Here is a 69,787-nt window from a genome sequence, read left to right as displayed (position 1 = left end):
AGGGATCAGGCCTAAACTGGCATTCGGACATCCCTCTCAAAATCCAGGACCACTGGCTCCTAACTGCTCACCTGCCTGCCTGCCTAATCACCCCTAACCACTCTGCATGGTGGCCTGTTTGCCCCCAAGTGCTCCCCTCTGCTGACCTTCTCCCCCAACTGCCCCCCTTGCCAGCCTTGTTTGAGCCAATGTGGTATGAAGTCGCCCTGTTACAGAAGCTACACCTGTGCCCTAGAAACATGGTCCCCGGAAGTGGGGTGTGGCTGTGACGTAAGTGATGCTGGCCTAGTGACCAGTGGGTGGCCAGGAAACAAAGAATGCCGCAGCGGAGAAAGTTAAGCCACTTATCCTACTGTGCGAGATCTGTCTCCTGGAGCCTGTAGGGCCAGGAGAAGCGGAAAGAAGGAAGTCCGCCGCTGGGTGTGCAGGCAGCGGCCCGTGCCCTGGGCCAGAACCCCAGTATGGCCCAGGTGGAGAGGAGCCAGCCATCGGCAGACAGAGGCGGAAGATGACAGGGAGTGATGCCCGCTTCAACCCCACGGACTTCTTGGGGTTCCTGGAAAGGGGAGGAGGTGCCTTCCCAGGTCCCACACTGTTTTCCCTCCCAGTCTCGCACCCACCCGACCACCCACCCACGCCATCACCTCCCACCCGGTTCTCCAGGGTCAGAATACTCAACCCAGGCGGGACTGATCAGTCTGCCCCACCAACACTCCTACCGCACCAGCCAGCGCCTGCACGGGGAGGCGGGGCGCAGGAACAACGCCACTCCCTGGCCCAGACTCCGAGGCCTCAAGCCCTGCAGGGAGGCCCGCGTACCAAGAGGGTCACTGGTCCCGGACAGCGTGCGGATCTGATCTGGCGGCAAACCAGTCCCGACTTCTGCGCACGCGCGGCAAGAGGGAGGGCCCCGCCCACCCATAGCCCCGCCCACCACCTCTGGCCCCGCCCCAGCAGGTGCGCGCGGGCAGCTGCCAGCCCGGCCTCCACACGGAAGGGGCCGCCGGGAGGCAGACGCGAAGCCCACTGCGGGCCAGCCCGAGGACCCCGCCTTCCGGTTCCTCACGCCCAGACCCCCGGGGGCTCACCGCGTCCCCCGGAACCTGCAGCTCCTCCGGCCTCCGCCGACGCCACCGGCCCAGCGCCAGGGTGTCCATGCGACCCACAGGCCCGAGTCCGCGGGACTATCGATCATCGCCCCCAGAGGCCGGGCGCCCCGCCCACGCCGCCGCGTCCGCGCCCCCTGCCTCCACGTGTCCCGCGGGAGCCAATGAGAAGTGGGGGCGGGGTTCCGCCGGGCCACTGGAGTCCCGCCGGGGCGGGCGCTTCAGGCAGGAGTAGCGGAGACCAGAGTCTTCTGGACGGAAGGGACGCCTGCCCCGGGTCTTCATTTTGCAACGAGGGCCTGCCTCTCGCTTCTAACATCACTAAAGCAGTCGTGAAGCTCTTAACTTTTTAAGGGACCCACCACGCTTCGACTGCAGGCCTCGGATCGGAGGGAGGAGCGCCCGCCTTCTCGCCCTCGTAATTGGCCATCTTCCTGGCTGGTTGTCTGATAGAAGGCGCCGTGACCCAATCAGTATGGGCGAGACCGCGGGGGTCGCTGGGAATTGTAGTTCCAGTGAGGCAGCCTCACTTCCTGACCAGAGTTGGCCAGGGTGAGTGTGTGATGATTCCAAGCTCTCCAGCCACGTTTCGCCAGGTGCATGGTCGCTTCCGGTTCGAAGGCCTTAGGGGCAGTACTTCTCTGCTGGCTGAGGGCAGCGCTGCTGGCCCTTGGATTGTATACAGAGGGGGAACAGTGGCCTCTCAGTCCGACCCTTGGGCATGGGATTCCAGCTGTGTGCATGGTGAGCAGGGTGCCCAGGTCACTGACGTTGTAAACCACATGTGTCAAACACAAGGCCCGCGGGCCAAATCCAGCCCGCCAGGCCTTGCAATGTGGCCCGCACCGCGCTGTCATCACTGCACTCCGCTGTCAGTTTATGACATTGTCAGTTTATGACTGTTCAGTAAACCATTTGGCCCGCGATTTAGGCTGGATTTTAGATTTTGGCCCCTTCTCTGATTGAGTTCAACACCCCTATTGTAAACAGTGCTTAGCTACATGGCATCCTTCTAAATACACCTACTGTATGCCATGTTAGAGGAAAGATATTCGTGACACTTGTTAAAAACGGCAAGGCAGACTTTCCCCGGGGGACCATCATGACAAGTATTAGGGTTCGAAGTAGGGAGAGAGGGTAGTACCGCTCAACTCTGACTTCAAAGACAAGTGGGAATTTGTACCTTATTTACCTAGCATGTTTATTGAATTCTTAATTGAGGTATGGTAGCAACCATACTTAGGTAAAAACTGCTGTTTGAATTTAACCCTGCTATTCTGGCTTCTGCACTCACTTAAACCATAGGGTAGTTGCCTCAGCTTCCAGATGGAGACCTGGAGGCTAAGGCAGTTTTCCTGTGCCTGTGGACCAGGACCACAGGGGATTGATTCCCACTGACTCAGTAGCTCCAGGAGTAGAAACTGCAGATAACCTTTAGAGATTACTAACTCTGCTTGATTCTGCTCCTGTAAAAATTGCTTTTGCAAGATAGGGCCACATTCCAGTGTCCAGCTGGATGTGGCTGGGAACCGCCCTGCGGGTTGTTCCCAGCATTTAGAATTTAGAATTTAGAACAAAGGAAAATGTTTGTGGTTTAGACCTTTAAAAGGACTGCCTACACCTGGAACGGCGCAGTCATGAGTGTGGACTCTACCTGCATGTGGTGCTCCCTCGGCCGTCCTGGCCAGTTCAATAAATCCTTGCCTGCTTTTTTTAATCAATTAGCAGCCTTTTGACTCCAGGGTTCGACTCCACAACATTAATATCTTAAAATTTTTTTAAACGTTAAACATAATAAAAGGATAGTTAAAGTGCTTGTTATTTAAACGTTAAATACATTAACCGGTGGAAGAAAAAGGGAAACTTCGATGGAGTCTTGCATAAAACACAGTCAACAAAAAGGGGACAAAGGTAATACTTTCAACAATAAAGATACTTAAAAAAAAATCACAGTCAAAAGAGAAAATACCTAAATTGGACTATTGAAGAGTGTGAAACTTTTATGCATCAAAGGTGGTAATACAAATGGCTAGTAAATACATGAGAATATGCTCAAATCACTAATCATTAGGGAAATGCAAATCAAAACCACAATGAGATACCACTTCATACCCATTAAGGTTGTAATAAAAAAGCCAATCATTGTTGGCTAGGGTGGGAAGAAATTGGACTCCTGGTGCATTGTATGACAGCACCTCAAAAAATTAAAAATAAAGTTATCATATGATTCCACAATTCCACTTTTGAGTATAATTGAAAGCAGTGATTAGAATACACATGTTCAAAACAGTACCATTCATGATAGCCAAAAGGTAGAAGTGGCCTGATAAACGACATGTGGTAGGTACCTACCCGGGAATTTACTCGGCCTGCAAAGGAAGGAAATGCAGCTTTCATTCCAAAGCATCTCTGCATTATGCTGAATGAAACGCGCTGGCCACAACAGGGCAAACGCAATGTGATGCCACTCTTTGAGGTACTGGAATAGACGCTAGAACGGGCTCTCTCCGGGAATAGCATTTTCAGAGGGCTGAAGGGAAGGGGCAGAGGACTTATTGTTAAATGGAGACAAAGTCTCAGTTTAGAAAATAAAAAGGGTTGTGGACATGGCAGGGATGATGGTTGGCAAAAAGGTGAATGTGCTTAATGCTACTGAGCTGTACATCAAAGAATGATTATATACATACACTCTATGTCATGTATGCTTTACGACAGTAAGACATTCCTGTTACAAGGTGCTTATCTGTGCACCACCTCCTGCCGCCGCCTTGCATACCACATGCAGGGGGAGTGGCTAAGGAGGAAGGTGACCTGAGCTCCAGTTTCCCCCTGGGGACTTCAGCTCCAGGGCAAGGTGCTCTCACCTGGCAGTCCCCACCCCGGGGTGACAAATTGGGGTGCTGACAAGGGGTCTATCTCAAGGGGGCGCTCTGGGTTCCCAGTGAGCCTGCCATTCAGGACACAGCTCCTGCTCATTGTCCCTCCTGGGACCATCTCCTCTCTCTCCCAGCTGGGCCCTGGACCAGTGGGAGTTCGGAAAGGGTCAGGAGAAGTTTCATTGGCACTTAACCAAGGATGTGTGCTGGGCGAGTGTCGCCCTGTCCGTCTCAGTCCCCTCCTCTGTAAATAGAAACACAACAGCCTGCTCCAGTCACCTGCCTTCTGGGGAAGACAAAACTTCAAGGAGTAGCTGTGGATTACCTTTAACAAGTGGCTCAGCTCCTGGCCAAGGGAGCCTGCGTGTGTGTGTGTGTGTGTGTGTGTGTGTGTGTGGTGTGTGGTGGGGATGGGATTGAGGTTTTTTAAAACAGTTTTTTAAAAAATATATTTTTATTGGTTTCATAGAGGAAGGGAGAGGGAGAGACAGAAACATCAACAATGAGAGAGAATCATTGATTGGCTGTCTCCTGCACACTCCCCACTAGGGATCGAACCCACAACCCTGGCATGTGCCCTGACTGGGAATTGAACCATGACCTCCTGGCTTATAGGTTGACACTCAACCACCATGCCATACTGGCTGGGCAAGTGAGTAACAGTTTTCATTCAATTGTTGCAAAGCCATTCTATTCTTCCACTGACGTAACCTTCCCCCTTTCAACCTTTAATGGCCTCTTTCAAAAATTGCTGTCCTCTTATCTTCTTTGGGTCTAAAAGAGGTGGTACTCAGGGCAAGGCGGGTGAAGGGTGAGGTCAGCATTTAGCTGTGTGGCGTCTGCTCCAAAGGGCCCAGGAAGGCCTTCAAAGGGGTGCCCCGCCCCCCAGCTGCTGCCCCTAAAGACGGCTAATATGGCACCTGTCAACCGCTTGTCTTTATTCAAATCAAGGTGTTACTGCAGAGTGGCTGATCAGGGTTGTCTCGGGCCCAAACTTGGCCCTTACCTGCCTCAGTGATCAGCTCTGCAGCGGACAGGTAACCTGTCTAGTCCACACTCGGTGGACAGTCCACTCTAGGCAGACAGGTTTCAGTCCCGGAGGACTGGATCTGCAGGAAACGTGTCTCTAGGAGGTCAGCACACATCTGTTCGCTGAGGGTCATGGTTTTGTTCCAGTGTCATCGTAGCTCAGGTTTCTTGATTGTTTGTTTGTTTTTTATTTTTATTTATTTATTTAAAAATATATATTTTATTGATTTTATACAGAGAGGAAGGGAGAGAGATAGCGAGTTAGAAACATCAATGAGAGAGAGTCATCGATCAGCTGCCTCTTGCACACCCCCTACTGGGGATATGCCCGCAACCAAGGTACATGCCCTTGACTGGAATCAAACCCGGGACCCTTCAGTCCCCAAGCCGACGCTCTATCCATTGAGCCAAACCGGTCCCGGCTGTTTGTTTGTTTTTAATGTATGACAAGACTCAGTATAAGATTTTCCTAGATACAATCCTTATAATCTAGACATACTTCCTTAAGGCAAAAAACAATAACCCGCTGCTTTCCAACTTCCCAAATAACCCCTCTCTGTGGAGGCCTTTGTGATCTGACCGGTGCCCTGAATTATTTCCTGACGGCATGTGTGCTCTTCAGGGATGACCAACACCAGAGAACTATTTCCCATTGGGAGAGGGACCGGTGCGGGAGAGAGGTTTACAGGAGACCGGGCGGTGGACGGGCCCCCTCCTTCCCATCGTGTGAGCATTCGCTGGGTCCATAGCGGGGATTTTTAACCTGCCACGTTGCATTCTCCTCACAGGTGCTGTGGGTGAACAAAACTATCAACACACCACAGACGTGCCTCCTTAACGCCACGGCTCCGGGTTTGACCGGGCAATGCACATTGTGCCTCATTTGAACGCACCCCCGCTTCTGATCTGTTGGTGACACGCCAGTGTGCCACACACAGGGTGCTCTCTGCGCTGCGCTGAGCTCCAACAAGAGATTAAATTTTAGCATGTTTTATATTTCATGCTAATTTTTTTTTTTTTTTTTTTACTTTCGAGCGTATGAAGTCACATTGGTGATGTTTGATAACCCACTTCTGCACGGATTTTCCTATAAATTAGAGGGCGTTGTGCCTCTCAGCGCTCACACCGTCGCACGGAGACGCCCCCGGCACGTGGAAATATGACGGATGTCGCAGCAGCGCGTGGCTTGGCAATAATAAGGATTATAAATGACTCGCCGGGTAGAGGAAGCCGGGGAGACTCGCTGGGAAGAAAGAAACGGCGTGCTCTCTTTATGGGCAGCGCGAAGAAGGCACCGGAAAGATATATCACTTCCTCCTGGTTTGTGCTTCTAAGGGGGTTTTGTTAACCCCTTTTTACCAATCGAGATAAACTGATTGCCAGCGGGTGCAGTACTCTCTGGCTCTTGGAAATGATAAAACAGAAGCAAAGATCGCAAACGCGTGCATCCCATCGCCTGGCAAGTGAGAGACAAACTCCTTCTGCTAAAGGGTGTTAAAGATCCCTGTGGATGTCTCCTTAAGGCCGGGGGTGGGCCTCGGGACGTCTGGAGCCGGCGTTAGCCTGCCGTGTTGGTGGCCAGGCCTTCCAGAACACCGCTCCTTACTATTCATGCCCCGTCATAAAAGGACACATCTCTGTAGGTAAACACACTGATGGCCAATAACGGCTCTGGGCAGGGAGTGATGCAATAACTGCTTTACGGAGGGAGGGAGGCAGCCGGGGGCCTGGGATCCCTTAACAAGTGCCACCTGGAGCCACTCCCAGCGGCGACACAGTGACGGCGAACGTGTGGGGACGAGAAAATAATTCTTCCAGGCGGGTGAGAGCATCCCTGCTGGTCCTCCCCAGTCCGGGAGGAAGGCGGGTTCGGGACAATTGGGATCAAGCCCAGCAGTTCAGACGGTGGGACCATGTGGAGACCCTGGGGCGGGGTTGAGGGTGGGGGGTAGCGGGCCTCGGCTGGGGACCCCCAGGCACCCGGAGCTCTGAGCCTGGACCTCCTCACCCTCCTGCAGCTGCGTCTCGCCGCTCGAGGGCCCGGGGCCTGGCACAGCCCTCCTGTCTGCCTGCAGATGGGCCGGCTGTGGCTCAGCACCCCTCTGTCCCTCAGATGGCAGCACAGGGACCCCCCGTTTTAGGGTCTCACCCATCTGTCCTTCATCCTAGGAAGGAGACTCCCCCATCTCCTGGGTCTACTTTCTCAGTTCATGTAGGAACTGGAAAAAGCATGATGTCACGTGGGAACGTCTAAGGAAAGCTGGCAGTGAAGTGTCTAAGTGAGGGGTTTCTTCTGATTGAAGTAAAGCGCGGATTCCCCAGGAATGAGCGAGGGGCAGGCACTCCCTTAGACTCAGACTGCCCATGGAGCCACCAGTGTTTGCTTCCCCTGGCGAGAGGACACAGCCACTGAGGTGCAAACGTCAGCGACTCGAACATGAGAACGTGAACTAATGCCCATTTATTTTATGATCTCTAGCCCCAGGCGGTAGGCCTCCGCACCGTTTGAAAATCACTAGGTTGCCTTTTCCATTTATTTTCTTTCTTTCTTTCTTTCTTTCTTTCTTTCTTTCTTTCTTTCTTTCTTAAAATATATTTTATTGATTTTTTTTTTTTAACAGAGAGAAAGGGAGAGAGATAGAGAGCTAGAAACGTCGATGAGAGAGAAACATCGACCAGCTGCCTCCTGCACACACCCCACTGGGGATGTGCCCGCAACCAAGGTACATGCCCTTGACCGGAATCGAACCTGGGACCTTTCAGTCCGCACACCGACGCTCTACCACTGAGCCACACCGGCTTTGGCTCCTTTCTTTTTTGGTTTGGGTCTACAGGAAGGCATGTGGGGTCGGCAATCATTCCACAGGAAGCATGTCCCAGCCCCCCCAACCAGAGGGAGGCAGCCTGAGGGAGGCAGCCCGATGGGAGGCCCTCTGAGCCGGAGTCCTTCCAGGAGTGGAGGCCATTGGGGACCGGCACCGCCTTCAGGACCGCTCTGTGTCACTGCCTCCCGAGGGCCCCGGAGCCGCGCTGGGAGCAGCTGCTGACCGCTGGGTACAGGAGGCGGAAGAGGCTCAAGAATCCGGTTTCAGAAGATTACAATTCGTGGCCCGGGCCACTGTGGCTCAGCTGGTAGGGCGTCACCATCCCCTACACCAGCGGTCGGCAAACTGCGGCTCTTGAGCCACATGGGGCTCTTTGGCCCCTTGAGTTTTTAGCAAAGGCCAGCTTAGGACCTTAATGAAGTTAATAACAATGTACCTACCTACATAGTTTAAGTTTAAAAAATTTGGCTCTCAAAAGAAATTTCAATCGTCGTACTGTTGATATTCGGCTCTGTGGACTAATGAGTTTGCCGACCACTGACCTACACCAATAGGTTGCCAGTTCAATTCCCAATCAGGGCATATGCCCAGGTTGCGGGCTCCATATCTGGTAGGGGGCGTGCACAAGGCAGCCGATTGGCGGTTCAATGTTTCTCTCCCCCTCTCCCTTCCCCTCTCTCTAACAAGTCAATAAGAAACTTTTACAAACACACTCGGTGTTCCTTTGCCTGCACTCAGAGGGCAGAGAGGAGGGGGGAGTCCTCGGGTGTGGCCCTCCGGAGGCTCTGTGGCAGGAGGAGATACGGGGGTCAGTTCTTTAACTAGTGGAGCCGGCTCACTGTCGAGGTTGGGACGATGTCTGCCATGGGACAGAGGGCCCGTGACTGTCCTCGGCCAGAGCTCGGGCCCCAGGACTCAGCGGCATGTCACCGAGCTGTGCCTTTCAGGGCCACACGTGTGTTCTCCGTGTCCCGGCCCTCTGCACCCTGAGTCCCTTCTACAGGTGGGGAGGGCCAGCTCTGCTTGGTGACGTCTCTGTGCAGAAGCAGCCTGTGTGAGAGCGCCCAGGTCAGTGGGATAGAGTGCCCGTCAGCTCGAATGGGGCAGCGTCCATGGAGACCCCGTGTCTGGAAGGTTCCTTGTTGAGGTGTGAGCTCTTGGAGCCACCTGCTTACAACTTCTGCTTAGCCCTCTTAAGAATGACCTCTGGCCGAAACCAGTTTGGTTCAGTGGATAGAAGGTCCTGGGTACGATTCTGGTCAAGGGCATGTACATTGGTTGCGGGCACATCCCCAGTGGGTGGTGTGCAGGAGGCAGCTGGTCGATATATCTCTCTCATTGATGTTTCTAGCTCTCTATCTCTCTCCCTTCCTCTCTGTGAAAAGTCAATAAAATATATTTAAAAAAAAAAACACAAAAAAAACAATGACCTCTGGCCCGGTCGGTGTGGCTCAGTGGTTGAGCACCAACTATGAACCAGGAGGTCAGAGTTCAATTCCCGGTCAGGGCACAGGCCCGGGTTTTGGGCTCAGTCCCCAGTGCGGGGCAGGCAGGAGGCAGCCGATCCATGATTCTCTCCTCACTGATGTTTCCATCTCTCCCTCTCCCTTCCTCTCTAAGTCAATAAAAACATGTTTTTTTAATTAAAAAAAAAAGAATTACTTCCGACTTTACAAGCGTTCTTGTTTGTGGCACGGAGGCAAGGTCACCCAGGCCCTTCGTTCCATTTGTCAGATTTGAAACAATTACAAGTCAGAGCAGGAAGTGAACTCCCAGTGGACGTGAGGAACAAACACACACAGACACACATGGGCACACACGCCAGTGCGTTTCCAGGTAAAGCCTTTGGCGGGACGCCTTGCAGCTGCGCACAAACACGCAGTTACCCCGGACACTCCTGGCCCCAGCGTGTGCCCGACGCTGCCTCTGGGTGACCACACGGGACAGGCCCTTGGGGTAAACCAGGATGCACGCCGAGGCGAGTGTGCAGGTGACAAATGCTCTGCTCCCCCCCCACACACACACACACAACACACACCCCTCAGTGCCAGCACAGACTCAGGAAACTACAGGCAGGACCTTGAATACCCACGCGTGGGCATGAGAGGCCGGGAGGAGGTGCGTGTGTCCGCAGGCCGGAAAGGCACCTGCTCTCTCTGGGTCAGCAGAGTCTGTAGAGGGGGCCTGGGCTGTGTGATTCTGAGACTCTCCAGGCTGAGGAGAGGGCACTCAACAAAGAGGCTCTGCAGCCTAGAGGGCGAGGGTGACACCTGCAGCCCGAGACGGGCTCTGCATGGTGGCGGCTGCGGGGAGAGGCGGTGAGGGTGCATGTCGGGGGTGGAAAAAGGGCAGGCTGCTCTCTGGATGCATTCGTTCCTGATGCATTGTCAACAGCTAAAAACATGTTTAAAGTGTATTTTGGCCAAAGAGTTTTTGGAGCTTGCAGCAATTAGATTAAGGCCCACGAACCACGTTTCTTAGACGTTGATTTCTTCTGGGGAGCACCTGACAGATGGGCCAGGCCCCTCCCCCTCCATCTATATCACCCCCAAACATCCAACCCAACGCGGCAGGTCAGGGGGTCCCTCCTTGCCCAGGTCTTATCTTCTCAGAGGAAACCGGAATACGGCGAAGCCATCCGACAGCACACCTCTGAGGAGAAAGGAAATGTCTTTTTATTGGCGGAGCCGAGATGAAGTATGTCTCGAAATCTGTTTTACAAATACCCCGGCACATAAATTGTCCATTCCTGCCTCGGGGTCCTTTGTCACGTTTGAGGAGCTGTCAGAGGACCCTAATAAACATGAGCCTTATTTAGTCTACGGGATATGCAATTCTTCTTTTCTTGGAAAATCATAATTTTTTTCTCCTCAAGCAAGTACAGCAAAAATACAACCAATAAAAATCTAGCTATGACAGCATAAACCACCTTTATAGCCCGCATATACATGGAGCCGTTCCAATAAAAGCAGTTCCAGGTAAGAAAGACAACACGGAAAATCGGCTGGCTCGTGTCACGATCAAGTCCGTGGCTCCGAGGGTGACAGTGGCAGCATCCTGGCTGCCAGGTTGGCCCGTGGGCTAAGGAGGAGGAGAGCTGGCTGCGAGGTTGGACCCGTGTCCAGTGTATCTCACCATCCTTTCATTTTTTAATTATGTGTTCATTGATTTCAGAGAGGAAGGACAAGGGGGAGAGAGAGAGAGAAGGAAACATCAGTGATGAGAGAGAATCATTGATTGGCTACCTCCTGCACACCCCGCAATGGGGATGGAGCCCACAACCTGGGCATGCACTCTGATTGGGATTTGAATTGTGACCTCCTGGTTCCTAGGTTGATGCTCAACCACTGAGCCACGCCCGGCCGGCTCTCATCATATTCTCTGAGCCAAGGCCCATTCTTGGAGCCACCCAAGCTGATGGACAGTGGAGGGTGCGTGAGGGCAGGAACAGACTGCCTACCTCTTGGTGCCCCCATCCTGCATCCCAGGAGGTGGTCCCCAGGAAAGGAGGTGCCCGGTTAGTGGCAGGGCTGGGCGTGGGGATGGGCTTTGGAGAGCCGAGTCCAGGGAGAGTGCTCTGGAATTTGGCCAACCTGTTGGGGCTCATGGGGAGGCAATGTTGTTTGGACCCTTCCCAGCCAGGCACCCGGCGGTGGTCACGGTGCCCTGGCCACCTTCGTGGACAGACTGGGGGGGGGGCCCTCCTGGTGTCCACAGCGGGGGGTGGAGGTGGGCTCCTTCCTCCTGGGGAGCTCTGTTAGCAGGCTCCCAGCAGCCTGTGGTGCTCATTTGGGCTTTTTACAGCAGTGGCTCCAGAGATGTTATCGCAGCTTGAGAAGAGAAATTTAAAATATGTATTCTTCAGGTGCAAATCTACTGTACTTACAGCTTTACTGTTTCTCTGCAGGGGGCTCCATTCATCTTCCAGCAGCGAAATTCCTAAGGAAATTAATTCCCTCCAGTTGGGGTTATTTTCAACTGGTCTTCTGGGGCAGAGTAATTGGAATTTAAGAGTCTCTCTTAAAAGGAAGGAAACATTAGCCTCTTTACCTGAATCACAACACTTTGCAGCGATGAATGCTCTCTGTCGAGCCAGTGTGGCTCAGTGGTTGAACAAGTTTGGATTCACGGTCAGGTTAGTGGCTCCATCCCCAGTAGGGGGCATGCAGGAGGCAGCTGATCCGTTATTCTCGCCCATCATTGATATCTCTATCTCTCTCTCCCTTTCCCTTCCTCTCTGAAATCAATAAAAATACATACATTTTTTTTAAAGTGTCCTCTGAATTCTTTCCTCCTGTTCTGCCGTGTCTCTCAGCCCCTCCGGGTGGGGTTTACAAAACTCCCACCAGCAGGAATTCAATGCCAAGAACTCATCTCCACTGACCGCTGTTCCTCTCTACTCTGGGTTACGTATGCCCCCCTGGAACTCAGCACTGGGCCCTGCCACAGAGGGCGGAGTGGCACTCGGTTGGCTGCCGGAATGAACGGTTCTTCTTCGGAAGGGCATGGCTACACACTTCCTTGCCCACGGAGGAGCAGAATTACCCTGTTTCCCCGAAAATAAGACAGCGTCTTATATTAATTTTTGCTTCCAAAGATGCGCTAGGTCTTATTTTCAGGGGATGTCTTATTTTTCCATGGAGAAGAATACGATACACATTTATTGCTAAACGAAAAGAAAGGAAATTTATTACCTGTATACGGTACGGTAGTACCGTCGTTGTCAACACAAACCAGACAAACTGTGAATCCTACAGTATCAAGAATTTACTCATTTATTCAATGACAATCATGTCATCATCTTCTGGAACATCATCATAACAATCCAATTCCTGAATTTCCTGGTGAATTTCTTGTGACTCCATTTCTTTCAGAATCAGTGGACCAAATCTCTCATGTTTAGCCTGGGGGGTGGCTTATTTTCGGGGGGATGCCTTATATTTCACTCAGAAGGAAACCTGTAAATAGGTCTTATTTTCAGAGGATGTCTTATTTTCGGGGAAACACGGTAGCTGTCATTACCAGGAAGAATAATCAATCACACACCCCCCTCCTTAAATGAGGTCAATCCACAGCCCGGCAGTCCTGTCTGGAGCTTCACTCGTCCAGCCCGGGACTTCAGCCCTGAGCACCCAGAGCCCCAGCCTCCTGGTCCTCATGCTCCTGGCCCTTGAGTGGCACCCAGCACCCAGAGAAGGAACTGTGCCGTTCTTCTCAGGGCTGTGCTGCTGCAGGGGGGAGGAGGGGAGGTGGGAAAGCTGTTCCTGGTTCCTGACCAAGAGGGCCCTGGGAGCCCAGGCCTTTGGGGACGAAGTGGCACTCGGTTGCCTAGCCCCAAAGCGGGAATAGGATGTGGCCCAAGGATGCTGACATGGCGTCAGCAGAATGCCAGAGATGGACTCACCTTGGAGACAAGGCCAAAGTCAGCCCCAGTATCTTGCTTTGCTGTGTTTTTGAACTTCTGAGCAGTAACAAGGGCATAAGGGTAAGCCAAAACCAGAGAGAGTGGAAGGGGTGGGGGAGAAACATCAGTGTGAGACACCTCCCACATGCACCCCGACCCGGGCAGGGAGTGAATCCACAACCCAGGTATGTGCCCTTGACCAGGAATCGAACCCAACACCCTTCGGTGTGCAGACAGATGCTCTAATCACTGAGCCAGGCTGAGGACCTTTTTAAGTGCTATATTCAGTTACATATACTTATGTATTTGATTTATATGTAGTTCTGCTGCAAAATGGTTATTGACATGTAATCCTGTTTTGCAACACGCTGGGGTTGCATTTTTTCCCCATGGCTATCTCTAGGTTTTATTTACTTTTTTTTTTTTTTTTTTTTAACTAACCTTTTGGCCCTGGCTGGGTAGCTCAGTGTTAGAGTGTTGTCCTTGATAAACCAAGGTTTGAGGGTTGATAAGTTTTTCTCTCTCTCAAGTCAATTTTTAAAAATTAACCTTTTTATTTTAAAATAACTGTAGTCACATGCAGGCGTAAGAAGTGACACAGAGGTCCTGGGGCCGCCTTCTCCAAAGACATCTTGCCAGCTGCGGTGCAGCTGCACAACCAGGATGCTGACGCTCCCACTGCCCGCCCATCTTGTCCAGACCTCTCCTATTTCCCCCGTACGTGGGTGTGCACTCAGTTCCATGTTTAAACATCTGATCAGTGCTTAGGTTTGCGTATCTACCTTCAGAATACAAAAATGGTTCCGCATCGCTCTCCTGTTGCATTATAAATACTGTAAATTACCGTTTTCCACCCCCTACTTCTCAGAGGGAGGCACACCTAGAACAGCTCCCAAAGGCCACTTCCGGTCTTGGGTGCAGGTGGCTGGACACGCGGTTGAGCGCGGGTTGGGGTCCCGCAGGCCCTAGTTCGCAGTCCAAGGTCAGTGCTATGGTTCTGAGACCTTTCACTCCAACCATGCATTGGTGCAGTTTTATTTTTTCTCCCATTTTACTTATTTATTAAAAAAATTTTTTTTGCTTTCTCAATAATTTTTATTTTACTTATTTACTTTTTCCATTTTTTATTAAGGTATTATATGTGTACCTAAGATTTAGATTAGGTTTTGGCATATTTCGTGCAGTAAGTACAAGCTTTCCCAGCCCAGAGCGCCCCCCGCGGCTGCCCTGGGCTCTGGAGCAAAGGGCGGCCGTAAGCCCCGCCCCCGGCGGCCCGCCCCGGATGGCGCCTGCGCAGACCTGGGGCGGGGCGGGGCCTGGGCGGGGCCTCCGCGCGAGCCGCCGTAGGCCACGCCCCCGCCGCCCGCCCGCGCTCGATTGCTCCTGTCTGGCGGCGGCAGCATGGCGGCGGGGGCGGTTGGGGCGGCGGCGGCGGTGGCGGAGGTCGGCTCTCCCCGGCAGTTTGAGGAGCTGCTGCGCCTCAAGGCCAAGTGAGCGGGGCGGCGGGCGGCCGGGGTGAGGTGGCGGCCGCGGCGGGCGGGACGGCCCGGCCCGGCCCGGGCGGAGTGGCGGGCGCGGCCCCGGCCATGGTCCCGCCGCCGCCGGCGCAGGAGCGGGGCCGGACCCCGGATCCCGGGCCAGACCGGTCCGCCGGGCGCTCGCAGGCCCGGGCCCACCTGCCCGCCCGGCCCCGGCCCCGGACGCGGCGACGCGGTGGCCGAGCCGGGGTCAGAGGGGCGCGGAGACCCCCTCGCGGCGGCGCCCGTGGGCAGGAAGGCCGCCGGGTCCGAGCTGCGCCCTCGGCGAGGACACTCGGGGCGGCCCGAGGCCACACCGGACCAGTCGGCCCGAGGGCTCACGAGTCCGGGCTCCCCGGCGATCCTGTCCGGGCGATCCTGCCCCAGCGATCCTGCCCCAGCGATCCTGCCCCCGGCGATCCTGCCCCGGCGATCCTGCCCCCGGCGATCCTGCCCCGGGCGATCCTGTCCCGGCGATCCTGCCCCGGCGATCCCGGCCCCCGGCGGACCTGCCCCCGGCGATCCTGCCCTGGCCTGTAGGGTGGCGGGTCCTCCGGCCCCGGCCGGGGGTTCCGGCGGGGAGGCTGGCGGGGAGGCTGGCGGGGGGCCGGGTGCAGTCCCCGCCTCAGCCACCGCCCAGCCAGCCAGTCCCTGGGCCAGGTTCATACCCGGCCTCAGTTTCCCCACCGCGACACGGAGTGGGACACGCCCAGCTCGGGGGTGGGGGTTCAGTGAGGTGACACACACGCGGCCCGGCACGCTTCCTGCCTGCGTGCAGCTCACAGGCAGCGATGCTGTTGACTGGCCCGAGGGCAGCGGAATGTTTGAACTTGGCCCGTGTGGCTCAGTGGAGCTTCAGCCGGCGCCCCAAATGGTTGCTGGTTTGATTCACGGGTCAGGGCACATGCTGGGCCAGGCTTGGTCCCCGGTGGGTAGGGTTGTGCAGGAGGCAGCCGAGGTATCCACCCATGTTCTGCTCTTCCATGGATGTTTCTTTCTCTCTCTCCCTCCTCTCTCTCTCTCTCTCTCTCTCTCTCTCTCTCTCTCTCTCAAAATCAATAAAAATATGTTTTAAAAAAGGTTAGTAACCTATTTTAGTTAAAAAAAGATATAATATCCCATGTCATTAAAAATTCTTTGACATACTTAACATATAATCTTAATGGATTTATTTTGCTATATGACTATTAAAAACTATATTGTTGGACCATATATATTCATATATACATATATATGTTTGCTAATCCTTATTTGAGGATATTTTTTCCATTACTTTTCAGAGAGAGAGAGAAAAAAAAAAAAGAGAGAGAGAGAGAGAGAGAGAGAGAGAGGAAGGGAGGGAGAGAGAGGAACATGGATGTGAGAGAGACACAGTGATTGGCTGTCAACCAAATCCTCCTTGACCATGGGCTTAGAATGAACCCGCAGCCCAGGTACATGCCCTTGACCAGGGCAATCCATGTTTACAGTTATCTGCTATTTAAAATAATAGCCAAGTATTTGTATTCATATACCTTTGTCTCTTAAATTGTGTTCTTAGGATAGAGACTTTAAAGCACATGTGTCAAACACAAGGCCCGCGGGCCAAATCCAGCCCGCCAGGCCTTGCAATGTGGCCCGCACCGCGCTGTCATCACTGCACTCCGCTGTCAGTTTATGACATTGTCAGTTTATGACTGTTCAGTAAACCATTCGGCCCGCAATTTAGGCTGGATTTTAGATTTTGGCCCCTTCTCTGATTGAGTTCGACACCCCTACTTTAAAGTGTAAGGCATTTCTGAAAGGTTCCAGTTTAATTTAACCAGCAGGATATTTCACTTCATCCTTTTCGTCATTGAGCTGGAGGCCCGATGCGTGAAATTCATGCAAGGGCAGGCCGTCCTTCCCCCGGCCGGCACCCGCTTCCCTCTGGCACCCGGACCCGGGCTTCTCTCCAGCCCTGGCTTTGTCTGGAAGGTCGTCCGGTCTAATTAGCATATTACACTTTATTACTATAGATATTATGATCTTAAAAATCTTCTTTCAACTTGGTAAGAAGTTGAGGTATTAATTTATTGTAATGAAATGCCCAGATCTCGGTAGATGCAGGGACCGTGGTGATTGGATGGGTACACACAGTGACCATCATTGGAAACAGGACAGAGAGCCCGGAGAGTGGGCTCCGTGTGAGTGGAGTCACACAACTCCCCATCTGTGTCTTGTTCTGCTCAGTGTGTTTTTGAGGCACTTCCATGTTGTTGAGTGTCTGTAGCTGGTACTTTTTCATTGCCGAGTAGTATTCCATTGTATGAATTTCACAAGTTCTCCAACTTGTGCACCTTGAGTTGTTTCCAGGTTCTGGCCTTTATGTCCAAGGCTACAGGGAACATTCTTGCATGGGTTTTTGGGGGTTCGCTTCTCCTCTCACTATGCCTTAGGTCTTGGGGCCCCGTACCCTCTGCAGAGGCTCTGAGATGTGGCTGGAGCAGGCAGGGGCTCACGTGGGAGGGTTTTTAGGGGCCAGTAGATCACTTCTGGCCTCACCCCAGCAGCCAGAACGCAGACCCACACAGCTGCAAGGGTCCGAACAGCCGTGAGGAAGAGGGGACCCAGCCTCGCTGTCTGCCCCAGAGGAAGGGGAAGCAGGCTGGAGGGCACAGCGCCTCTGGCCTGGACCCTAGGCCTTCCTTGCACACTGCGCTTCCCGCTCTGCTGGTACAAATGGTGACGCACCCATGGGGCCCCTCAGGCAGCGTGCCTCTCCCATTCAGGTGTCTCCATTTAGAGCTCCTGCTCTCCTTGGTGTTTCTCCTTCAGCATCGGTCCTCTCTGCCCCTGCCCGTGGCCGCCGTTTTCCTGGGTGTCAGCAATGACCTTCTTCTTATCTGGGAAGACAGGACTTCCGGCGCATCTCCCAAGCCCTCCTACTGTCCCTCCCCCGCACTTACATGGTTATCGATGCCTCTGCTTCGGGCCCAGAGGACACAGTCCCGCTTCTCAAGGTGGATTCCTCCAGCTCCCCCTCCCCTGCCGCCTCTGCGGCCTCGAACTCTCAACCCTCTGCCTTCTTCAGCTTCTCTCTGTGTCCCTCACAACATGAACCGCCAGGCTTTCTTGTATTAATAAAACCCATTCCTGCCTGGGCCGTGTGGCCCAGTGGTTGAACATTGACCTATGAACCAGGAGGTCACGGTTTGATTCTCGGTCAGGGCACATGCCTGGTTTTGGACTTGGTCCCAGTGTGGGGCATGCAAGAGGCAGCCGATAAGTGATTCTCTCTCATCATTGATGTTTCTCTCTCCCTCTCCCTTCCTCACTGAAATGAATAAAAATATATTTAAAAAACAACAACCCAGTTTTTGATCCTGTCTTTGCCTCTGCCTCCTTCTCTGTTTACAGCCAGATCTCATAAGAGCGGGGTTCTAGCAGTCTGGACTTCCTCATCTTCAGGCCCCCCCATGCTGCGGGGGGGACCTACCCTGCTCCCACTGGACCCCCACCCCCCCATTCCTAGCCTCCTTCCTGCTGAGCTGGTTGGTTGGCACCTCTTCTTTCTTGGCTCTGAGAGGCCCTCTCACCGGCCTGTGCCTCTGGGCCGCCACCTGCTGAGGAGCCCAGACTGACCCGGCCTGTGTCCCTCTGCGTGGTGCCCGGGTGCCAGCACGGACTGTCCCGAATCTGCAGATCAAGTGCGGATCTCTTTCCTGGCTCCAGACCATCTCATCTCAAACAGCGTTAGCCTCCCTTTCCTCTCAGCTTGGCAGCTTCTGTGCCGGGCTCTGCCACCCGGCCAGGAACTATCAGCTCAGACTGTGCCTCCAGGCCCCCCATCCTGCCCCTCCCGCCTCGAACCCAGCGCCTCCCTATGCTGGCGGTGGGCTCCTTCTCACCGACTCACCTCACTGTGTTAGTTACCTTTGGTTCCTCTCCATGGAACATACTTGAAAGGTGTTTTCTTCCTGAATTTTCAGATCTTTGTTTGTTAGTTTGTTTGTGGGTTTTTTGTTGTTGGAGGATCATATTTGAGCTTAGAATTGTATAAAACTGTAGGGTTTTTCAGTTGGATACGAAGATAGACTGGAGATATCTTTGGCAAGATAATTTTATATGAGAGTAGTTGATAGATATGTACAGAGACTCCTAAGAATTTCAGCAACAGCTTATTAATCTATTCTGTTGGTTCATACCATCCATTTTTAGAAAATCTTTGTAGCATAATATAGAAAGGATGTCTTTGTAAAACGCAGTTCCGTTTTTTCTGTTTGCTGCTTGCGTGCTCTCATTGTCGGTGTTTATTCCTGTTCCGATGGCACATCATGCCCTCATCATAGGTACGTGTTAAAACAGGTACATACTGTCATTCACAGCAGTCATGCTTCTGCAGTCGGATTTTACGAACATGGCACCTCAGCTGCAGGAATCCGGTCTCCACCGTCCCTCAGGGTCAGAAAGGTGGTTGATGTCCATGACTCTTAGTTCAGGTGGATCAATATTCAGGACCGCTTTGTGTGAGCTAAGCATTGACTCAAGAAATACCGTTAACTTGAAAATTCACCTAGAAGATTCCCGAGACCTTGCAAGTCCGTCTGTCTTAGTCTGTGTTTAATACAATGAAATTCTAGCACAACGAAAGATGCCCTGTGGGGAAGACTGAGTCTGTGTCAGCATTCGTTCTTTCTGAAGATGCCGTGTCTTTTAAATCTGCGCTTCACTCACTCGCAGGTCCCTCGTCGTGGTCCACTTCTGGGCGCCATGGGCTCCGCAGTGCGCTCAGATGAATGACGTGATGGCAGAGCTGGCCAAGGAGCACGCCCAGGTGTCCTTTGTGAAGGTACGTCCTGCTCCGTGTCCTGTCTGGTCAGAGTTTATATGAGCTAATGTGGAAGGAATGCCACATGCTTATAATGGAGGTTGGAATCTGTTATTTTTGTAATAGTCTATTCTTAAAAATCTTAAAATAGTTTTGCATTTCTCCAGTATCAGGAGTGTAAAACTCACCACACTTTGCCTACATGTGTCTTTCCCTATGTGTGAGGGGCGGACAGGACCAGTACAGAGCAGGATGGGTCACGGGGGAGGGGCAAAAGCAGACTAGATCATTCACTGTGGACAGTTGTGATTTTAATAAGGATTTTAAAGGAAAATATCAGCAGACACGTTTCATGGACCAGGTAGGTGTGGTGTGGAAAGTGATTGAGGAAAGGGGGTCCCAGGTGCTGGGATCTGGGGGGTGGGGAGAGTTGCTCTCTGGGCTGGGCAGACCTGCAGGAGACACGGAAGGTTTTTCTGACTTGTTCAGGAAGCAGAGGACAAAGGTAGCCATCTCTCTTGCTCTCTGTGTTTGTGCTGTGTACTGTGTTACATGCTGTGTATTTGCAGTGTCTCTCAGATGGGTAAGTACTAGGAAAGTGGTAATTGTGGCTCGCTTGGTTTAGACACATTGTTATTCAGGACTTAGTACTGGGTTAGACAAAAGGCTAGCATGTGAGTTGAGAGTCTTAGAAATGAATTATTGGGAAGAAGGGCACACTCTGTATTCAAAAGCCTGGATCTTTAGGATTTAAAACAAACAAACAAACTAAAAATCCAAAGCCTTATTTCTTAAAACCAGAATTTATTAGTTCATAAGCCATGTTGACAAGTATACCTGTACATAGAGTTAAAAATGACATCAGCTGGGTTTGTACGCCATTTGATATATAAACTGAAAACAGAATTTGGACAGGCTAATTCATTTGTACAGCAGGTGTATAATTTATCAGACAGTTTCTCTGCAGACAAGTGTGCTCGGAATAGGTATTGCAGTTAGGGGGCTCAAAATCAAAACTGGGACGCTGTGTTGAGCAGGCTCATCACACGCTTTCCCGTCAGTCCTGTTGTCCCCCCCCCCCCCAGTAACTGCTCGCATTAATTTTGTATGAATCCTTCGTTATGCAGATAGAGCAAGTGTGAATATAATGGCTAGCTTTTTAAAATTTAAGGACTTATTTAAAATTCCAATGAAATGTGTAACGTAACCTTAGAATGTAACCCTAAAATGTCCCATATAAATAATGGAAGGGAACATTAAAACTGCATGTTTGGTCAGTGATAAAAGATAACGATTACAAGTGAAATGAATGATTAAACATTTCAATCATAAGATTAATCAAGATGATGGTAATTGTTGTAAGTCTGCTTTTGTATGTCTAATGTTACCGGTTTAGGTAGCACGTTCATTGTTCCTGGCTGCCATCTGAATGATTTATTTAAAGTGACTCTACAGTTACTTCTCACATTGGTACCAGACTTGGCAGTGAGACTTTGAGTTGTTCAAGTGCTTAAGTGTCTCAGCAAGCCAAGGTCGGAAGCCCTTATCTGTCGGGGATACCTGAGCCCCACCGCACCTGCCGTTCGCAGGGAGGGTGACTGTGGGGGGGCGCTTGCTCCTCGCACAGGCTTCTGTCCCCGGACGGAGGAGGGCAGGGAGTTTGCATGGAGCTGTGCGGTGATTGTTCCAAAGGCTGCGATTGCCGAACCACCGTGAGCAAAGGAGAAAGGAGATATAGGCGAGATCTACGGGCATTTCCTGGGCAGAGCGGCATGTGGTTCATTTGAAAACAGGGTATATATTGGGAGCCTTTTGAACTTCTGGGCTATGGAACTGATGTTCTGTTACCTCTTTTTTTTTTTATTTTTTTTTTATTTTAATATATTTTATTGATTTTTTACAGAGAGGAAGGGAGGGAGATAGAGAGCATCGACCAGCTGCCTCCTGCACATCCCCTACCTGGGGATGTGCCCGCAGCCAACGTACATGCCCTTGACCGGAATCGAACCCGGGACCTTTCAGTCCGCAGACCGATGCTCTACCACTGAGCCAAACCGGTTTCGGCAATGTTCTGTTACTTCTGTGTGTTTTCATTTATTACTTAGTCTTTTTTTTTTTTTTTTTTTTAACTGCAGTAGTGTGGCATTTTTGACATGTGAAATATGGAGTTACAGAATATGCAGGTTAGCTTTTTTTAAAAAATATATTTTATTGATTTTTTACAGGAAGGAAGGGAGAGGGATAGAGAGTCAGAAACATCGATGAGAGAGAAACATGGACCAGCTGCCTCCTGCACACCCCCCAACGGGGATGTGCCCACAACCAAGGTACATGCCCTTGACCGGAATCGAACCTGGGACCTTTCAGTCTGCAGGCTGACGCTCTATCCACTGAGCCAAACCGGTTTCGGCTATGCAGGTTATCTTAAACTTGTTATTTTTAATAGTTGGATGTAAAGTTTTGTGACCATCAATAATTTCTTATTTTATAGATAATGGTAAAATATGCCTGAGAAAAGGTAGCATGTTTTTTTGGTCCTTGTTTGTGCTCACTGGGAGAGGCTTTCCCATCACTGAGTCTGAGTGCCCTCATTTCCCGGGCTGCTGGTGTGGGGGTGAAGGCCACATGGGGTCCACTCGCCTGGATCGGCCACCAAGTTCGGTCAGATCCTGAGGGTCTCATGTTTATAAGGGCTTTGAGGTGATACATGAGTTACTTCTATTGCTAAGCCTCATAGAAACCTATTTTATATATATATATATATATATATATACACACACACACACACACACATATATATATGTATATATATATATATACACCGTGTGTTCCTGAAAATAAGACATCCTCCGAAAATAAGACCTAGCACATGGAAAGATAAGACATCCCCTGAAAATAAGACCTAGCGCAACTTTGGGAGAAAAAATTAATAGACACTGTCTTATTTTTGGGGAAACAGGGTATATATATATACACACATATATTATTGATTTTTTACAGAGAGGAAGGGAGAAGGATAGAGAGTTAGAAACATCGATGAGAGAGAAACGTTAATCAGCTGCCTCCTGCACCCCCCCCACTGGGAATGTGCCCGAAACCAAGGTACATGCCCTTCACCAGAATCGAACCTGGGACCCTACAGTCCCCAGGCCTATGCTCTATCCACTGAGCCAAACCGGTTTTGGCTAGAAACCTATTTTTATTTAGAATAAACTTAAAACGTTGGTTTTCTAGCACTAACAAAAATGGGAATACATATTTATCATGTATCAGTTGTTTGGTAGATAAAATCTTTGAAGATAAAGTGCCTGGTAGAGAAGATGGGAGGAAGAAGAATATATAAGGCTTTTTGGGTGATGATCAAGTTGGGTTCCACTTGGGGTGTAAGTTGGGGTGTAAGATGATCAAGTTGTCTAGTCAGAGCCAAAGTCCAAATCAAACCCATGCTTTTATAGGAGTGGCCATTTTTTAAATTTTATATTTGATTTTATTTTAAAACATAAAAATGGTCTCTATTTAAGGTGTCTAACAATGATTCCTATCAAACCATTTTATGTGAAGTCTTTCCCATGTACCCTGAGGCTTTTTGGGGGCGGGTCTCTGAACTTGGTCTGTGCTGTTGGTCGGACTGTTAGGGAACTTGTTAAACTCTTGTTTTGATTGGTCTCTGGACTCGGTGGTAGGTGCTTGTGGGAGCTGTACCCTGCCATTTCTTAATTGCTTCCTTGTGCAGGTAGCTCCCCCTCCTCCCCGCCCCAAGTGTAGTGCACTGATGGTGCTGGGCTGTGGTTACCATGCAGTGCACTTGGGTACAAACATTCTCCAAGTCAGACTCCTCAGCCACCTGATTAGTGAGATTTTTCTGTTGCATTTCCTTTAGCGTTAGTCTTGTTTGTATAGTAGCTGCTGTACTTGCATTTTATATTCATTGTAACTTCATACTGTAAGATCAAGGGTACAGAAGGAGTTAATATACTTCCGTTTGTATTTTCTGATTTAAAAAAATAGGAATATTTATGGTTTGATTTATTCTTAAATGTGCAGCCATCTTAAAGATACAGCTCACGCTGTTTAATTTCGGAAGCTCTTGACAGTCAGTATAGATCATCTCTGGAGCCTGCACTGTTTAATTCTCAATGTCTGTGCAGATGGTGTGTGTGAGCAGACAGCATAGGGCAGCCTCCAGGGCACCAACTAGCTGTGCAGCTAGGTACCATCTGACCAGCCCAATTCCTGTTTTTCTCTGCCAGAGGATATTCGCCAGTTTATTTGGCATCTTATCATAAATGCCTCTCAGATACTTCTAGTGGAATTGTTAAATCTTAAAAACATCCTAGTTTTTATCTATGTTGTTATGGTAATAAAAGAAACCAATAAACATAGTTGATTAGCTGCTACTGCACTAAATTTGGCAAACATTTTTAAACAGTTATCAAAAATGTTAATTTAAATATCTATTTTGAAATTGATATTTGATAGACAAAGAATTTGATTTTGAAAATTTCTCCTGTGCTGTCACCGCGCCCTGCGTAGAAAGAGACCTCTGTGTGAGGGTTAACAAAACGTCCCTGAGTGCGGGTCAGCCTTCCCCCCTCAGCCTGGGAGCCTCATTGCCACGACTGGCAATTTTTCTTTCCTCCCTGAGCCCAGCTGCTCACTAACTGTCTTTGGACAAGTAACCTGTGCCCGCCACCTGTGAAGGTGAGCTGCATGCTGCATACCTGTCCGGGGTGTAAGGAGACTGCGCACACTCATGTAGAGGGCCTGTCATGACTTGTGACACAGAGTAGGTCTTCCATGAAAGATATCTATTATCCATCAAAGATGTCTTTGGTGTCTTCTGAATGTAGGTCATTATTAAATATTTATATACTTCGTTTCCATTTTCATTATGATAACTCATGTTTTACATTTAACAAAAATATTTCCAAAGACTTTTAGTGCTGCAAAGGTTTTTGAACTTCAGATGCCCTTGACATCCTGGAGTGGGGCTGTCCTTCATTGGTACTCCTGGCCCATGAGCAGCAGGAACTGCCTGTCACCAGTGCCTTTGTCTTTGTGAGATTGGTGTCTGCAGCTCACGGAGCGGGGGAGGGAGGCACACGTAGTGATCCTCTGGCTTCAGTGGGAATGTCAAGAGGCTTACTTGCTTCCCAGAAGAGTTTCCAGAAGGGGCCCTGCTGAGAACCGGGAATGTGAGAAGAGACCACTTTTTAAAAAATATATATATATTTTATTGATTTTTCACAGAGAGGAAGGGAGAGGAATAGAGAGTTAGAAACATCAATGAGAAAGAAACATCGGTCAGCTGCCTCCTGCACACCCCCCACTGGGGATGTGCCCGCAACCAAGGTACATGCCCTTGACTGGAATCGAACCTGGGACCCTTCAGTCCGTAGGCCGAGGCTCTATCCACTGAGCCAAACCAGTCAGGGTGAGAAGAGACCACTTTTAACAGCATACAAGACTTTGGTTTTACTTATGCCTTTTCTGGGTTAAGACCACATTATCTTAGTGGTCTTAGTGTAGCCCTTTTATGGATTTTACTTTTCTGTTAGAATCCAGTCATATCAAAGATGAGAATCTAGTGAGCCTACTCAATGCCCAGTGCCCAGTGTGCAGTGGGCATGCCACAGATCTCAGTCTAAGACAAAAGAGCCTAACGATTTGGCTCAGTGGATAGAGCATCAGTCTGTGAACTGAAAGGTCCCGGGTTTGATTTTGGTAAGGGCATGTACCTTGGTTGCGGCACATTCCCAGTAGGAGGTGTGTAGGAGGCAGCTGATTGATGTTTCTCTCTCTCCTTCTCTCTTCCTCTCTGAAAAAAAATAAAATAAAATCAACAAAATATATTTTTAAAAAAAGACAAAAGATAATGAATTGCCTTTGCTGCTCCTCGTTGGTCTGACTGCGGAATTGTGGGGAAAACACAGATGTGTCTCCGATTGTAGAGACTGTTCTAAAGAGTGTCTCCCTTGCTTCGTCTTCTCTTTGTTCTTTTTCCACTTTAATTGGACAGCTGATGCTGATTTAAAGTGTATGGAGTTTTTCTCATAAACACATTTAAAAATGAAAATAATTAAAAATATTGTTTCAAGAGGGTGTTGTAGAGAAAAATGGAATTAAGGGAGTAAAGGAGCACCCAGGAGCATACGAGGTGGGAGCACCAAACCAAAGACAAATGGCTGTGCCTCCGCTATGCCAAGGTTCGTTTGCGTAGATGTGCTGGATTGGTTAAAGCTCAGGCTGGAAATAGTGTTTCAAGCCCAGTGGAAATTTCTCACTCTGGGAAAAATACAGTAGTTATATTTTAAAAACTTTTTAACAATGTAATTTACCAATAAATTTTATTTCCTACAGGTATAATGTAAATACAGGTCTTTATTGGTTTTAAAAAGTTTATATTACATTGACGGTCCTAGGAGGGAGAAATGTAATAGACATCGGCTTTTCTCAAAATGCGCTGTTTTTAAATCTTACATAATAGCTCATAGTAATCGTGTTTAATTATTCGGAGATTGTGTTACTTAATGTGTTTCAGATGCGCGCATCCGCTATCACAGGGGGTCTTGTTGAGGGGAACTGTCGCACAGCGTGCGCTCCCCTCAGTTCACAGGCATGCACGTGGGCGCGTGTACCAGCAGCCGGGAACCTGCGAGGTGTCTGCTTCGTGCCCAGCAGCCTTGCAGGAGTTAAAAGTAAAATTTATCAGACATCAATAGTTTATTGAAGAAATACTCCTTTTTGCTTCATAATTTGCAGAAGGCTGCAACTGTCAGTCATGATGTACTGCCTCTTGAAATTAGTCAATAGAGCAAACAGCAAGAATTGCTGTGGGCAGAAAATAAGCACTGTAATCATGACATAACTGGGGTCAGTGATTTATGGATTTCAATATAGTAGTAGCTGCATATGATTGAAAATTTACTAGGTCACTAGTGCACCAAAAATTTTATTCACAGCCTGCGGGCATCTTTTGAAATGTGCAACAAAATAAAAACCTCTGAACCTGTTTTGACACCGCAGACTCAGTGGATGATATGCCAGCCCAGTGAGTCTCATTTAAATGTAAATGTGTCATAAACTTTTGTACTACACTCTTTAGAAAAAACGTCACCTACCAGAAGGAATAATGCATGTGAAACTGATTTACATATTGAAGTTGTCAAAAAGGACCTTTTTGTAATCAAGCTTCAATTCTCTTATTTTAAAGTTGGAAGCCGAAGCTGTTCCTGAAGTATCTGAAAAATATGAAATTAGTTCTGTTCCCACGTTTCTGTTTTTCAAGGTAAGGATGAAGCTGGCACAAGAGAGTCTCCATCTGCCCTGGGCCGTGGGGTTTCTGTTTTGGTTTCTGTACCCGCTCCCCTGGCCCCTGACCATTCCCATTGGGTTGTTCCTGCTTTGTTTCTTCTCGGAGTCTCAGTGTTTGCTTGTCCTGGGGGCCTGGAAAAGTGACTTGGGTTGGAGGTCCAGCAGCCAGACTGGACCTTCTTGAGAACAATTCAGACACATGCTGTGGACCACAGTGTTTCAGGCGCTGGGTCAGAAGTTGGTTGCTAGGGCGGTGTGGACGGAATGAAAGAGCGGGCTGGCCCGGTTTGATTAATGATTCCTTTATGAAGCCATGCGGGTCTGTCCTGAGGGCCCCCGGGTGTTACCACAGCCCCAGATGCCTCCTTTCTACTTGATAAAGGACGCGTCCCAGCCCGGTGGGAGATCTCTCTGTTTTAGGTGGGACTGATCTGTTTGAGTTACAGCCAGCCCAGTGCTTCTCAGGTAAATGGGAATGTGTCCCTGAAACTCTGTACCACTCTTGAAAAGCATCAACTGCTTGAAGGGATTTGATATTTGAAAATTGACAGATGTTTTCCTAGTATGTTCCCAAAAATGAGGGGGAAAAAACAAGAACAGTTAGTTATTTCTAAAATTGAGATGCATTGCAGGCAATTGGTAGTCAGATTTCTAAAAAGTTCTCCAGTAATAGTGTTGACCCCTTTAAAAATTGACTAGAACTATGGACTCATAATGGTTATAATTTTGGAGCCTAAAATATAGAGGTGACGGAGGAATGCCTCACATACTAAATGGGTTTTTTAACTTCAGAATTCTCAGAAAATTGACCAATTAGACGGTGCCCATGCCCCAGAGTTGACCAAAAAAGTCCAGCGACATGCATCTGTGGGCGCCTTCCCACCCAGTGGGAATGAGCACCCCAAAGAGGACCTCAGCCTCCGCCTGAAGAAGTTAATCCACGCCGCCCCCTGCATGCTGTTCATGAAGGGGACGCCGCAGGAGCCGCGCTGTGGTAAGAGCTGCTGTTCGGATCCTGTAACCAAGGGCCTTCTCCAGGATGGGGCAGCTCGGAGCCCACGCTGGTTTCAGCCGTGCCATCCTCCTGGGCTTGTTCAGATGCCTCCAGAAAGTCAGGAAGGTTTAAAGGTTAGGAAGTGAATTAGTCTGCACTACAGACTCAGAACATGGGAACCAAAAGGCACCTTAGAATCATCTAATTCCAGATCGTTGCTGCTTGCGGAGGTACCCACAGGCGTGAGGGCAGCTTGCCCACGGTCTGTCTCCTGGCTGCAGAGTTGGGATCAGCTTCCTACTGCACACTGCCCGCCCCGGAATGGCTTCCTGCCTGCTCCGCTCCCTTTGCTGCTCACAGCTCCTCTGGGCTGGCATCCCCCTTCACCCTCCTCCAGCCGAGCCGTTCCTGAGCTCGCTGAGTTTGCTCGTGTTCCTGTGTCTGCCCTGGGACTGCTGCCTGCCAGGTCTCACAGCATCTAATGACTGTGTTTCTCACCCATCGCTGTCATTTCGATTTTAGCTTCTGCTCATTTAAAGATTCCTAATTCTGTGTCTCATAGTCACTCTTATTTTCTGAACCTCATAGCTGCTTGTGATTTCGTCCTTAAGTTTTACAGTTATTTGATGCCTCTGGTATGGGGCTTACATTGGTTTGTTTGTTTTGTTTTTTTTTTTGTACTATGCCTCGCATACAGTGTGATGCTGCATAATTGAGCATTTAATGCCTTTGGATGCGCTGCTGAGAATCTGAGTATTTGTTTCAGCTGCATTGGAGGGATTGTGTGAGGAGGGTGCTATTGGTGGGATTACTGACTGGCTGTCTAGGGTGACCATGAAAATAGCCAAGTTTCTAAATAAATTCAGTTATAAATTCTTCCCCATGTGGTTAGCAAATTATATATTAAATTATGAAAATGTCTAGTTTAAAAATACAGTTTCATGATGAATTCTGTCCTAAAAAGCTACAAGAAAATAATTTGTCTCTCAGTTCTACTTGAACAATTTCCTTGCCAGCATCCACATGCCAGGCGGCCTGCTGCTCACGCACTGAGGCTGACCTGTCTGCCCAGCGCTGGCTGCGGGGCCTCGGGCGGCCTCTGGCAGGTGCTTGTTTTCAGTGGAGGGCACATTGGTGTACTTCCTGCCGTCAGGCATGGAGGTCATTTCTGGACTTGCTGTGGTGACAGTAACAGGACTTAGAACGCCAGCCCAGGCCCTCTGAGTCTGGAGCGCTGCAGACCTGGCGGCACAATGTGGGGGAAGCTGTGTGACAGGTTAGACCTGGTGAACCTACAGAAAACCGATAGCACGCTCTCTTCTCTGGGATCGAACGAGCACTCTCTTCCTCTGTGCTGGTGAGGGCCTAAGGAAACTGGCAGGTGGGCTGACTGAAGCTGGAGGCACCGGAGGGGAAGGCCAACTAGATGTCACGAGGTGGGCTGTGGTCCCGGCTCTGCCCCTGGCCACCCGCCTTGTGACTGGAGGTGCAGGCAGCCCGCCTCCTGTGCCTGCCTTTCTTCCTCGTGGAGGTGGGGGCGGGAGTGGGGGCCAGTCTCGGAGATCCTTTTCAGTTCACTTAGAAACAGTCCTTTCCTGCTTACATTCCTTTATTAGACTGACTGCATGCCGTGTTCATGGCTATTTTTATATTAACTGTCAAAGTGGCATTTAGAAGACGGTACAAATAACAAGTTAGAATAAAACAAAGCTTTAAAGCATTTCAGAGCAATCTGAAAAACACGATATAGACAGATATTCAAGATCTAATGAGGGGCCGAAACCGGTTTGGCTCCGCGGTGGAGCGTCGGCCTGCGGACTGAAGAGTCCCAGGTTTGATTCCGGTCAAGGGCATGTACGTTGGTTGTGGGCACATCCCCGGTGGGGGGTGTGCAGGAGGCAGCTGGTTGATGTTTCTCTCTCATCGACGTTTCTAGCTCTCTATCCCTCTCCCTTCCTCTCTGTAAGAAAAATAAATAAAATATATATTTAAAAAAAAAAAAGATCTAATGAGGAAACTAAAAGATGTTTAGATACCAAGGGTTTAACAAATTCTTTATAATTTTTGTATCTACATTTTTCAAAAATATTTTTCAATGACATTTGACATTCAATATCGTTTTGTATTAGTTTCAGCATGGTGGTTAGACATTCATATACTTTCCAGAATGTTCCCCCCTGATATTTCAAGTACCTGTAACTACATTTTAAAAGGCTTTTCTGTTTCCTGATAGTCTGGTTTTTGCTACAGGTCTTTCTGTCCCATTTGGGAACACATTGTGCAGTTTTGCTGTGTTCTCTAATAAAATACCTCGCTGAGGATGAATTGGGAGGTGTTTATACTCCTGCCTGCACTGCCTTCATCAGCTCTGCTCCCTCTTCCAGCTGTTTCCTAGAGGATCGGGTACCATTTCGCCCTCTTCCTGCCGGAGCCTGTGCTGAGGGAAGTAGTTTTGCTTTTCCTTAGCATGTGAGAGGGGAAGCCAGGCAGACCTCCTTTGTCATGGCTGTTGGTGGCTGGTACTTCTGTGTTTTCACTGAGTTCACTTTGAAAGCCCTCCCATCGGTAATGACCAGGCTCCCATTAATGCCTCTGCTTTTTGACTAGCTGGCTCCCACCTACCTCACCTTTAGTTCATCAGGAAAAACGTGCACAAGCAACACTAACTTTGTATCAAGGAACCTGGACAGCTATTTCCGGGTCTGCCCTGGCGTCTCCCGGGCTCTGTCTGCGGAATGCCAGTGGGTCTCAGTCGACAGGATTAGCTGTCCTCATCTGTGATCCGAGGAAGACAGGACCGAGCCGTCGTGTGTGCGGGAGATGTTTGCGAGGGCCGAGCTGTGCATCTTCTTACGCAGAATGTAATATCCTCCAACACGCAGTTAATACGTTAGCTGGGAATTCTTTTATCTATTTCAGCGAGCAGAGCTTTTAGCAGAAGGAAAGGTGTTGGAACCACAGTACAGAAATTTCTCCTGCAGTGAGAGTCATCTAATTGGGTTTTACCTTTTACAGCGGACAAAAGCTTCGGAGCTCAGGAGCGTCTGCAGGGCCTCACTGTTGTTAGTGATGAAATGTGGCAGGTGGGCTTGTTATTCACGGCTTCTGTCGTGGTAGAAATGACTCCAGGTAGAAGGGGGGATTCTGTGGCAATTAAACGCTTTTCTGCTTGTAAATATCTTTATTGCATGCACGCACGCATGCATGCATGCATTTTTCTTTAAAAAATGTGTGTAAATACTTTGTTATTAGAATAAAGCCTTCTTACTATTTTATCCTTAAGCATAACATTTCCAGCCAGCCACTTTAACCCTTAGAAATGAAGCACCACCAATCAATCTTTCTGGTCTGCATGTAATTGCCTGAAGCTAAAATAAAGCTTTTTCTCAGCCAGTTACAGTAGAAACGAGTTAATATATTGGCAACAGAATAACCATGAGCAATCAGCCGTTAGCTGTTTACTAATGAACTCCCAGATGAGTGAAAAAATCTCAGAGTCAGTGTTTTACTTCAGGCGGTACATGAACTTAACACTTCAGTTGTAGGAAAAGCAACTTCTATGCTATAGAAATAAATATAGGGTGGCAAAAATAGGTTTACAGTTGCTCCCATGGAAAACAATACAATGACTGATAAATAATGCAAGAATAAACTGTGTTTCCCGTGCAGCTGTAAACTCCTTTTGTCCCCCCTGTGCTGGTACCTGCTGTCAGTAGGCTGCGGGCTGGGAGGTGTTTGGTTCTCACTAATAGATCCACAGCTTAGTGGTGAAGGTGTGTTTGCAGGGCATCAGATAGAGCCTGATCTCAAAACAATCTGTTCTTTGTTTGCTTGCTTGCTTTGTTTTCTTTTTTCTTAATCCTCACCAGAGGGTATTTTTCCTATTGCATTTTTTTAGAGAGTGGATGGGAGGGAGGAGGAAGAGAAGAGAGAAGCATCAATGTGAGAGAGACACATTGATTGGTTGCCACCTGCATGCACCCTAACCTGGGCTGGGATCAAACCTGTAAACTAGTTATGTGCTCTTGATGGGGAATCGAACTTGAGACCCCTCAGTGCTCAGGTTGATGCTCTAACCATTGAGCCACTGGTCAGGGGTGGAAATAATATTATACTGAATTTTATGATTCAGTTTTATTTATTAACTAGAGGCTGGTTGCACGAAGAGATCCGTGCAATAGGCCTTCTTCCCTTGGCTTCCAGCACTGATTTTCCTCTGGCACCCAGGACCCAGGCTTTCACTCTGGCCAGAGTCTGCTTTCTTTGTCTTTGCTGCAGACTCAGGTCAGAGTCTGCTGTCTTTGTCTTCGCTGCAGACTCCAGAGTCTGCAGTCTTGTCTTCACTGCGGCACTCCACTCCTGTAGATCCTTTTGCCCTCCACCCTCCCACTTATAGCAGGCATCCTGCCCTGCCTGGCCACTCTGTGCCTAGAACAACTGGGCAGCCGCTGTCTTTGGCCTTCTAATTTGCATATTCACTCTGATTGGCTGTGGGCATAGTGGAGGTATGGTCAGTTTACATATTTGTTTATTATTAGGTAAGATAATTGCAAGCATTGAAAACACTTGGGAAGAATTAGCTTACAGAAAGAAAAATATCTTCTTTTCAGACAAGACCAATAGGTTTATAAAAGACTGATATTCACACTCTTATTCTTCATTGCTAATGTAATCCTAAGAAAATTATGTCAAAAAAGTATGGAACAAAAATGTGTCACTAAAATGTAATAAAATCATGGAGCATAAGATTGTCACTACAGTGTAGGGAAAAAATCACATAACATTCTTGAGGGAATGTAAATAGTTTAAAAAAAGAAACTGAAGTTATGACACCAGATGAGAAAGAGCTCCCTCAGGTTGACAGTTCATATGTAACAACAGGGGATAGGGATAGCTTTGAAACCCAGTGTGGGAAGTATCCCTTTTAGACTGCACAGAACACATTCACTTGCATATATTTATATATATTGATTTTTTACAGAGAGGAAGAGAGAGGGACAGAGAGTTAAAAACATCAGTGAAAGAGAACCATCCATCAGCTGCCTCCTGCACACTCCCCACTGGGGATGTGCCTACATCGAAGGTACATGCCCTTGACCAGAATCGAACCTGGGACTTTTCAGATCGCAGGCCAATTCCTCTTTCCACTGAGCCAAACCAGTTAGGGCTCACTTGCTTTTTAATTTCTTCTATTTAGAGGGGCAAAGATTGAGAACTGCTGAAGTGGTTACATGGGAAGTAGTAACGGACAATCTGAACCGAGTCTCCAGAATGGGCAAGCAGTGGTTAAAAATGACTGTTGTAGCGCTCTGTCCTCGCCAGTGCTGGTTCTCACAGGGGCACAGGACAGCAGAGCTGGCAGGGTGAGTCCCGGGTCCAGGTCAGTCCCCTGATTGATGGGCAGGGCTTGAGGCTCTGCTTTTTGGCTTGTACTGTTTCTTTTACAACAACAGCAAAAATGTGCCTGGAAGAGGAATTTTGATACACACACACACACAAGAAAAATTCACAAGGGTATTAAAAAGTTAAATCCTGTGAACATGTGGTATGTGGTTCGGCATGAGATAAGGGGGTCTTGGAATTTGTTTTCTCTGAAATCATTGGTAAAGCAGAGGCAAACATCTATGGTTAGTACATACGTGTACTCTGAATTCAGAGTTGTGTGTATGTGAGAGAGAGAGAAACCAAGTTTTTTCTTTCTTTTTCTGAATGCAGGTTTCAGCAAGCAGATGGTGGAAATTCTCAACAAACACAATATTCAGTTTAGCAGTTTTGATATCTTCTCGGATGAAGAAGTTCGTCAGGGCCTCAAAACCTACTCCAACTGGCCCACTTACCCTCAGCTCTACGTGTCTGGCGAACTCATCGGCGGCCTGGACATCGTGAAGGTTAGGATTGGGAAGGTGGATGGCTGGGGGTTTTCATTTAGAGCGTGGTTTCCTGAGTGCTGTACACGGTCAGAGTCAGTTTCTTAAGAACTTCTCCCGGTAGCAGGCTGAGTCTGGCACATGTGAGGCATTTCTGAAGATGATTGGGACTGGCATTCTGTGTTAGGTGTGGCCAGGGCCTACCTGTAATGTTCCTTCATCTTACCTGTGTTTATTTCAGGAGCTGGAAGCATCTGAAGAACTAGATACAATTTGCCCCAAAGCCCCCAAATTAGAGGAAAGGTAAGAGTTTCAAATTGTCTGTCATTATTTTTAAAAATAGTTTTAAAATTCTCAGCCTAGCATTGCCTTACTGTTCAGAAATCAAAGGTTGGTCTCATGTGCCAAGCTCGTCATTCTGCTGTTTGCAGTCAGACACGTCATCCTCACGCAGGACGGTGTGATTTGGACAGCGGAGTGCTGGGTGTCAGTGTGATGACTAAGCGGAGGGTCTTTGTTTTATAGAAGCGATACTGCTGCAGCGGGGCCACCCCATTTTAGTTGTGTCTGTGCTTCTGAGCCAGGGTCCAGCTGTCTGGATGTGGGGTTTTGTCACGGGTCCTGCTCACAGCATAGCTGGTCCTTGTGTTTTCCTACACAGGCCTTGGCGCTGCGGCCGTCCCTGTCCTGTCGGGCACTGGCGTGGGAGCGGGAGCCAGGCCTGTGCTTGCCGGCCGGGCCGTGCGGGCGCCCCGTGCCTCCACACCCTGAGACTTAGCGTCCGGAGGTTCCGGGGCTGTGAAGTCTGTCTGACTCGTTTTATGAAGCATCTCAGTCAGCTTTTAGACATTTTATCTTACAGAAATTTTGGACTTTGGCCTGTAGGGAGACTTAAAGGAATTTTTATTGTAATAAATATGAATTTAAGTAAAGGTTTGAGAAGGAATTTCTTGTGAAGTGTAGCGGCATATCAGCCATTCATCGTGGGGAGTGGCTGGGCTTCAGTTTGTAAGGTAAACATTCTCCATGTCATTGTGTTGCCATTTCACATTTTGAGAAATTTAAAAAAAATATATTTTATTGATTTCAGAGAGGAAGGGAGATGGGGAGAGAGAGAAATAGAAACATCAATGAGAGAGAACCATTGATTGGCTGCCTCGTGCATGCCCCCTACTGGGGATCGAGCCTGAAACCTGGGCCTGTGCCCTTGGCCACAATTGTACTGGGACCCTTCAGTCCCCAGGCTGATGCTCTGTCCACTGATTTGCCTACCCTGGAGTAATGAAGTAATCCTTTATAAACAGTTTTCCGGCTGTGTCCAGCCGGCCTTTAGGTGGCACGTTTTCTCCAATGATTTACGTCCTTTTTTGCCTTTTTGGTAAGAAAGTGGTCTTCCTTGTCCCCTTGTTACTCTGGGGTCCTCTGCTGAGAGCTTGGGCGGCCCCAGAGGCTGTGTGGCCCCAGGAGAGTGCAGTGCACCTGCTCTGCTTGGGTTTGCTCTTCATTCGCTCTCGGTTGAGTGCACCCCAGTCTCTGGTCAGACCCGGAGGCTGGCCGGCTGGAATCAGGTAGGGAGGAAGGGCAGTGTACTTTTAGTAACAATATAAAGGGCTCCTGCGGGGCCAGAGTCCTGGGCTGGTGACATCTGTGGGTGGGACAGAGGGACCTGGTTGCTTCCCTGCATGCAGGTGGAGGTTACTAGGTGAGATTGGGATCAGCATCATGTTTCTCACTGTGTTTTGTTCGTTTGTTTATTTTGAGAATTAGGTAATCACACTCTGTTGAAAGTGTACATGACAGCTTTGTGCGTGATTTGTGGTTCCATTTGTGACAACTTTATGCTGTGAGGAGATCTGGAGCCACCACGAAGGATCCAGAGAAACAGGGGCAGGAGGTGAACATGCGGCCACGGGGCCAAGAGGATCTTCAGCAGCCACAGTCCCCACACTGGCTGTTCCTGAGGCCTGTTTCTAGGCGCTAGGCTAGCACGCGGATGTGCGCATTCTGACAGCAAGTCCGCTCTGGTGTTGAAAGATGGTGCGACGCGTTCAGCCTGAAGTGAAGCTGCTGAGTGGTGCTCCAAGACGCAGTGCCCCCCCGGCGGCCCTGTGGGCACTGAGCGGGAGCCTGCGCAGCCTCAGGACGCGGGAACAGGCAGGACGGAGTGCTGGAGGCTCCGGGCGGGCCCGTATCGAACAGTTCCTCATTGAGTTGGGTGTTATTGTTTCCTCAGCACTGGGAGCTGATGGGCTTAAATGGCAACTTGAAGGAACATTCTTTGCCTTAAGAAGCCACATTGTGCTTTGCAGCGGCTCAGGGAGAGCGTGAAATGAAGGAAAATGTCCGTGCATGTGCCTGTTTAAGGCCGTTCCGCGCGGTGAGCGTCCCTGCTGCCCCTCGGCGGGCACGCCGCTCCTGAAGGCAGGAACGTGGGCTGATAATTGAGCTGAGCCGTTTCTTATCAGTTTTCTCTCCTTAGGCTCAAAGTACTGACGAATAAAGCTTCTGTGATGCTCTTTATGAAAGGAAACAAGCAGGTAAAGAACTCAAAATGGTTTTCCTTGTAATTTCTTCTGTGGAAACATGGGCGGCAGGGGGACATTTACCGTCTTTTCCGCTGCGGCTGATGGAGCCGCGGAGGCAGCAGGAAGTTCTCAGGGCCTAATCGGTGCTTATGGACGTCAGACACGTCATCTGCGTCTCTGATTCCGTCCTCCCATCGCGCCCAGCTCCCCGGGCAGCACTGTCCTCACTTCCTGCCCGCGAGCTGCTGTCGGGACCATGACCGAGCCCACAGTGCAGTCTGGCCACCGCCTCCTGCATCCCGGAACCTCCTGGGCCTCGGGCTTGCGGCCTCAGACAGCCTTGTGTGTGACCCCTGCTGCCGCCTGTGTGCTCCGTGCTTGTGTGCGGAATGAGTGACATCGTTTTGGCATTTTTTTTTCCTCTTCTGTCACTGCACATTCCTCTTTTTCTAAAAAGAGCGTTCTTAGTGTTCATCAGATCCTCCAAGGGCTGCCCCTCCCTGGCTAAGAGCCGCTGAGAAGCCGACTTCACGACTTCCCTCCAGATGCCATCGCCATTGGCACTGTGGCGATGCTTTCTGGAGCTGCTTTGCCGTCACTTCACAGAGCCTGGCTGTACCTGGTGCTCAGAGCCTGGTTCTCCCTGGTGCACAGAGCCTGGCTGTCCCTGGTGCTCAGAGCCTGGTGCCCCCCACAGCGGCTGCGAGACCAAGGTCACAGGGACACCAGTTAGTTACAGAGGAACCAGTTAGTGTAGCTGTTACAATGGAAGCAGGACAGCTAGGAAATGGTCAGATGCATTTCAGCGTGTGATCCCCGGATGAGGGCCTAGATTCTTTGACTGCTCCGATGAACTTACTAAACAAAACAGAGGAAGCTAGTAATTCCCAGTAGTGGGAAAGCCAGCTTTTCTTTTTGGTGATTATTTTTATTCTTAAAACACTTTTTTTCTTTCTTTCTGGAAGCCCAGACAGTATGCGTGCGTTTGGGGACATAATCATTAGCGCCATTAAGGTGTTTGTGTGGCCCTAAGTCTCCCCTCAGGATTGAGGGGATTGAGACTCTGTGCATGAAAAAGTGTAAGATTCCCATAACCTCCAAGAAGTTTGGAACAGGACAGGGATGATGACGGTGGAAGGTGGAGTTATCGAGCTGGTCTCCGTGAGAGAGCATGGGGGTTTGTTCGGGGGACTGCTGACCACAAAGATGAGAAGCTGCTAGACACGTGGTTACAGACCCAAGTGAACGGGGGAAAGGGGTGCGTCTGAGCGATGTCTCAGTCAGTGCTGGAGGTGCCCCGGAGCCCTCACCCCTGGCTGCCCGGGATGTGAAGGGCCCTGAGGCGCGTACTCGCCCACCAGCTGGGCCAGGACGGAGCGGGGGACAGCCATGCTGTGGGCCGGGGGGAATGCCGGGCGTCCTCATTCTCTCTCTCTGCATTTAGGAAGCCAAGTGTGGATTCAGCAAACAGATTCTGGAAATACTAAATAGTACTGGGTAAGTCCGTCTTCTTTCTAAATGGTCTGTTTAAGACGTTCTAACTTTTTAGTTATTATCTAAATACATGTATTTTTTTTAAAAATATATTTTATTGATTTTGTACAGAGAGGAAGGGAGAGAGATAGAGAGTTAGAAACATCGATGAGAGAGAGTCATCGATCAGCTGCCTCTTGCACACCCCCCACCGGGGATAAGCCCGCAACCAAGGTACATGCCCTTGACCGGAATCGAACCCGGGACCTTTCAGTCCCCAAGCCGACGCTCTATCCATTGAGCCAAACCGGTCCCGGCTAAATCCATGTATTTTTATCTATGTATTGTTACACTGTTTTGTGACTGCTTTAAGGTAGATTACAATAGAATGTTCTGGCCATTGTCAAATTCCTGGTAACATGAAGGAGGTTCTCAGGCAGCAGTGACATAACTGTTGGTCTGCCTCCCGGAGGAAGTTAATAGCTGAGTTCTTTCCAGGCGTGAGGTGTGCTGGGGAGAGTGAATTATAGGTGTTTTCACTTCCTTTAAAAACACTGGATGTCTACGTAGTCCATAAAGCAGATGGGGCAAGAACTGGTCGATTGTATGAATCTGAGGGGGAGGGTAAATTACATGCAAGGTCCTTGCTGTTGATCTGCTCAGCGATAAGCTGTCAGGTGAGAAAATTGAGATTGATTTTTATGGTTAAAAACAGCCACTTTTACATGCCAATTATACCTCAATTTACAAAATTAAAACAAAACCACTCGGGGATATTTACACATGTCTTGTAGAGTTTGTCATGTGTTTTTGCTTATTTCTTTTATTTCACAATTGCTTTTTAATATAAGTTTTCTAATCAGAGCTTTAAGTAGATTCGGCAGCCCTATGAAATTATAGGGAAAGTAATCTTTGAAATATTTAGACATTCGTGGGGAGAGTTGAAGTAGTCGAATAGTACAGGTTTACATGCAGTTTTAGGGACATAAAAAGAAAAACTACAGATTTCTTAAAATGCTTGTGGCCTCTCACCGGGCAGAGTCTGGCCAGCCTGTGTGCTGTGTGCTGAGCCGTCCTGCTCCCTGCCTGAGGATGGCGGACAGCTGGCTTGGTTTTGGTCCTTATTTTTATGGCCCTTCCTCTGCCTTCCCTGGCCACAGCTCCACGGAGACGCACACTCCTTCCTGGCCCGCCTGGCCTGGGGCTCCCTCTGCTGGTTCAGGAGCCAGGACCGGACCGGTCTCCCTGCCGCTTTCTGTCCTGTATCTGCAGTCCCGAGGGGACGGGAGGGCAGCTCTTGGGGGCCTGGGCTTCCGAGCCTTGGTAAACAGGATGGCGCTGCGGTGGGCGCTGTGGAGCCTCTGCGGCTCTGCAGCGGGAACGCCGTGGTGAGGAGAAAGGAGGCCGGTTCTCTGTCCTTGCTCTGGTCTTGCTAGTCCAGGTTAACTCGCCATAAGGGTGGAGCCCCAGGTGCACGGTGAGGTGTGGACAGTCCCTTACACAGAACCGCTGGGACTCTGGGCCCGGGACTCCCTGGGTCCCTGACAGGTGGCTTTTTATCAAGACTGCTTAGCTGCAGATCTGCCTCCCTCCGTTCCCCTGAAGGAGACTCACCTTGTTAGGCCCTTTTTAATTCCTTTTGCTCTTTCCAACATCCCTTTTCTGGGACGTGCTGCTGGTTAACCCTGCCGTCTTTTTTTTTTTGAGTATTTCTGCGCCATGGATAGGTTTCTTAGGAACTTGTTTACTAAGTAACCAAGGTTTCCCCTGAGGGGGAACTCGGACTGTGTATGTGGCATTTTCTTTGGCCAATGTTTGGGCCCTCAGGCCTGGGCCCCGCTGACTGACTCCCTGACCACCACGCAGCCAGAGCACAGCACCGTCCTGGCCACGTCCATCCCCTGCCACAGGCGGCCTTTGCTGGCAGTGAGGGTCCCTGGCTGGTGAGGCCCAGCAGCCTCCGGCCATGGCCTGCGGCATAATGTTTCTCTTGCCCTTTAAGAAAAAGTGCCGGCCCCTGTGCAACCTAGTATTGTCCAGAGAAAAATTCAGACACGCTTGTGTCTTGGCATGACGTATTCTGAATAGTACCAGACGGATTAAAAAGTAAAATCGTTTTCGTTTTTCTGTAGTAAATTTTGTTGGCACCGAAATGGTTTATTTTCTTGACTATTTTAAAAACACAAAGTAGGTTTACAGTTTCTGTTCAGCACGGACTTGTCTGTTAAAATGCCCTCTCCTCTTGCAGTGTTGACTATGAGACATTTGACATTCTGGAGGATGAGGAGGTAAGCTCTGTCTGTCCCGTCCCTGGTCCCTGTCCCTTGCGGAGGGCCGGTGTCAGGGTCTGTGGTCCCTGTCCCTGGCGGAGGGCCGGTGTCAGGGTCTGTGGTCCTTGTCCCTGGCGGAGGGCCGGTGTCAGGGTCTGTGGTCCCTGTCCCTGGCGGAGGGCCGGTGTCAGGGTCTGTGGTCCTTGTCCCTGGCGGAGGGCCGGTGTCAGGGTCTGTGGTCCCTGTCCCTGGCGGAGGGCCAGTGTCAGGGTCTGTGGTCCCTGTCCCTTGCGGAGGGCCGGTGTCAGGGTCTGTGGTCCCTCTGTCCCTGGCGGAGGGCCGGTGTCAGGGTCTGTGGTTCCGCAGGTGCGGCAGGGCCTGAAGGCCTTCTCCAACTGGCCCACGTACCCGCAGCTGTACGTGAAGGGGGAGCTCGTCGGGGGCCTGGACATCGTTAAGGTGAGTCCGTGCCCGGGCACCCGAAGAGCTGGGGGTGAGGGTCCCGCTTCCAGTGGGGACTCCGGGCTGTCCTGCCGCCTTCCTCTCCTGGCCTCACGTCCAGGCATCCCGTGACCCTGTCTGTGTCGTCCCAGCTTGTCATTGCCCGTCCTGCCAGTCACCGCCCTCCCCGCTCACCCGAGTCCCAGGCTCTGCCTCGCTGTGGGGCTGCCCGGCACTGGCTGCTGCTCGGGGCCCTCCGGCTCCTGAGCGATGCCGCCCAAGCTCACCTGCGGCCATGCTCCCGCTGCATTTCTCCCACGGCACTCGGTCCGGTGGGACTGCCTGCACGATTCAGCTTTTCTTCGCCCTGCACCTTCGTTCCGTAGTTGTCTGTTCTTTGTATCCATCATGGTCGCAGTGTCTGGGAGTCACCTAGAATATTCTAGCCAGAAGCGTTTGCTTCTGCTCCTGAAGTCCTCCTGTGCCTTCAGACTCCCGTTGTTGTGATTATTCTGATACTGGAGGCCCGGCGCACGGACTTTGTGGGAGAGTAGCCTTCGCAGCCGCGGCTGCCTGGGTCCCTCCCTCGCAGCCGCGGCTGCTGCTCGGATCCCTCTCTCAGCCACAGCTGCTGCCCAGATCCCTCTCTCACAGCCACAGCGGCTGCCCAGATCCCTCCCTCGCAGCCGCAGCGGCTGCCCGGATCCTGCCGCTGCAGCCCCGGCTTCGTCCTGGAAGGACAGCTGGAAGAATGTCGGTCTAACCGGCATAGTACCGTTTACCACAGAGAGCTTTTCTCAGGCTACTCTTTCCTGCCTCACATGCTCTTGGGTGACATCAGGTCACTGTGGGCAGGAGCCTGAGCCGCAGTGCCAGCCTGGCCCTGTGGTTACTGCCTGGCTCCCGAAGGGAACCTGCAGATGCGTTAGCCACACCAGATCCCCCCTGGGTCTCAGAGGCTGGAAACTGGATTCCTTCTCACACTGTGAGCACATTTCAAGGGGACACGGTTTCTTACACGTCTTCTGGGACTCATTCCCTTCTTTGTTGGCTTTAAACTCCTGTTGGATTTTCGTTGGCCTTGACTTTTCTTCTAGAATTTCAGGTCTAGAGGTGCGATGGCACCTGTGTGCAGCAGACACTGTGAGGGACCTGGCCCCCGGGGTGACAGTGCTGGAGGGGGCCGTGGTGGGTGCGGCAGGGCCTGAGCAGGGCCTGCCAGGCAGCGAGCTGCTCCTGGGCCCAGGCCTTTGTTCTCTGCCTGGACTTCCTCCGAGGCCACCTCTCTGGCTTAAGGGAAGGCAGGTGGTAAGAAGTACTGCTCCTCGTTACGTGGGAGGTGAGAGCTGTGAAGCCGCACTTGGTAAGGTGAAGGGAGCCGAGCAGGACCTGCGTGCCGTCGGAGCTGTGGTCGAGGTTTAGGAGTGCGGCCTTGGAGGGCAGAGGCTGCGCTGTGCGCAGGCGCCTCCTGCAGGCTCCCGGGTGTGACGTCACACTCGCAGGCCAGCCAGGGAGGCCTTGTTCTGGGAAACTGCGTCCTGCTGGTGGAAAAAAGGGCTCACTTAGGAGCTTGTGAATAACCCTGAAGCAACAGAATAGGCCTGCATCTGTTCCTTTCCACAGGTATTTTATTTTTCTAAAACACAGAGAGTCTTCAGACCCAGACTCTCCTGAGCCTGATCCTGTCTGAATGTTTTATAGCCGGTACCTCAGCTATCGGTAACCCTTGGGCCGATGCAATCAATAAGTCTCATTTAATTCTGCAGCTGAGCCGCACGCAGCTTCTCTCGGCACAGAGCAGTGTCTGCCGCGCGGCTTGGTGCTCCTTGCTGGGAAGGAGGAGCGTGGAGGGGGTCTGTGGGGAGGTCTGGGAGCGGCCCCCGGATTGGCACGCTGGTGTGTTCCTGCAGAGCGGGGTTCCTCACCTGTGTTCAGTGAAAACCGGGTTACATTCCCGGTCTGTTCTGGCCCCTTTAGGAGAGAGTGCTTCTCTGGCGAAGGAGCGACTGACCCGAGGAGCTAGAGTCAGTGACCAGTCATCTCACGTCCTGAGAATGGGCTGCTGAGCAGTATGGACACACGAGTGGGTCTCAGCTCTGAAGAGCCCACTCTGGAGAGCGTTTGGAGCCCGAGTAGTTAGGCCTGGTCGCCCTGTAAACTGTGCCGGGCCAGCGCGCCGCTCCATGCGCAGCCTGAGAGGCCTCGCCCCGTCAGGGGGGGCACAGCCCCGGAGAAGCAGGCGGGCGTCTGCCCGTCACAGCCAGGACGTCCCCCCTCCGGTCTGCCCGAGGGCGGCCTCCCGGGCGGCGCTCGGACGGCCCTGCGGGCCTCGGTGCGGCGGGCGGCTGCTGTTTGTGGGTGCTGGCCGAGAGCACGACAGCACCTCCCTCCAGGTCTGACCCAGAGAGGCTCCCGGTTACTGACTGGTGTTCAGGCTGCTTCATAAGAACCGACACGTTACATCAAAGTAAATGTTCATTTTAACTAGAGATCTCAGTCACACTTCGCACCTGATGGCGGTTTTCCAGCTCTCCTGGGCGGTCCTGCGGCCAGCTGCTTCCTGGCCTCTCGCTGTGTTGACGCAGCAGCCTGTGGCTTTGCCGGGGGCTGGGGGCCGGGGGCGGGGGTGGATGGGGGAACTCGGGGTGGTGAGAGAGTGGCGGGGCGGCAGGTGGCGTGTGCAGGTTTGAGTGGACGCTGCACCGCAGAGCTTTTCCGCCAGGCCCTCGGTGTCCGCCCCTCTCTGTGTTGCCTAAGCAGGAGGCCTCGGTTCCCGCTGCGGTTCGCCAAAGCTAACAGCCTGCGGCTGCGGAAGCTTCTGCACCTGAACCTCGCGGCCTGGCCGCGCCCTCTGCCCGCGGCGTGGCTCCATGCTGAGCTGGGGGGCGGGCTGGCGTCTGTCTGGCTCTGATGCAGATGCACCTTTAACTGTGTTGTTTTTCACAGGGGCCTGTACATGTCACTGTCTCCTTTGTTTCTAGGAACTGAAGGAGAACGGGGAGCTGCTGCCCACACTGAAAGGAGGAAATTAGTGCCAGCTCAGCGGTGCCCACCCAGTGCAGGAAGGACTTCTTACAGCCGCGGGCTCCGCCACGCCTCCCCACGGACACGGACGGGAGGAGAGGCCCCTCCTGTCGCTGTGCCCCACAAAGCTGTGCTAAAGACATGTTACATCTCCCACCAAACTAGAGCGCAATAAACCAACTCCGTTAACGGCCTGCGGAGGGGTGCCTTTACCGGGAGGGTAACCCTCGTGACCGGTTAACTCACAGTCTCCTAACGTGGCTCCTGGGAGCTGGTAAAGATCGGCAGGCGTCAGGCAGGGAGCGGGGGTCCTCCACACCGGGGGCCTGAAGGGTACTCTGCCAGGGGAGTGTTCTTAGGGGATTGGTGTTCCCTCGGGAAACAGCCTGCAGAGATGGCCTTTTTCTTTTAAACTCTTTGCTTGGCAACCAAAACTGGAAAGAAAAAGACAGTGAAAGGCGGTAGGAATTGTGCAGGTGAAGGACTTGGGGACATAATTCATAATTCGTTCAAGGACATTGTGGTAGCATTGCAGCAGGGATTTCTGTCCCCAGGCTTGCTCCTTCTCCACAAGAGGGCAGTATTGCAACACCTTCCTTAGTACGGTGCTGTCCTCAGAATGTCCACAAGAGGGCACTATTGCAACACCTGCAGGATGCGAGCCCTGTAGGTCTCAATAGGGTTTTCTTTTCAAACTTGCGAAATTCATGACTACAGTTCCGGTCTCAGAATACCCGCAAGAGGAAAATACTGCATGACTTCCTGCACGGGGAGAGCACTCTAGGACTGTCAGTGGGACTTTCTTTTCAGACTCCCTAGATTTCATTAGGAGAGTGCTCTTCTCAGAATGTCCACAAGAGGGCACAGTTGCCACACTTCACAGGACCAGAGCCCTCTATCAATCAGTTTTCCCTTCAGACTGGCAGAATTCTATACTGGGGTGCTCTTCTCAGAATGTCCACAAGAGGGCACTGTTGCAGACCCTCAGCCAGCATTGCCTGTAAACTGCCCATTTTCCATACCCATTCTTACCAGTTTGTCTTTTCCTTCTACCCATATAAGCAGCTGAAGGGCTATGGTGGAGGGCAGACCTGTTCCCCCACGCTGCCGGCAGGATTGGAGTAAACACTCATATGATTCAACCCTGTCTCTGAGAATTGGCTCAAGTAGGGACAGGCAGCCTGGACCCATGAGTGTCCAATTTCAGTTTCTGACTTAATCTTTAACTAAAACCAGTTTCCTTAAATTTTATAGTTACTAAAATTTAAAACTAAAACCTTTTTCTAAATAAAAGGTACTTCGCACATGAATTCACTCGTTGATACATATTCCAGATGCTGAGTTCTAGGGATGGATATACCTTAACTTGCTGATGCCTCATTCACCACAAGGCGAATTTCTTTAACCTTTAAAAAACTTTTTAATTTTTTTCAATTGCAGTTGACATACAGTGTTACATTCATTTCAAGCGTTCAACATAGTGACGGGACATTTACGTAGTTTAGGAAGTGGTCACCCCGAAGAGCCCAGCACCCATGGCCCCGGAACGGGGAGCTTCACAGAGAAGTCTGGGGGTTAGGGTCGCTCTCGGGAACCGTGGGGGCTTTTCGTCCAGCAGCGTCTGCTCTGCGGACGTTCGGGTTCGGGGGGTGGGCCCGGTGAGGAGGGTGTGTGTGTGTGTGGCAGGGGGGGGTCCCTGTGCTGCTGTGGCCCTGGTGCCACTCCCCTCTCCTCCGGCCGCATCCTCAGCAGCAGGCCTCAGCCCTGAATCACTCGCCAGGGGCCTGGCTGGGAGCCCGGCGGGCTCAGTGCTCTGAGCCTCCCACACGGCGGCCACGCCAGCCCCTGCAGGTGCCTCCCTTCTGGAATAACAGTTTACATCGAACTCAGACTCGGTGCCCAGACGCACAAGGTGTGGCCGCGAGGCCTCTGCCGGCCCCTGCCTCTGAATGGTCATCGTTTGAAGGGGTTCATCTCGCCTTTGCTTAAAACCGAGCTGTTTGAGGGAGCGACACGCCTCCCACCTGGGCCCGGGGAGGCTGCCTTCTCGGGGGCCTGGGTCATGCCCGCGGGGGTGAAGGCTCCGTCTCCCTCAGGCTCCGCCTCGGGGCTCAGGCCTGGGGTCGGGACTCGGCCGTCTGACCGGGCAGCGGGAACTGGGTGTTCCCTAGTGCGGGGCTGCCGCAGGCCTGACCGTGAATGTTAGTTCATGTTCAATAAGAGCCTCAGGAGGCAGGTGCACAGCCGTTTGCTCCTGAAGAATCGCACTCTTAGTGTTTGAAGTCCAAACGTAAAGGTTCCAGTCAAACACCCGGGGCCCAGACAGGCAGGGCTGCGCCTTCTGGCCCCCGACCTCAGAGAATCCTTACAGACCTTCCACCTGGTCCCGTGCGGCCCCACGTTACAGGAGCTAAAATAGTTTATTCTGCTCTTGCCCTGCGTTTGAATGAAGGACCATGTGTGCTCTAATGAAAAGTTAGGGGGAGGTGAGTGTCCTCAGAGGGTCCTTTCCTCTTCCTCCCCCTCCTCCCTTCCTCTTCCTCTTCTTCCTCTTCCTCTCTGGCCCTGGGAGGGCGCACTTGGCCCTGGCAGTGCAGGCAGGGAGGGCGCCCAGGCTGTTTCTGGGCCAGTGGAGACACCGCATGGGGTGGAGCAATCCCGGCCCTCGTCTTTCCCGAGTCCTGAGGGCCCCCCCAGAGTTACCGCCCACTGAGCACCCCTCCTGGCTGGGGGCTTCGCAGAGGGGCGCTGAGTGGAGAGCCGTGTTTGGGGGTGGCCTGTGAGTCAGCACTGGGGTTCCCGGGCCAAGTGAGCTGCACTGGCTTTGAGTCTCACTGAGCTCCCCCTCCCGGGGCCCCAGCACAGAACGGGAGGGGCCTGGAGCCCAGGTGGACAGGCGGAATGCATGTGTCTCTGTTCACACCCCCCTCTGCTGCCGGATCTCACTCACCAAACGCAGGCCCAGAGACAACAGGTTCCCAAACGCAGCTGAAGAACAGCTCCCGGGAAGGGCAGGGCCCGGGGGCCACACCCCCAGGAACAGCGGCTCGGAGGGTGTGGATGGAGGAGGGCGGGGCTGGGACGTCCAGCCGGGCCCTGTGTTCTTTCCTGGAGATGCTGTCGAAGAGCCACTCGGAGCCACGGGCCTGCTAGGACCCTCTCTGACCTCCAGCAAAGCGCTCAGGAGGAGCAGCACGCCCCGTGTCTGCCCTGCCTTCCTGTGTCCTGTGTCCTGTGTCCTGTGTCCTGAGTCCTGTATCCTGAGTCCCATGTCCCGTGTCCCCTGTCCCGTGTCCCGAGTCTCGTGTCCCGAGTCCCGTGTCCCGTGTCCTGTGTCCCGTGTCCTGTGTCCCGTGTCCCGTGTCCCGTGTCCCCTGTCCCGTGTCCTGAGTCTTGTGTCCCGAGTCCTGTGTCCTGTGTCCTGAGTCCTGTATCCTGTGTCCTGTGTCCTGTGTCCTGTGTCCTGAGTCCTGACTCCTGTGTCCTGTGTCCTGTGTCCCGTGTCCCGTGTCCCGTGTCCCGTGTCCCCTGTCCCGTGTCCTGAGTCTCGTGTCCCGAGTCCTGTGTCCTGTGTCCTGTGTCCTGAGTCCTGTATCCTGTGTCCTGTGTCCTGTGTCCTGAGTCCTGACTCCTGTGTCCTGTGTCCTGTGTCCCGTGTCCCGTGTCCCGTGTCCCGTGTCCCCTGTCCCGTGTCCTGAGTCTCGTGTCCCGAGTCCTGTGTCCTGTGTCCTGTGTCCTGTGTCCTGAGTCCTGTGTCCTGAGTCCCGTGTCCCGTGTCCTGTGTCCTGTGTCCTGAGTCCTGTATCCTGTGTCCTGACTCCTGTGTCCTGTGTCCTGTGTCCTGTGTCCTGTGTCTCGTGTCCCGTGTCCCGTGTCCCGTGTCCTGTGTCCTGAGTCTCGTGTCCCGAGTCCTGTGTCCTGAGTCCTGAGTCCCGTGTCCTGAGTCTCGTGTCCCCAGTCCTGAGTCCTGTATCCTGTGTCCTGTGTCCTGTGTCCGGTGTCCCGTGTCCCGTGTCCCGAGTCCTGTGTCCGTGCAGAGCAGCGGCAAACACTGGTGCTGATTACGGTCAGGAGCTGCCCTGAGTACGTGACCCAGCGAGTCCCTTCATTCTGGCCGCACCCGGGAGGCTGCCTCGGCCCCTCGTCCAGATGGGGGACGGGAGCAGAGGCTCCAGGCAGAGGCCCAGGTGGAGCGGGGCTGGTCCTGGGTCAGGTTGCCTGGCCCTGGGTGTGGGGTCAGACCTGCTCCTTCTGCTCGGCGTGGGGGGGGGGGGGACCCAGAGGCACTGGGCACGGAGACCGGCCCAGCTGGCCCCCGGGGGCAGGGCTGCGCAGGCGGGCCCAGGAGAGGACCCGGGGAAACCAGGCGCTGCTGCCAGCATGCTCATGTCCCTCAGCAACGCCAGGGACCAGCAGTGGGTGCCTGGGTGCTAGTTTTGTCCTCTGGGGAAGGGTTTCAGAAATGTTCCCGAGCCCCTTGCCTGAGGGGGTGGCTGGACCCCTGGCCTCCTGGGCGGCTGGTGGCAGGGAGCAAGCCTCCTGGGCCGAGGGCAACACGGAAGCTGTAAGTCACGTTATCAATGGCGCTGCCCGCTTATGTGACAGATAACACCTGCCGATGGCCGCAGGCCGCACTGAATGCAGAACCACCGTCCACGGAGTGTGGGGCTGGCCAGCTGGGCATGCACAGTGGGGTGCGGGTGCGGAGGGGAGTGTGCGGGCTCCATGCCCCCAGGTCTGCTGCCCGCTGCACCCTCGTTCTGCAGGGCCCCCTCTCTGGAGAGTTAGGTTCCAGCGCCCACCTTTGGGAGGGGTCCGCGTCCGGGTGCCTCTCCTGCAGAGGTGAGTCCCAGAGCACCCCCTGCCGGAGGGCTCTGCCTGGCGCCCCCACTTCTGGAGGACTTGGCTGGGGCGCTCTGCGCGGGGCCTGCAGGCTCTTCACCTGCCGGGATGGACGGGGTGCGCGTAAAAAGCCACCCGGAGCCCCTCAAGCCTCGGGGCCTAGGGTGCCCGAGGCCCAGGCCCGGGATCTGGTTGCCAGGCCTCCGGGGGCCTGGAGGTCTACACGGTGAGGGCCAGAAAGCGTGGCCACCGGAGAGCCCTGCACTCAGCACGCAGGCCCGGCCCGCGCCACCTGCAGTGGCGGACTCCGGACACCAGGGGGCGGTATGGTATCTCTATTGAACATCTGGGTTATGGAAATGGTGGTCTGGTTAAAGATGAAGAACTACACTCCTGATACAACAATGGATTCTGTGTTTAAGGCCTGGGCCCTGGGATAAACTTCTCTGCTCTGCCACGATGGTCTGGCACCCGGATGCAGGTCTGAGCTCCAGGTGGAGGTCTGGGTCCTGTGAGGGCAGTTCGGGCCGGAGGGAAGTCTGAGCCTCCGGGGTGGTCTGGTACCTCACCTGAGGAATAGTTGTTTGGGTTACACATAGAGATATCTTCCCCTGATACAACTCTGAGTTCCAGGTTTGTGTCCTGGGCCCCGTGTGGGCCTAGTAGGCCCTGCAATGAAGGTCTGGGACCCGGATGTAGGTGTGGGTGCTCAGGCATGGTGTGGTCACCAGGGGGCGCTATGGGCCCAGGTGGGAGGTTTGGGGAAGGGCAGGAGCTCCGGATGATGAAATGGTGGTCATGACTAGCCTGGATATTTGGCCTCCAATTCAGGAATAGGCGCTGGCTTCCCGTAGGTTCTTTGAATTGGCCTCCTGGTCCTCCCCATAAAGCTCTGCGACCAGGAGGGAGGTCTGGGCCCCAGTGGAGGTCTGGGTCCTGGGGGGGGGAGGGGGGCTTTGGGGCCAGGAAGGGACTTTTCAGACCCTGGGGGCGGTCTGGCACCTCACCTGGACCTCTGGGTTATGGAAATGGTGGTCTGGGTTACAGATGGAGAAGTACACCCCTGAGACAAGACTGGATGCTGTGTTTGAGGCCTGGGCCCCAGGATAATCTTCCAGCCCCGCCATGATAGTCTGGGTCCCGGATGTAGGTGTGACCCCAGGTGTCTACCCCTTTTCCTGGCCCTGCCCCCGCTCCCTGCCTGTACTAATGGCTGTGGCCCCGGGCTCCGGGGTCACAGGTCTGGCTCCAGTTGGCATCTGAAACCTGTATTCAGTGTCCTTGCCCAGCGGGGACAGATGGAGAGCGTGACTGGGCCCTGCTGGCCCCTGGCACATGCCCACCGCCTTGCTGTGGCCGCAGTGAGGATGCTTTGGAGGAGGGGTGGCTTTGCCAAGCACGGAGCTGGGGGTGCCTGTGGGGCCACCCCTGCTTCCCCCGGGACCTTCAGAGGGCCCCAGGGTTTGTGCCCCAGTGGAGCTCCTGTCCTGGGGTTGGGGCCACGCCCACAGCCCAGGAGCAAGGGGTGTCTGTGAGAGTCCCTGCCCGGAGCCCACCCTCCGCCTGGACAGCCGCCCGCCCGGGCTGGCAGATGTGGGCTTGTTATCTGGTCTGCCTTGGGGAAAGGTATTAGCTTGGCAGTTAATAAAGGATTTTAATTAAAGAGGGAGAAATCGTTCTGGCAAACTAGCCTTGTTCCCAAACTCAATGGCCTGTCCAGAGTTCTCCGTTGGGTGCATTTCCACGTGAGCCTCTGCTCTCCGGGCTTCGGCCTGGCGCCGGGGCGAGGCTGGTGGCCCCGGGAGGGGGTGCCATCCCTCTCTGCTCCCACCTGTGAGAGCCCGGCTGCCTGCGGGGGCCTTGCTTCTGCAGCCGCCCCTCCCGTCACCCCCAGAACCTCCAGCAGGTCCAGACGTGCCCACGGACCCCCTTTGAGTGGCTCTGCCTGGCGGGGTCTGTTCTCCACGCTGGCCGGGCGCCTGTGCCAGAACTTGTTGCGTTCATGGTGGGTTCCCGTGCAGCTGTCACAAGAGGGTTGCTCTGAAAAGGCGGGCAGAGCTGTGTGGGAGGCGGGCAGAGCTGTGTGGGAGGCGGGCAGAGCCGTGTGGGAGGCTGTGGCAGGAGTCCAGGTGCAGGAGGGCTGCACAGGTGTGGCCTCTGGCCTGGGGAGGAGGGTCCGAGGGCTGCAGCCCTGGTACACCCCCCCCCCCCCCCGATTGTGGGCATGAGCAGGGGCAATGGAAGAGCCGAAAGGCCATGCTCAGGTAGGAGCCAGGTCACGGGCTGGACCCCAGAGGCCAGTGCTGGCAGCCACTCTGGGGGCTCCCGGCCAAGGGCTCCTCGGCGTCTCCGTGCTGCCTGAAGAGGACACGGGCAGGGTCCCCAGGACCTGGTGGGGGCCAGGCCTTCTCTCAGCCACGCCGGCGTCTCCCTTGGCCCTGGCGTTTCCTAGCTGCCCCTGGTCAGGCGGTCCTGCCCTGCCCATCACGGCAGGATTCCGGTTTCTGGAGAGGGGAGGGGCCGGCGCCACCGTGCAGCTTGGAGGTTTCATGACGGGCTTCTTTCTGGATGAGCTTGGGACCAATTATGCTTTCATGCCAACGAGACAGGTGCCTCGGTCACCCTGTGCCCGCTCTCTGCTGTCCCGGTAGCACCAGTCCGCCCCTGCCCGACACCCACTCACAGCCGCTGGGTCCTGTCGTCTGGGGCCAGCTGGGGCAGGGCTCTCGCAGGGGTGAGGTGTGTGGGCTGGCGGGGGCTGCTGGGCTGGCACGGCCCTGTGCTTTTCATTCCCCACCTCACCAGCCGGGGCTTGTCCTCTCCGTGGTCACAGGGTCTGAGGCAGCAGCAGACGTGGCAGCCCAGGGTGGCACTGGCCCCTGTCCTTCCCTCCGGCCTCAGGGGCAGAGGGAGGCCCTGCCTGTAGGTCGGGCCGCAGAGGTGCACCGAGGGGGTGGGGGTGTGGGGGTGCAGTCCCGGGTCCCTGAGAGCCGCGCCCAAGGGGTCCTGTTGGGGGTCAGGGCTGCCATTCACCAAGAGAGAGCAGCCCGGAGGGGTCCCCGCCCGGGGAGGGGCTGGCCAGCAGGTGCCGGCGTGCAGGTGGGTGAGAAGGAGGAGCCGGGCTGGTGCTGGGACCGCAGGCCCCGGAGACACTGTGGGCGGGCTGAGCAGGGAGCCGGGCGCCCGGGCTGCAGGGCAAGGACAGAGCCCCCATGTCCCTGGAGGCCCGGTGGCTGCAGCAGGTGCCGGGCTCCCAGGTCTCCGCAGTGAAGCCCAGGCAGACAGGGGTGGGGGACGGGGGGTGAAGGATGGAGGGGGTGGGGGAGGGCTGCAATAGGGGGACAAGCAGAACGTGTATGATGGCTGCACACGTCATACAGGTGGAGGCTTGGCCGCAGAGAGCAGAGTGTCCCCGGCATGATGACTCCTACATCCTGGAGGGGGGACCCTGTCCCACCTCGGAGGGGCGCCCTGCGTCCCCGGGCGCCCACGCTGAGAGCGTCAGCGTCTCTGTCTGGGAGCAGCGGTCCTCCTGGAGCCGGCTCCGCGCAGGGCGGAGGGTGCACGCCAGTTTGGATCCACAGGGTCACAGTCGCAGTTCTGCCAGGGGTCAGGGGTTAGGGCGAAGGGGCCTTTTCCACCTGGGGAGCTCCCGGAACCCCCTCCCCGCCATGCCGCCTCCTGGCTCTCCCTTCACCGCCCTCCGTGCCTGCTGCGGGGGCTCAGGTGCGAATGTCCGAGTGGGGCCTGGAGCTGGCAGCTCCTCCCCACGGGTGGTCCTGGGCCTGGCAATGGGCAGTAGGACCGGCCAGCCGGTGAGAGCCCAGCGCCAGTCCCTGCCCCCACCCGTCAGCCAGCCGGGCCCCAGAGCCAGGCCATTCCCCTTGAAGTGATAAGGGGAGGTCAGCGCCATCCTTCAGAACGAACCTCTCCCGGTGAACAGCTTCCGCCCGTCACCCCGTTAGGAGCCGTCCCACACTCCGTTTGCTTTTGTTAGTTTGAAAGCTGCTCCCTGGGCCGTGTGCCCAGTGGGCTGGAGGACCGGGGGGCTGGCCAGACAGGAGGAAGAGAACCCACCCCCAGGGTCACGGCCGCCACGACCTTGGTCCTGGCCCACAGACCGGCCTCCCCCATCGGACGCTGCTGGCCTTTAGGCGACCTTGGTGGCTGCTTCCTGTTTTGTGGAAACTCCACATGCCTCCGTGCAATGGGATGGGACTCATGCTCCTTACTGCTCTGACACCTGCTGCTACGTGGGCGAACCCTGGGGACATGCTGGGTGGAATAAGCCGGCCTCAGGCGAGTCCACTTAGAGGAAGAAAGTAAAGTATGGATTCACCAAGACAGGAAGTAGGCAGGTGGACGGGTGCCAGGGACTGGGGAGGGGGTGGGGGTCAGTGTAGTGGGAGCAGAGGTTCGGGTTTGCGAGATGAAAAGCTTGGAGGTGTACAGCGATGGCGGCACGCATGGGGAGGGCACTGAATACCAAACTGTGCCCTTAAACACGGTACATGTTAGTGTGGCCGGCATGGCTCAGTCTTGAGCGTTGAGCTATGAACCAAAAATTCAAGATTCGATTCTAGTCAGGGCACATGCCCGGGTTATGGGCTGGACCCCCCATGTGGGGAGTGCAGGAAGCAGCCAATCAATGATTCTCTCTCATCATTGATGTTTCTATCTCTCTCCCCCTACTTCTCTCTCTCTTCCTCTCTGCAATCAATAAAAACAACAACCAACCAACAAAAAATAACGGTCCATTATAATATATTCTGTGTATTGTACCACCATTGCAAATAAATAAATAAATAAATAAATAAACAAATAAATAAATAACTTTAAAATTTCTGTGCCTTAGTCTGCTTCACTTTGGCATTGACCTTTGACCCCGGTAGACTTGGGGGCTCACTAGGGAAGACGCTGGCTGGGCACTGGATGTTAGGGTCAAGCCGCAGTGCGTGCGGGGACGTGGACATGGGAATGTCCTTGCCCCTTTCCTCCTGTGGCCAGGATGGCTGCGTCCGCTCCTGCCGATTCAGAGGCCAGAAGGGGGAGTGCAAGAGGCGGATGATCGATGTACCTCTCTCATCGATGTTTATAGCTTTCTATCCCTCTCTCTTCCTCTCTGTAAAAACTCAATAAAATATATTTTTTAAAAAGAGAGAGAACCTGGCATCACAGGGTTCTCAAACAGACATTTCATGTTAACCCGGCCGGCCCTGAGACTTACCCACCTTCCTGAGGCCAGGAGGTTCACGAAGCCGGAGTGGAAGGGTGTTTGTGGCGAATACAAACGCCTGGTCTTGTTCTGTTTCTGCAGGTCTCGCCATTCAGCGGTAATGAGATTGATCTCAAACCCCGCTCTCGTTCCCCACCCAAGACAATTGCGAGGGGTAATTTCTGGTGTGCCGAGGCCCCCTTTTGTGCTCCTTGGCTTTGAAAACGTGAAGGCTTTGTAAATTGTGCACTAAAAGGCTGGCTCTGTATCGGACAAAACAAAAAGGCTCTCTGATGGCCCCCGTGAATCCTGCGTGCTCCTCCTTAGCGGGGCTGCTGTGCTGGGAAGACGCGTCACAGTTGGCAATCAAGCTGCATCCTCATGTGATACAGGCCGAGACGTTTTTCTCTGTCGACGGATGAGGGCAAGGTTGTACCAGGACACAGCTCACGGCTGCACGTGGGCCCTGCCTCTCCGGCCGGGCCGGGCTGGGTGTCCGCCTTTCAGGGGGCCTGAGTTTGGTGGCGGAGCCATTTCCGGGCCTCCAGCGGGGCGTCTCACAGGCACTGGGGCCTCACAGCAACACGGAGTGGTCGCCGAGTCTGTCCAGCAGACGGGCACAGGCTCCGAGGGGTAAGGCCAGCTGCAGGCGCGTGGCGGGGATTTGAACCCAGGTGGATTGGTCTGAGCCCAAGTCCCATCCATCTCTCTCCGCCTCCCCCCTGGCGGGTCGGGTGGACGGGAGTGGGTGGGGTCAGGAGCAGGCAGGCACAGTGTCCTCGGGTGTTTGTAAACATGTCTGTGCTGTTTTCCCAAAGGGTCTCCCTCTGTGTCCCGGGTCCCCACCGGTCAGTGGAGGGCCGTGGCCTCACACTGTGCCTTCCCCTTGGGGGCCCTTCAGCACCGTGGACAGAGGAGAGGGACTCCGGGCAAGGAGAGGGGCTGGCAGAGGACAGGGGCGTTGGTTCATTTCTTGTGCCCCACCCACCCTCCCCTCTGAGATTTGCCCCCTGTTCCGTTGGGGCTGGGTGGAGGGGGTATGAGGGACATCTGTGACACTGACAGCAATAAGAGAATGTATATTAAAGAATAAAAAATTCAGGGACAAAGACGATTTAAAACCTTCATCCCTGCCTGGTCAGGTCGCTCACTGGGGACATTTGGCTTCAGAGCGGACAACGAGGAACCAGGAAAACTTTTAAGTGGGACACACTAAAGTAGCAGCTTGTTAGTCTGGTTGAGGACGGAGTTGTGGGAATTCGCTTTCCGCAGGAATGGGCTCTTTAATCAGACGCTGATGAATAGGCCCGCTGGAGCCTCAGAACTTGAAGGGCTTTATTTTCCTCTTGCCGCTGCCGGGGCGAGTGGCGTCCGCTCGTCTGGCTTTCATCATTATTTTCATCCCGCTAATTAGCTCCGCCAGCCAGATGCGGCGTTCCTGAAAGGGGCCGCGGTCACCTGAGCGGGTGCTCTGCAGGGAGCTGCTGCGGGGTTTGTGTGGGGAGGCCGCTGGGAAGGGCCAGCGACGGGGCCCCGAGCTCTTTCCTGTCCAGGAGGGTCCATGGCGAGGCCGGCGTCTCCGGTCTACCCCACAATGAATGTGAATGCTCTAAACGGAATGCATTTCAGAAAGTTCTAGAATGTGAGTTTCTTGAGTGTCTTCTGCCGCTGGGCCCCGTGCCGGTTTCATGAGCTAAGGAGAATGAGACCCCGTCCCCTGGGCCTGGAGGGAAGAGGCGGGCAGCCAGGGCCCCGTGAAGGAGCTGGCAGCTGCTCTGGACCCTCCACAGCCTCTGCTCCAGGCCCAGGCTGAGGCCACCCTCAGCAGGCCCAGGGGGGGCGTGCAGGCTCCGAGTTGGATCCTGGATGCCCCACCTGGCCCAGCACTGTTCTTGCTGTGTGGCCGGGGCACATGACTTGACCTCTCTGTGCTCTGCCCTCCCCACTGTTGAAGGAGGTGGTGATGGCTGCCAGCTACGCAGCCCTTTGGAACAGCCATTCTAGCCACCGGCTTTCTAGCCGAAAAGCCACCCATAGTATATGCTTCAGCACTGCTTTTATTTGAAATTATTAACTTTAAACAAACAAACAAACAAACAAACAAACAAAAAACAGTAGAAATTTGTTGCTGGGTAAAGACCCCACCAGCCCAGAGCTGAAGGCCACAGGAATCGGGGGAGTTGGTGTGTCTCCCACAGAGGACTGACTGCTCAGGTCCCACCGCCTGGCTCGACTCCATGGTCGCTGAGCTGGGGGCTGGGCTGTGGCCGCAGGACAGGAGAGCCCTGGGGAGCAGGGCCAGGGTGCGGCTCGGGGTGTCTCTGCTGGTGGGGAGGCCCCTCCCGCAGAAGCTGGGTTCCGGGTCTGGGGCAGCCTCTGGAGGGAACAGCGGCCCATGTTTATAGCACGAAGGGCCGGGTGTAGACAGCCAGCATTGGGGTCCCCACAGCTCCCCTGTGGTCACATCCCCGCCTGGCTGCCTTCATGGCGCCCTTGTTCTGTGGGCATTTGTTCTGCAACTTCATTGCGTCCGAGCTGACTTCCTTCTGGGCGCGGCCGCAGGCTGCTGGGGACGCGCCTGGGGCGGTGCCTCCGAAGGGCCTGTTGGCACCAGGCACCAGGAACACGTGCCCGCACCTGCCCGTGCCATTCCTCAGCTAGGAACGTGCGACACGCGTGCTCAGGACTCAGCCGGAAGGACACACATCTCCGCTGAGTGTAGCATTAGGAACATGCGAAGGGCCTGTGTGGTTCCCATGTGAATCACTTCCAGGGCAGCATGGCTGGGCTGTTCAGTGGCTACTGTGTCGCAGTCGTTAGAAACTAACCTTCACGAAGAGGAGTCACCATCGGAGAGGGATTGTAAGAGATAATGCTTAAAAGGCACCAAAAGAGCAGATACAGTAAATCTCACTGTTTGGTTCCGGATGAGAAATAAAAACGCTGTTCCCTGGTGCTGTGCCTGCAGGTGTGTTGCTGTGCACGTGCCTGGACTGCGTGCACGCGTGCCTCTTGTCAGGGAGGAAATGCCATGCGCCCTGCTGGAGCCTCTGCTGGACCCAGCGGCTCGGAGCCTGGGGAGAGAGTGCACAGGTGCTCAGCCACGGGGGCTCCGTTCCTTCGGCTCAGAAAGCAGTGATTCAGTGTTTCTCGTGAGCCTGCGTGGGCTGGGTGGTTCTGCCTCTGCCTCCTGGGGCCACGTCCTGGCTGCCTTTGTCTGTGGGCCACCGGCAGGTCAGGCTGGTCTCAGTGACCCGGCCACCTCCCTGTCATACCTAGGGCCTCGATGAAGTGGCTGGAACAGGTGCGAGGGCTGGGACGCTCTCTCACGGCTGCCTCGTCCTTCTCTCTCGTTCTCCAGGAGCCTGGCACGGCTTCCCCAGGGCGAGGCGGCCCTGTGCTGAGACACAGAGGCAGAAGCTGAGGCCAGTGGCCTGGAGAGCACCGTCATGCTCTCCACACTGCTGTCCAAGCACGCTCCCAGCCGCCACACTCCGGGCGGGCGAGTCGACCTGGTTAGGAGCAGGGCACACACACACACACACACACACACACACACACACACACTGCGCCTGGAGGAGGCCGAGGGACGCTGAGCGGACCAGAGAGGTTCTCATTAGTGTGAGTGTGTGCATGTGTGGTAGATCGTGTGCTTGGCGGGGACGGGGTGTGGGATCACGGGCCAGCCTGTGTGTCTGTGCACATACCCACATTTCTGCTTTTGATCCCCAGCTCGCCTAGCACTCTTGCATTCTGGGGGCAGGCAGTGATTCCCGTCTCGGGGCTCCGTGCTCCACGGGGGATGGACCGGTAGCCAGGGGCGCCACAGCGTGAGCTGTGTCTTTAAGGCTCCCTGGCCACAGGTGGCCGCTGTAGAGAAGCTCCCCGCACGCACCTGTGGGCTGTGTGCAGCTCAATGTCGGCGTCTTTCGCCCCACGGGACGCTGTGACCCGGCGGGCCGTGCTGGCTCAGGGAGCTGTGCTGGACACCGGCTCAGCCTAGGAGGTGAGTCCCATTCTCACAGACGAGGACACCGGAGCCACCATTCTCAGGTGGCCGACCCCCGTAGGTGGTGGGTGTGCAAAGGTGCTGGAGGCCGCTCACCCCGGGGGACAGGCCCGGGTGCTGCCTGTAAACCCAGAGCCACTTGCGAGCTGGGCCTGTGTGTCGGCAGGTGAGCCTGTCCCCTTTCCATACAGGGGTGTGGGGGGATGAGGCTCCGAGTTACAGGGGAATGTGACACTGCTCGAAGTCCCTGACTGGGAATAGAACCGGGACCTCCTGGTTCATAGGTTAATGCTCATCATGGCGCCACACTGGCCAGACTCCATTGAGTCTTAAAATGTACATACATTACAGGTCACTGTCCACCCAGATGCGTCCCATCCCCCTTACAATCCCTCGTGTATTCCCTTTGCGGCCACCACTTCCTCTTTCCCACGCCTGGCAATGCTGCCTGCTTGCCACCCTGTGAGGTGCCTTTGCAGACGCCATAGGACAGGAACCAAGCGGTAGGTACACAACCGGAATCGTCAGGCATTACCTGGATGAAATCATGCCATATGTACACGGTGGGATCATGTGGCATGTACACGATCACGTGGTATGTACATGTGTGGGATCATGCAGCATACATGAGGATGTGATAATGCAATGTATACATATGTGGGATCATGCAACACATATGTGGATGGGATCACGGAACAGGTACACAGGTGAGATCATGGACATGTATATGTGTGAGATCATATGATATGTACACAGGTGGGATCGTGTGGTATGCACGTGTGGAATCATGGTATAGGCACACGTGTGGAATCATGTTATATACACGATCACATCATATAACACACATGTGGGTGGGATGCGGTGCATACACACGTGGGATTGTGCAACATGTATGTGTGTGGGATCATGCAATATGTACACATGTGGGATCATGGGCATGCATGTGGGTGGGATCATGAGATGGAATCATAGCCTGTTTGGTCTGGCTTGCGCCTAGTTTTCTTGGGGGCCTTGGTCTTGGCACCCGTCGTCTTGCCTTGGGGAGAGATGGCCAGTGGGGAGGCGGGTGTGGGTGCTCCCCCTGCGAAGGCCTCCCTGCGCCCTGCCGCCTCCACACCAAAAGGAAATCAGTCCTTGTCGAAGCCCCCCATTTTTGGGGTGGTTGTCATGCAGCCACAGGCAATGGGCACTCAGCTTCCGGCTGGAACAGGTTTACCGGGTGGGGCTTGGACGTCGGTCAGGTGGAGCCTGGAGAAGGGGCTGCGCAGGGCTGCGCGTGCTCCCCCCCCCCCCCCCCCATACACACACACGCTGTCCGGTGAGGAGCCGGCCCGCAGCCGGGCTCGGAGACGGCAGACTTTTAAAAAGCAGCGCTCGTTCATCAAACCTAACGGCCTCCGATGTTTTTATGGGGGTTTCAGCATCCAGTGTTGCTAATTGCTTTTCAATTTGAGACTCTCCCGTGGAAGTGAGTCAAACGATCTCGCACTCTGCGGATGAGCTGAGACTCCGCATGGATTTCCAAGTGTGATTTAGGGGAAAAAGCACGCGGAGGAAGCTTGATTAAGGAGCCTTTTATCGCTGTGGCTCCCAAACACCGAGAGTTAATTACAGGGCGCGGGCTCTGCATGGGCTCCTCCTCGCGGGCTGGGCCTAGGCCGGGGCCGGTCGCTCACACCTGGGCTGTGAGCCTCCACGGCTTCCTGTGCACAGAGGCACCTTCCGTACGTGGCCGGACGTACCTTCTGTGATCACACCGGGAAGCTCTAGCGCAGCTCCTCTTTACTGGCTTCACGAACGCGCTGGCAGCACAGTGCGGTGTAGACCCTTTCCCAGCACTCGCTTGGTGGGGTTCGCCGTTCTGCTCTCTCAGGGACGTGGCTGTGCTTTCTGTCCCCGCCCTCCTCTTTCTCAGACCCAGACGGAGGTGGCGGGGCTGAGGGTGTCCCTTCAGAGGCCGGCGCTGAGTTCCCGTCTGTCGGATGCTGAGCTAGCGGGCCCCGCGAGGAAGTTTGCTTCCTTCTCTCTGCTCTGATGGGAGCCTCCAGAGCAGGGGTCCTCAAACTTTTTAAAGTGGGGGCCAGATCACGGTCCCTCAGAGAACTGGAGGGCCGGACTATATGAACTACTAATTCCTACTGTAACACCTCGGCTGCACTCACTGCCCAAAAAACCTGGCGGGCAGGATCAGACTCCCCTGGGGGCTGCATGTGGCCCGCCGGCCGTAGTTTGAAGACCCCTGCTCCAGAGCAAACCAGCGCTGGCTGCTTCTGCTGTTGAAGGCTGCACGACACTCTCTGGCCTTGGGCTGGCTCCGGGGGTCAGGGATGGGGGCCCCAGTAAGGGCATGTTGTGTCCTCCGGGGGGAGTGGGTATAGGAACAGGAAGAGTTGGAGAGGGCGCCCCTCCCTGGCCACAGCTCCTCTGTCCCAGCCACTGAGCTGCCCCTGAGGAGATTCACGCTGGGAGCCTGGCCAGAGCCCTCCCCAGCGCCCGGTGAAGATGCAGGTTCTCAGAGGGGCAGGGCCTGGGACGGAGCGGTAAGGACGGTGGGGCTGAGAGCGTGGGCTGGGCTCCGGGGGAGGGTGGCAGGCTCGCCCAGGGACAGGTGCCCATGGCCAGCAGGTCTGTCTTACCCACCTAGGTGCTGGGGGGACATCTGGCTGCGGAAGGTCCCATGATGCTCTGCTCTGATCCACCCCTAGACCCACCCCAATCTCCCTAAAGCCTCAGATTATCTACTTCCAGGGTCCACTCTGGGGCCGTGCCCTGGGCACCGAACCCCTCTCTCTCTCCTCCCTGGCTGACCTCCTCTCCCTGGAAAGCACGCCTCCCAAGCTTATGGGGGACACGCAGTTCCCGGAGCCAAGGCTGGGGGCACTGTCCATCCCGAGCAAGTACAACAGCAGAGAAGGCTGGGGACGCGGGGTCCACCGCCCGAGTCCTGCCCCCTCCACGCCCACCGGAGCCGGGATTGCAGACCCCGGCGGGCACTGGGGCAGACGCTGCCTCCCTCCGGTCCCCTCACCGGGGAGGGGAGGCTGGGGTTCTGTCTGCGCGCTGGGCTGTGGACCGCTGGCCCCTTGGTTTTGCTTTGTGAAGGAATAACGTTGTGATATGGAGCCGTCGCAGTCACACCTTGCGCCTCCGCCGTCTGATGTGTCTGAAGGGTCCCATGTCCAGTGGCTGGTCAGAGTGAAACGGAATGGCACAGTGCTCCTGCGCCAGCTGCTGAGCTGGGAGAGTGCCAGGAACTGTGACCCCAGTTCTACAGGGGGGGCTCCGAGGGCCTGGTGTTAACGCACATGCCATTTATTTATATTTATTTATTTATTTATTTACTTATTTTAATATATTTTATTGATTTTTCACAGAGAGGAAGGGAGAGGAATGGAGAGCTAGAAACATCGATGAAAGAGAAACATCGACCAACTGCCTCTTGCACACCCCCTACCCGGGATGTGCCCGCAACCAACGTACATGCCCCTGACCGGAATCGAACCTGGGACCTTTCAGTCCGCAGACTGATGCTCTACTGCTGAGCCACACCGGTTTTGGCAAGCACATGCCATTTAAAGGGGAAGCAAATGGGATGAAAATGGACTAGACCCTGTATTGCCGTGAGCCCCAGCCTCACGGGCCATATTCTGCGATGGGAATGCGTCTGGCCCTGGTGGGTGGGGGTGAGGGTGGGGGCGGGGCTGGGCTCCCTGCACGGGGAGCCAGCGGACCCTGGGGCCCCACAAACACACGATCGCTATAAATTAGTTTTTCCACACAAACTACTTTTTAACCTTTTCCATTGATCTGTTCCGCATTTGAAACGTCAGCAGATCTCCCCGTGCTTGGCCAGCGGACAGTTTGTTTTCCTCGCGGCTCAGAGCCGTGTTTCCCTCCGTCATTTGTAGCGCATTTCTCATGTCGGCCGCAGCCTCTTCCCCAGCTGGATGGCTCTGCACGGCGAGCAGGAGAGCGTTTAAAACTAACGGGGCAGCCGAGACCGGGCTGGTGCTGAGGTTTCTCCAGGAGCGCGTCTGTGCATGTAAATGCTCAGCCCCACTCGGTCTGGCAAGTGTCCTTCACACGCCTCTGCGTGGCAGGCACGGCGTGTTTGCGTGTGTGCGTGCGTGTGTGTGTGTGTGTGTGTGTGTGTGTGTGTGTTCGTTCCCGGTATTTGGTATTTCCTGCAAGTTGGTAGTTACATCTAAAGGTTGAATCAGATTCAGGGCTGTGGTTTCTTTGGGGTTGGGGGCAACAGGCAGATGTGCGCCCTCCCATCAAGAGACAGTGAGGTCTGATTCTCTCTCTTTTTATGACATCACTAGAGGTCTGGTGCACAGATTCGTGCACTGGCCTGTGGGGTCCCTCGGCTTGGCCTGTGCCCTCTCGCAATCCGGGATCCCTTGGAGGGTGTCAGACTGCCAGTTTTGGGGCACAGCCATGCTCATTGTGCATCATAGCGACTGGTTGAACGGTCAGACGATCACTTAGGCGCATATATCTATATATTTATATCTATCTATCTATATCTATCTACCTATATATCTATCTCTCTCTATATATCTATATCTATATATCTATATATCTATACATCTATATATCTATATCTATGTCTATGTCTATATCTATATCTATATCTATATCTATATCTATATCTATATCTATATCTATATCTGCCATCAGTGATCATTGCCCCAATTTATTCACTTATTAGGGATCGATTGCAAGCTGGTGATATTGCGATTTTCCCTTTACTATATGCACTACTTCCACAAAAGAACACTCATTAATTATTTAGTCATCACGAGAGACGGTCCATGCTGGGAAGGCAGTATACATGCTTCATTTATTTCCTTTGTTTACCAGCCTTCAGCATAATGACTCGGTTCTCTAATGCTCCGAGAGGTCCCAGTGAATTGAGCAGCATTATGATTATGAACTGGTGGCTCTGAGCAGTGTGAGGTATTTAAGCGGCCACGGCTGTTATCTTATTGATTCTAAAATTGCTCCATCACTGGCTTACGGGAGCATCTCCGCGTTGGATTCTAAAAGATTTGACGTGACCCCAATCTTGGCGAGCGCCTTTGCTTTCTCCTAAGACAGAAGGTTCCAGGCGTGCCTTGTATATCTTCTGCCTCACTGAGCCAGATACTTTTCTGAGAAGCGTTGCTGCATTTGAGTGGAGGGAAGTATTATCGGACATAAAGTGGTAGGAGCGCCCACCGCTACTGGGCTGGCTGGCTGTTGCTTTAGGGCTTTTTCCGTGGTCAGGCTAGGAAACACACAAATGATCTATAATAATGAAAGCGTAATATGCTAATTAGACCGGGCAGCCGAACGACCTTCTGGATGTCCTTCCGGATGACCTGAAGCCGGGGCTGTGAGGACTGAGGTAAGCCACCACGGCTGTGAGGGCCTTGCCCCTTACACAAATTTTGTGCACTGGGCCTCTAGTTTTAGCAACAAGGAAGGTATAAATTCATACTAGCATTTTCAATGAAAACGAAAGACGACAGGATTTTTACTTACCATCCTTCATCTTATCTCTGTATCTCCGTCTCCCGAGCTGAAGGTTCCGTTCCCCAGTCACACTACTGTAATTGCTGAGTCGCTTCATCCCTCAACACGCATGAACGACAGTCTCAGGATAATGCTACCACCATTGCTCTTGCCTCCAGCATGGCCGCGGCGGCGAACAGTATGGTCCCTGCAATCAGCTTAGGAGCTCCTGGCAGTTCTTTTTGTCCGTAGACGGGCGCCACCAGGGATGCACAGTATCGTGCTGTGATTTCAAATGGAAATAATTCCCCCCTAAGAGGTTATCCCATTAACTGGAAGCACAGCCGTGTTCATATGGCTCAACTTCCTTTGGATCCTGGGAATCAGTTTTAATTTAATTGCAGTTTATAAAAATATAAAATATTTACCTGTTTCCAAAGGCGGACCCATGAAACAAGGAATCTTTGTGAAAAGCAGCCTTCTCTCCTTGCTGTCTCCATGCTGTTCTGTCTCCCTCCAAATGTAATCATCAGAAATTATTTTATTAACTCAGCACATGTAAATAGATTTATTATTTGCTTTACTTTTAAAAAAATATATTTTATTGATTTTTTACAGAGAGGGAGGGAGAGACATAGAGAGCTAGAAATGTCGATGAGAGAGAAACATGGACCAGCTGCCTCTTGCACACACCCCACCGGGGATGTGCCCGCAACCAATGTACATGCCCTTGACCGGAATAGAACCCGGGACCTTTCAGTCCCCAGGCCGACGCTCTATCCACTGAGCCAAACTGGTTTCGGCTATTTGCTTTACTTTTATGTGTTCATGTATGCTTACATACTTAGAAAATAGTTTCGCCTTTCTTAAAAGTACATACCATATGTATTTTTGTCCACCTTGGTTTTTCCCCCCCAACTTAATAGTATCCCAGAGATCATTCCACATAAGTATATAGAGAAAATCTTTTCTGTTTTACAGCCGTGTGGTACATTCTGTGAATTTCCCCACTATTGAACGTTTGAATTAATTCTAGTCTTTTTCTATTACTAATTATACTTCACTAAACAGCTGGGTGCATATGTCTAATATTTGCCAGGATAGATTTTTACAGATGCAATTGCTGGATCAAAGAGTAATTGCACATGTCATGCCGCTCGATGTCACCGTGTTTCCACACCTTCTGCAATAGTTACATAATAGCGGGGTAATTTACAAACCCTATCATTTCTTTTGCACCTACTCACTGTGGACTTCCAGTAGAGACAGCCCTGCCCTTGTTAACTATTTCATTCACCTGAAATACAGTGGCTACAAAAAAGGCAAGGTGGGTGCTTAATTTCCCCCGTTATTTGTCAAAATCCATACCAATGAGTTGGTTCCCTAGCAATCTTCAGAGGTGATGGTAGTGATATATATATATATCCTATATAATAAAAGGCTAATATGCAAATTGTCTGAATGTCAGAACAACCTGTTGTTATGACATGCACTGACCACCAGGGGCAGAGGATCAATGCAGGAGCTGCCCCCTGGTGGTCAGTGCACTCCCACAGGGGGAGTGCTGCTCAGCGGCTCATGGCTGGCGAGTGCAGCCGCGGCGGTGGGAGCCGCTCCTGCCTCCGCTGCAGGCGGACGGTAAGGAGCGAGGGGTCCGGGACTGGGAGAGCCCCAGACTGGGAGAGGGATGTCTGACTGGGAGGCGGACATCGCCCCCTGAGGGGTCCCAGACTGCAAGGAGCTCAGGCCGGGCTGAGGAACCGCCTTTCCCCCAGTGCACGAATGTCTAGTAGATATATAAATGTATATATTTATTAATTTCAGAGAGGAAAGGAGAGAGAGAGTTAGAAACATCAATGAAGAGAGAAAATCATGGATCATCTGCCTTCTGCATGCCCCACACTGGGATCGAGCCTGCACCCCGGGCCTGTGCCCTGATTGGGAATCGAATCTGGGCTTACAGAGAAGTTGCCAGGATGGTGCAGAGGGTGCTGACTCTTCACACGGTTCCTGGTGCTCAGAGTCTTAATCACCAACCCCATTCGGGTTTGCAGCTGGGAGCAGCTCGGAGAGGGTGGCGACAGCGCCCGTGAGATAGAGATTGTGGCCGTTCTGACCTTGTCCCGAAAGCAAGTGCTCCTTATTGGGGCTCATGCCCAGGGACTCCTCTGTCACCAGCCGCTGCCCTTCCTAAGGGACTGTCACTGCCCAAAGAGGGCCCGCTGTCGCCCAAGTGGGTGCCTTCCTCAGTCTGGTCAATGCATCTCACCGCAGAGTGGACTTTTTTTTTTTTTTTAAATTTATTTATATTGATTTCAGAGAGGAAGGGAGAGGGAGAGAGATAGAAACCTTAAGGATGAGCGAGAATCATTGATCAGCTGCCTTCTGCATGCCCCCCGCTGGGGATCAAGCGGGCAGCCCTGGCATGTGCCCTGGCCGGGAATCGAACAGTGACCTCCTGGTTCATTGGTCGCTGCTCCATCACTGAGCCACCACAGCCTGGCAGGACTTCCTTATTAAAGCTCAGGGAACAGCGTTGCCTACTATTATCTCGTCTGTGTCCCGCTCCCTTGAAACAAGGGAGCGAACTATTTTCATTTTGAGAAAAAGCCTTCCTGGACGGCTGTCTCTGTCAGCTTTTCGGTGCTTCCCCTAAGGGCCTGATGGTTGTGCTGGAAGATTGAACGTGGCTCTTACTTCTTTTACTGATGCGGACCCAGAGGCTCACATGTTTGCCAAGAGAGAATTAGCTACTCTGGGCACGAAACAATTCTGTGCTAAAATGTTCCCCTTCATGGAGATACCATTTTCTCTTTGGACACTCCCAGGCTCCGCTCCGCCCAGGAGGGTGGGTTCCGACCTGAATCTGGAACCGGGTGGTCACCGACGGGCCGCCTCTCCTGGGCCCCGACGGCCCACGCGTTTGTTGGCCGCTGCAGGCGGGATCTCGGCCCGTCAGTGCGCGAGACGCTGGGCGGTTTGTTTGAAGGATGCCTGCTTCTTCCCCAGCTAAGTCCTGCAAGAACAGGGATCACGAATGTTTTCGCTCAGAATCCGGAGCCCAGGGTCCCCCGTGGTGCCCGGCCACGGGGAAGCTTAAGAGCTTTTGTGATAAATAGCAAAGCCTGCCAGCAGCTCTGTAATCCTGAGCGCGCCCCTGGGGCTGGCCGTTCGCTGGTTGCACAAAAGCTTCGGGACTAATTGCTCCTTCAGACCCGGCGATCCAACCGCAAACCTCTGCTCGATGCAGGTGAGCGTCGGGGAAACACGGCTGCAACAGGTGCCGTCAGGCGCGAAGGAGACGATGTGAGAAAAATACTGTAGTTTTAATTCTCCCGGAGGCTTGTTGTCTCTCTTCACACGAGCTTCCCTCCCCTCATTAAAAGCAAAACAAAACAGCCAACCTACTCAATGTCGCTATGCAAAAATTGCTTGTTCAGACTTCACAAGCCACAAAATGTATTATTGCAATCTGTAGTTATGCAATAAACGGGCGTGGAACCGTGTAGCAATTCCCAGTATGAAAAGAATCGTAAAATCCAATATCCCTTTTTCTCCGGCAAAGCCTATATTTTTTAATAAACTGTCACTTACTCTGCTCTCTGCAAGCACCACGTTTCCCTCGCAGCCTGAATCCGGCGCTCTGTCTCATCGCGGGCATAACGAGCAAGCCCAGCAGCGCCTCGTCCTCCTGCTGAATCGCCCAGGGATTTGCGATGGTAAACACGTTTGCTTTTAAAGGAGCCCCAACTTTTAGGAGCTGCCCAAGGGCTGGCTGCTCCCGGGAAGGTGCGGGGACAGCTCCACAAGCCGCGGGGTTCCAGCCCTCACTGGTTATCGTGGGGTCTGTCACAGGCGGCCTTTTGAAAGAGCCCCCGCCTCCCAGTGGCCGGGGCTGTGTTCCCTGGTCCGGGCCCCCTGTCGCCACCGCCCAGTTCCCGTGTCCCCCGTCGGCAGCCCCAGGAGGCCCAGCACAGCCCAGGGGACCACCTTCCATTGTGGTTTTCTAGGCACCGATTTAGCAAAAACAGTGAAGGATTGGAAACGGACCCTGGAGGGGTTTCCTGAGTTCCCACAGGCAAGACTGGGGCTCTCTTCTGAGGAGGAGGCCTGGCCCTCACCCAGGCCGACCCCGCAGCGGCCTGTTCTTGGTGGAGGTGGCAGCTGCAGGCGGCCGGCAGCCCCATTCCCACCGAGGTTCCCCCACGAGGGGGCAGCAGAGATTCAGGGTGAAGCCAGCTCCGCCTTCTAAGTCTCCGTTTTCAGTCTGTTTTTCTCTGAGTCCAGATGCGCCTTTTGCCTCTGGAGAGCGGTGTTTCCCTACCGACCGCTGCTGTGCTGTCCGAGGGAGATGGTGCGGGCCCTGCCGGGCTGCAGGCTGGGGGCGATTGGAGGGTGATGAGCAATTAGCAATAACAGTAATAAGGAAGTAGCCTGCCGCAGGGGCACGGTGGCTGACAGGCAGCCAGGCCTGGGGGTGTGGGGGGCAGGGGGTAGGAGGAGTTATGTGTGGATTTAGGAATCTATGTTCTCCAAGATGCCCTCCTCCTTACTCAGGCCTCCAGGGGGGCACCTGGGGGTTGGCCCTGAAGACCAGCCCAGGAGCCGCCGAGGACAGCCTCAGTGGGGCTCACGGTTCCGTGGGGGAGGCCCGGACGGGTCAGGCCTGGATCCAGCGGGGCTGGGCATGGGGCTCTGTCGGGAGGGGAAGGTGACCCACAGGCACAGACAGACCAGATCAAGATGAATTACACACCCTCTAGAACAGGAGAAAAGTCCAACTCTCAACAGACCAAGGTGAGAGAAACCACAGGTTTTCATGAGAAACCTCACGTGTTCATCCGTTCATGTGAATCCTAGGGTCCTGAGAAGGGCAGATTCAGCTCTTCTCTCTCCATATGCATCACCCTCCCCACCAGTGGGAGGAGAGCGGAATTGTGGGGATGTGGTCTGTGCTTTCTCACTCACACCAACACCCCTCGGCCGGCCCTGCCTCCTGCACCTGGGATGGTGGCTGTTCTGGTGGCTGTGCTGGTGGCCACACAGCTCTCAGCTGCTGGGAGACTGCGCTGATGCCACAGGTGAGACACGGGGTCTGGTTCTGAAAGGCTGGTCAGCACTGGGCCCCCTGGGCGTGGGGTGGGGAGGTACCAGCTTTTGGGAGCGGCTGCCCTCTGACCTTCCTGGGAGAGGAGTCCTCGGGGCTCCTGCCTCCATCCCAGCAGAGAAATAGCCAGGCTGGGGCGAGGGTGGGGCGCCCTGTGAATCTGGGGGGGAGGGTCTGCAGCTGCTCGGGTGGGATACCCTCAGAGGGCTCCTGGTCTTCCCAGCCCCTGTCTCAGGAACCCCTGAGCTCTGCACCCCCCACCCCACGGCTTGGACTCCATTGGCTCCCTCTCCCCATCCCGCCTTCAGCCTCGGGGTGCCGCCCACCTCGCTGGTCTCAGCAGTTTCTTTCTCGCCCTTGTCCTGGGGGGAGGGGAGGGAGAGGGCAGCCATCTGTAATTCCTTTATCATCTTTATCATCATCGTCATGGAAACAGCGAGGGCTTGGTGGGTCGTGTCTCATCAGATGTCCTCCAGTACCCGAGAGCAGTGACTCGTGCAAACGTGCTGAGTGGCTGCACGCGGCCCACGCCACCATGTTAATCCCGTGGCCGGGCAGCCGGCGTGGACGTGGCTCGGCTTCCTCCCGGCGCCGTGCTCAGGGGGTGACACCCGCCCATCTTTTCTCTTGGAAAGCCTCGGGCGTTTGGCGCTCAGGGCCAGCCGGAGCTCCGGTGGCATTCGCAGGTCATTTCACGGGGATGCGTGAGGATGTCCGTGGAGGTGAGTGTCCGAGAGGGGAGGCGCCCCCGATGGGCAGTGTCTGCCTGTTTCTAAATGAGAGGAGCCTGGAAAGAGGAAACAGACTTGTGTTACCGTCCGCTAAAATGTCCCAGATCAACTCGACGTATTCCCCCCCGCCCCCCCCATGTGTATTTCCAAGTATCCGCCTTCATCGGACGGCGAATTCCTCACCATGGCTTCAGGCTCGTAGTCCGTGGACAGTCTAACATCCAGCCGCACCCTCCGCTTCCTGCTCCCCTCTGTGGTTTACACTCAGTTTTGATCGGAATGCCTTGATTGTCAACGGTGACGCGGCAGAGTCGGGGACCTCCCCACCGGTGGGGGTGATGTGAGTGAGTGTAGCCGAGCCCCACAGGCCGGTCCCCTTCCCGGTGTCCGTGGCTCCGTCCACCAGGAGCGTAATTAATCCCGAGTCCACGAACGAGCCGCGCCATGTGCCTTGTAAAGCTGGAGAAGGTGCACGTCCCTCTCGCGGCTTGGTTGTCATGGTTACCGTTTGGGGAGCGTTTTATGACCAATCCCCAGCTCCTTCCTTTCTTACCAGGGTCGTAATCCGTGGATTTGTGGCTCTCCATCGGCCCGGCCTGGCTCTCATTCTGTCCCCACGAAACGCCGGGCCCTGGCCTGGAGGTGGGCCCAGAGACGCAGGGGCGGCCGGCGGTGTGGGCATGGGCACATCCCGGGAGTCAGGCTGGACGGTTAATGGCAGTGCCGGGGCAGCCGGTGCCAGGTGGCAGGTGGTGACACGCCTGCGTGGCCAGGGGAGGGACCAGGATTATGCAGTTTGAGGCAACAGATGGAGGATTCGGGCCTTGGAAGGGAAAACCGTGTTCTCTGCTGAGACACCTGCGATGCTCTCCCTCAGAGCCTGAGGGCCCTGGTGGACCCCTGCCCTCAGGAGCCTGAGGGGCACCTGCC

The 69,787-nt window shown here is 53.5% G+C and overlaps 2 protein-coding genes across 5 annotated transcripts in view; one reads left to right on the top strand and one right to left on the bottom strand.

The window, feature by feature from the left end:
* LOC311632783 (uncharacterized protein C10orf143) overlaps positions 1-1,242 on the bottom strand; it is an 11,686-nt gene extending 10,444 nt beyond the window's left edge. The window contains exon 1 of one of the 3 annotated variants that reach the window (XM_084904639.1): positions 1,089-1,242. In XM_084904639.1, the coding sequence (XP_084760765.1) occupies positions 1,089-1,157 (69 nt within the window). In that variant the 5' untranslated portion in view covers positions 1,158-1,242. The remainder of the gene's footprint in view (positions 1-1,088) is intronic. The other 2 variants (XM_084904637.1, XM_084904638.1) reach the window with 2 other exon arrangements.
* A 13,335-nt stretch (positions 1,243-14,577) lies between these two features.
* Positions 14,578-43,648, top strand: GLRX3 (glutaredoxin 3). 2 transcript variants are annotated; one of them, XR_014796821.1, is made up of 11 exons: positions 14,578-14,730; positions 19,459-19,567; positions 26,760-26,834; positions 27,653-27,854; positions 33,570-33,742; positions 33,963-34,024; positions 36,201-36,258; positions 37,691-37,743; positions 39,968-40,064; positions 40,339-40,448; positions 43,412-43,648. XR_014796821.1 is itself a non-coding variant. In XM_084904599.1 (11 exons), exons 1-11 carry the CDS (start codon positions 14,642-14,644, stop codon positions 43,460-43,462), a joined length of 1,005 nt encoding a protein of 334 aa, XP_084760725.1. In that variant the 5' UTR covers positions 14,579-14,641; the 3' UTR covers positions 43,463-43,648. The 2 variants fall into 2 exon arrangements, 1 of the variants encoding a protein (XP_084760725.1); XM_084904599.1 differs by having other exon boundaries at positions 14,579-14,730; positions 39,968-40,007; positions 40,356-40,448.
* Positions 43,649-69,787: the final 26,139 nt, after the last annotated feature.

This window comes from Pipistrellus hanaki (genome assembly GCF_964339955.1).
Source record: "Pipistrellus hanaki genome assembly, chromosome: 14".
NCBI classification, from domain to species: Eukaryota; Metazoa; Chordata; class Mammalia; order Chiroptera; family Vespertilionidae; genus Pipistrellus; species Pipistrellus hanaki.
This window is presented reverse-complemented; position numbering and strand designations above follow the sequence as displayed.

What these genes read in the sequence shown, in the direction of transcription:
- GLRX3 (XM_084904599.1), top strand. Translation starts at nt 14,642, where the DNA reads ATGGCGGCGGGGGCGGTTGGGGCGGCGGCGGCGGTGGCGGAGGTCGGC. An exon ending in CCCAGGTGTCCTTTGTGAAG is followed by an intron (nt 19,568 to 26,759) that starts GTACGTCCTGCT and finishes CTTATTTTAAAG; the next exon opens with TTGGAAGCCGAAGCTGTTCC. An exon ending in GCCCCCAAATTAGAGGAAAG is followed by an intron (nt 34,025 to 36,200) that starts GTAAGAGTTTCA and finishes TTCTCTCCTTAG; the next exon opens with GCTCAAAGTACTGACGAATA.